This window comes from Cryptomeria japonica, chromosome 3 (assembly GCF_030272615.1).
Source record: "Cryptomeria japonica chromosome 3, Sugi_1.0, whole genome shotgun sequence".
Taxonomy (NCBI): Eukaryota; Viridiplantae; Streptophyta; class Pinopsida; order Cupressales; family Cupressaceae; genus Cryptomeria; species Cryptomeria japonica.
Window position 1 is genome coordinate 789,119,663 of NC_081407.1, and position 72,089 is coordinate 789,191,751.

At 36.3% G+C, this 72,089-nt stretch overlaps 1 protein-coding gene across 1 annotated transcript; it reads left to right on the top strand.

Moving 5' to 3' along the window:
- Nucleotides 1–19,873: 19,873 nt before the first annotated feature.
- On the top strand, nt 19,874–26,601 carry LOC131069602 (early nodulin-20). Its single transcript, XM_058005129.2, has 4 exons — nt 19,874–20,493; nt 21,546–21,643; nt 23,284–23,361; nt 26,043–26,601. Exons 1-4 carry the CDS (start codon nt 20,178–20,180, stop codon nt 26,064–26,066), a joined length of 516 nt encoding a protein of 171 aa, XP_057861112.2. The 5' UTR covers nt 19,874–20,177; the 3' UTR covers nt 26,067–26,601.
- The last annotated feature ends 45,488 nt before the right edge of the window (nt 26,602–72,089 follow it).

The window sequence follows — 72,089 nt, forward strand, 5'->3', positions numbered from 1 at the left end:
CGTTTATAAGTATTGAAGGGGATTATCAAAATTCCACAGATGTTAAGATTTTGGTGAATTTCGATATAAACACGAAATAACTAGAGCCCCTGGAGCTAATAACAACTCAGGTAGCCTATCTAATTAAGGCAGAATTTTATAATGGGTCAATATCAGAAAATGTAATTACACACATAGATATGGGTGATAAATCTTGCAACCCTAGTAACAATTGGGAAGTAGGTTTAAATATTAGCTTTAATCAGGAAGCTTTTTAATTGAGAATGTCATTCCAAAAAGGGTAAATGAAAATAAACAAGAAATGGAAGTGGAAACATTGAACACTAACAGGATGTTAGAAACCTCTAATGTAAGTAAGGTTGAGGAAAACTTCAAACCCCAATCAACAACAAAGGGTTTAACCTCCAACGACCCTAAAGAAGGGACTAACATTACTAACCAAGAGACATGAGCAGTTGAGATTATGGAGGATGATCAAATTCACACAGAGGAGGAAGAAGTCCTTAACCTAATGGGATTTAACCATGAGTCAGAGGTAGGATCATAATCTGAAGATGAAGACAGTTTAGAAGCAGCCCTGGAAAAAAAGAGCCCGATCTCAACAATTATGAGGCTCAAGGAAGTAGAAAAAGAAGAGCCCAAAGACACTGTGTCTTTGATCCAAGAGGTGGAGACTGTAGATAATGTTAAATTGGGCTTAGATTTGGATTGCCCAAACAAAGAAACCCCTGATTGTGGGAAAACACCCAAAAGGAGGGGGAGGAAATCCTTGAATGAATTAAGGGAGATGGCTAGAGCAACAGATGATCAGAATAAGAACACAACTATATTACAAGCTGGGAAGGGGAAGTGCCTTCCCATAGAGCAATGAAGGTCATATCATGGAATATTAGGGGCTTAAATGCCCCTAACAAACAATGTTTGATCAAATGTTGTTTATTAACTTTTGAATCAAAATTAATTCTACTGCAAGAAACTAAGTTAAGATTTGAGGATTGGAATCTATTAGGCAAAAAACTAGGAGTCTGGAAGTGTTCCTTTACAAAAACTTTTGGGGCGGCAAGTGGTTTAGCCATCCTTTAGGACCCCGGGAAAATCGTCTTCGATGAACTATACTAAAAGAAAACTGGCAAGGAGGCTAGGTAAGAAGCATCAATAATTTGTTAAGTTTTGTTATAATAAACATATATGGACCACTTAGCACGCTAGGGAAAAGAACAGTTTGGGCTAAGGTGGCAGCATTCATGGCACAAGACGTCACTAGAAATTACATAATTGGGGGAGACTTTAATGTTATTCTAAATCAAAATGAAAAGATAGGAGGAAATCTGGCTGAAACCACTGCCCAAAAGGATTTTAGGAGGTGGGTTTAGAATAATGGCCTGTTGGACATTAGTATGGCTAATGGTCAGCCTACATGGAATAATAGGAGGATTGGAGATAATTTCGTAGCAGAGAAACTAGATAGATTTCTATTTAAAGGAGATATGGTAGAGTTAAATAAGTCTTTAAGCTCTAAAATCCTAACCATAATAGGTTTGGACCACTTTCCAATAACATTAAATATTCAGGAAGATAGTCATCCAAGAAAATATCCTTTCAAATTTGAAAGAATGTGGTTCCAGGATAAAAAATTTGTGGGGTTGATAGAAGAATGGTGGAAGGAAGAACAAATTATAGGTTCCAAGATGTACTGCTTTGTTATCAAAATGAAGAAGCTAAAGCAGAAAATATTACAATGGAATAAAGAACATTTTAAGTATATTTTCAGAAAAAAGAAGAAATAGAGGCCAAGTTGGATAAAATCAATGAGAAAATCATCAAGGATGGAATGGACAAAGAAATGTATTTAAAGGAGAAAGAATTATTTCATAAATACAAAGATATTCTAACCAAAGAAGATATCTTCTGGAAGCAAAAATCTAGAGAGAATTGGTTATCTGATGGTGACAGAAACACAATTTTTTTTTCATAACGACACCAAGCAAAGAAGGATTACATATAGAATTCTAAGAATTAAGGGTAATAATGGAAATCTAGTCGAGGATCCAAAAGATATTGCCCTATAGTTAGTTTCCCACTTTAAAAGCATTTTAAATAATTGGGATTACTCGGATCTGTACTCACAATAACAATTGCTAGCCAATATACCTGTAGACACCTAAAATTGTCCTGTCTAATTAAATAAATATCTTTATTTATTTAATTATTTTAAGCCTAATTCTTCTATTAATTAAATAAATATTTATTTATTTAATTAATTCAATTACCCTCTTCTAGCTTTATTTCTCATTTAAATAAATACATTTATTTATTTAAATTACCCTTTTTCTAAATTAAATAAATACTCTTATTTATTTAATTGATCCCACTTTTTCTATTAATTAAAATAAATCTTTATTTGTTTAATTAATTCATTAGCCTTTTCTACCCACGACACATGTCATTCATCTCTTAATTCATACACTACCTACCCTTTCATTATTTTCTTATTTCCTCTACCTACCCTCTAATCATAGCCGACCATTTATCTTTTACACCTCTCAATTTTATCCCTCCATTTCATATAGTGTCTTTTATATAAGAGGATACTTCCTTCATTATCAACCCTAATCAATCTATGCATCCTGATCGATTGACTACACTCTTTCATATGCGATCAAGCCTACTTGCAACCACACTTCCATTCTTTGTTGAGCTCTTGTGCACATATAAAATCTGAGAGCAAATATATCAAGAAAGATCAATGGAGATCCAAACTCTATTAGACACGTGATGCTATAATCTTTGTGATTTCATTTGATTTGCATTGTCTTAGGTAATCTTCATATGTTATGGTGGATCTTTGTTGTTGTTAGGCTAGGGTTTTGTGGTTGAATTCATTTAGCCTTTCAATATTGTTGTTTCCACTTTCAACATATACATTTTGGCACGCCCGGTGGGACCCCTGTCCCTTTTGCATTTAACATCTTTTGTTGTAGATTTTGTGTTTTGAAGTTGCAGATCTGACATTTCCGACAATATTTTGATATTTTCGCGTCTACGTGCTTTCGGATCGCGTTTTTGGTTTTCTGTCGCATCTGTGACATCTGGAATTGCGTCTGCGCCCTTGACAGTATTTTATTTTTTTGCAGATTTTGAAAAACGCGTCTATGCTCCCTAGTCGCGTCTGTGAAGTCTTCAAGTGCATCTGCATCTAGGAGTCGCGTCTGTGTTCTGGAACCGCGTTTGTGTCGGATCTAAACGCGTATGCGAAGTTATATAGCATTTGTGTTTCTGATAACTGCGTCTGTGTGAGGTTGTTACATTTTGGGCTTCTTTGATTCGATTTTTCGTCATTCGGATTTTCAGATCTGGTTTATTTTGAGCTAACATCTTCAAATCTAGCTAACAAAATTGGTGCAACTTGTCTTGAAAGCAAATTTGTTTTGTTGAAGACCCCTATTTCACAAAGTCTTTTGGATCTAAAATTTTACCTAACTTGTGTGCTTGCAGGAAGGAGTGATCATTTGAAACAATCCAAATTACTAACAGATCTTTGTTGCAGGACCTTGGCAAGGGTTTTTTATTTTTATTGTGTGCCTTGTTTTCATAGACTAGCAAACACTTCAATTGGTGCACTAAAATTGAACCATTGTCTTTTATGTCTTAAGCAATAGGCTCTTTTTGTTTAATCTTTAGAGGGCCTGTCTCCCGTGTGGTCATTAGGACTACTAGTGAGGAGAGAACGACCCAAGTGGTAGTGAGGAAAACCCACATCTTCCGAACCACTATAAACAACTGTATTCATGGTGAAAACTATGGATAACGTGTGCTGATTAGTTCATACCGACACTATGTCTCCCCATAAACCCGTTTGATCAAATTTATTTGATCAGTTGTAGGGCGTAACCCCTACCGACTGAGAGCCTTCTGTATTTACAGAGCTGAAAGTGCTGCATGTATGGCCACACGAGCGGATGCCCTTACTAGCACCTTTTTGTTTTAGAAGCCAAAATCCTTCTAGTTGTTGGGGTAGGAGGTCGAACCTCTGGTAGCGGCCCACACACATACGGTTCTTAGTAGAGATACAAAGTTCACCACAAGGAGTTTTTGTGGGGACTGATGCTTGGCTGCCCCGAGAAGTGAGTGCCGACGGTGGAGCCAGTGGGGTCAAGCATCTAAGTATCCGCTTTGAATAGCGTAGCCTCGGGGGAAAATCCATGTGGGATCAACAACTATTGTCTTGGCCAGCCATAAGAATTGTGCTTGACTCATTTTAAACATTCAAACATTCAAGACCAAACATCAAAACATTGTGTCTTTTATGTCTTCAAGTGTATGCAAAACAATTTTACATCAAATAAATACACTTTTCTTTGGAGTCATTTTGAATCTAAACACTTGCAAACATTGAGTCTTCATCAACACTGTGTCCTCTTGTCACGAAAAATGGTCAAACATTTAGATTTGGTCACAACAAGCAACTTCACAGATTGAAAAAATTACACAAAGTTTGCAGAAATGCGTTTGTGTCTAACAGAGCCACGTCTGTGTCATTTAACCGCGTTTGTGAAGGGCAGAAACGCGTATGTGTCTTTTGAGCAACATCACACTTACAACATCTCAGAAACATGTCTGTGCCTGATAGAATAGCGTCTGTGTCATTTAAGCGCGTATGTGAAGCATACAGGCACGTCTGTGTTCATAATTGAAAAACTTTCATAATCTAGCAAACAAGAAACAATCAGTTTCAGACTTATTGAGCTTCCTAGGTATCTCTCTGGGTTTTCATCTAGCATTCAACCTGTCTTTGGGTCTCACAAAGTCCATCATTGCTTTACACCTTGCATTACATTCACATTTGTCTAAAATTGAGTCAAAAGGTCACTTGCTTGTCCTCATCATACTTTGTCAACACACTACATACAACAACATTTTGCTAAGTGGTCCCTCATCAAGGTCTATCACCTTTGGGTCTCATTTGGTCTTACTTAGAGTCAAGGTCAACTTACCTCATCAAGAGAAACTATCATCTCTTTGGAAGTCACACCTACTCTACTACATACATACTTGGTCTTACACTTTGGACATTGCAAGTACACCTCAGATTCATTTACATTCCATCCAACTCTTGGTCTTCCATACTCTTTCCATTTTCATCTATTCTCACACATCTTGGTAAATACCTAGTTCATGGTTGAAACCTGTTCCCAAAAATCTAGGAGAGAAACTAAAAAGGCTCAAGAGTCTGCAAACATGAGTTCCTACGAGTATGACAATGATATCTTTTTCAATTCTGATCATACTACATTACCTGACATGGATGCTTATAGAAACATTCCAAATGTTGAGAACATAGACACTACAAACAAAAATGATACACACAATGACAATATGGACAACTTTTCAGTACATTCAGCAGAAGTGGAAGACACCATTATGGATCCCCGTTTCAATCGATTGGTTGAGGAAATAATGAGGAGAGATATACAATATTTCTTACAAGTGATGGCACAAAGTGGAGCCAAGATCCCTCATGATTTTGACATGTCTCAAATAATGGAAAATCGACCTTTGCAATAACCTCACATCAACATGGATCAAGGGAGACCTAATAGTGGAGGAAATAGAGGACAACATATGGTGCTTGAATCACCATCATCTTTGTTTCAAAAACCCGAGGTCCCACATACACATGGTCAAGCATATGATACTCACCTTCACAGACCATTATGGAAGTCTTATGCAAAAAAATATGCTCAATCACTTACCAATGCTAAGGATCAACCACCAAAGCAATTGGATATTCAAAGGCATGCTCAAAATTTGGACAGAAGGAAACCCTGCGTCAAATTTGGGGGCGACACACAAGAACAAACTCATGACATTCCTATAGAGTATGGTATACAAGGACAAATCAGATATTCCATTCCTCGTCATGACTCTATACCAAGTGGTCCATATACGAAGCATCATTATAGACCTCCTCCATATGAACATGTGTATGATCAATGTCATCCATATATGCAACATGCTCCTCCTCCACTTGATGGTTCAGACATGGGGTATGGTCCAAGAAGTTGGTCTCCACCCAAGAACAATTTGGAACAGCAAATTAAGGACTTACAAAAGAAAATGGAGGACCCATGACCCCACCACTAGACGCCTGTCTCCTGTGACTCCCTCCAGTGGTCGTCGCTGTCCGCAATGGTTTGCGGAAGCTCCTCGCCCACTGCTTTGGTGGCACTGCCCCATAGTATAGGTCTCACCAATAACCTATCTCCTCCCCTGCCCGCATAACATAGGCGTATCCAACCTCTGTGTCCTCTGTCGCATGCCTCCCAGCCCTCAGTGCTGTCTCAATCTCAACGTAATGCTGGATAGCCTGATCTTGCTCCCGCTCAGTGTCCTTGAGCTATCTCCTGAGTCGATCCCTCTCCCTCTCCAACTCCTGGATCTCATATGTCTATCCCTGGCAGATCTCCCTCAGCTCTAATAGCTCATCCTCCTCCTCCTCAGCCCCCTGTACCTGTGGCTCTACTTGTGGCTGCCCCTGTGCCTGTACTTGTGGCTGCTCATGTGGTTGCCCCTGCCCTTATCCCCATCCTTGTACTTGTCCCTGCACCTGTCTGAGACCCTGTGCTATTGGCACCTGTAATGGCAACCCACCTTGGCCTCTCACCACCCGAGCCTGTCTCTCCTCTCCACCCTCTCTCCGCGGAGCCACCCTCCTCTCTCCTACTACACCCCGCCTCCTCTGTCGACCTCTACCCCCACCATCTCCATCATCATCCTCATCCCCTCTGCCATCTCCATCTATCGGCTCTCTTGGATCTGTCAGGCATGGAAATGGATGCTTTGCCCAATATGCAGTATACTCTGTATCCATCCCTGCATCCTCTATCTCTGGCCACATATCCCAAGGCATGGGCACCATCTCTACTAGCTGCATCACTGCCTGATCATATGATAACAATAGCCCGAAGTGTGCCTGATCTCTCACTATCCGAGTATACATACCGGAACCCCGTGGCATCCGCTGGATCCTGCCAAACTGCCTGCATACCTTGTCTACCAAATGCCTCTCCAATACATAGGGCATCTGCCTAATCAGATATCTGCTCCTAAAGGTGTATGGCAGATCCACTGCGTCATCCTCCCACTACTCGCACTCTCGGTACGACCTCCATACCACAGTGTCAATCTCATCAATGACCCTGTGCCAGTGCACAAAGCTGCATCCATGGCCCCTGCCTCTGAAATGTATCGGTCGTGTCACTGGCAGATGTTCATATGCCCACACCTGTAGCAATGTAACTTCACAGCCCAATTCTACGGATCCATGGCAGATGAACTGATGGAGCTCATAGTACAAATGTGCCAGCACGCACGGTCCCCAGGCATATTTGGTATGTTGTGTCACCAGTGTCTCCAAGGTGCTCCCCCAGCCCACAACCAACCCTCATGTCGCCCTATCTGAACACAGGAACCCACTAATCACTCCTCCTAACATTGCTGGTAGTGCCAGTCTTGTCACTGTCATGGTCTCTTAGGCCACATGTCTTGCCCTCATCTCCAGTCCCGGATCCTGGAACACTTGTCTCAGGGCATCCCTATCTCCCTCTTGATCGTAGGGTATCAACTCCCCATTGATTGGTATCCTCAGTATCCTGTTGGTGCAGGGCACCTAGCTCAAAGTTGTCTTTTCTTGCATTTTAGAGTTTTTGTGTGAATTCAAGTTATTTTATGTTGTAATAAGGTGGAATAAGTCCTATGATGCTTTTTGAAGCCATAGTTTGGTTGTCCACACTTTTGTTGTGCTCAGGATCCAAAATTGTCATTATCCTGAAATATTGTCAAAATGTCAATTTTTGGTTTGTACCAGGTGGATGCCTGGAAACTTGCTAGAATTTTTGGAAATAGTTTAATTCCATTGTAGGATGTCATTTGAGTGATTTTTGAGGCCTTGAGAGCCTTGGAGTGTGTTTTTGCACTCATAGGTAAAAGTTGTCAAAATTGTCATGACAACTCTTGCATTTTTAGGCAAAAGTTGTCCATGAAGGAAATGGCATTGGAAGTTGGTTGGAACCAACTTGAAATTGTGTATAAAACCTTCTAAACATCTCCAATACGAGGTTAATCAACTTTTGGTTTGCATTCAATTCATTTGCCAAGGGTTTCCTATGCTTTTTCTCACATTTGGACTGTTTTTGCTTTGAATTTCTAATTTTGTACAACCTATATAGTTTGATGCAGTGCTCATAGTAGCATAGGAAGTTAGAAATTTGTTTTACCTTTCCAACAAGTATAATATGAAGGTCTGAAGTGCTTTGAATCAAAAGTTATCACTATTTTTGTGAAAGTTGCTCACAAACCCTTGAAATTTGGGGTTTTGATTGTAAAAATGTATTTTACCTGAGCATCCATGGATGGCACAAGTTTCAATCTATTGGATGGCTTGGGTAGGCTCTATAAATAGTTTTAGAGTAGGCATTTTGTGTTTTTGCAGGCCACAAGGAGGAGAATGGGTGAGATGAATAACACACAAGCTTGTAGCTAGTGTGTAGGGGCAGCAGAGATTGCTCAGTTTCGGTGCCATGGAGAAGTGATACCCCAACAACCCATAGTTTTTTGGAAAGGTCTATGGGTGTACTAAAATAATCCAAGATTTTTTTGGTTTCAGATTTTGACTGCTGAAGAGTTTGGAGCACATCTTCCAAAACTGCCTGAAAGCCCTAAACCCCTTAAAAATAGCTCGTTTTGAGTTACCCTAGTTGTACGAAAAACCCAGATGGGAAAATTTGTGATCTTGTTTAACTTCCAAATGAGTATCTAAATATGTAAAAATATCTGGGGGTTGTTAGGTGATTTTGGGGGAAAAGACCAAAAAATACTCCCAGAAGGGCTAGTCATTTAGGCCTAATAGCAGCCGGTAGAAGCGAGTTGAAAGCCTAGGGCTTGGGAGGAAAGTGAAAAACTTTACAATGAATAAAATGACCTCTTAAATACCTGCAAAACATAACCACAAACTTTAAACATGGTTAGAGTGAAGATCCTTGGCGGAGGTCTTTGGAGCCTAGCTGGAGTTTTGGGAAACTAGTAGGAGACCATCTCAAAATCAGAGATTTGGGGTCAAAACCAACAAGAAACCTCAAGAGGCTATACCTAGGAGGCAAGCCAATATATTTTAGGCCTTGAAGGTCTAAGGAGTGTACCCTGACAAGTTACCTTGGAGGAGCTTGAGTAGAAGGGTGAGTTGAGGAGTTGGGGTGAGTAAGGGTGAATTGGAGAGCTACGCCCAAGACCTCTGCATCACCTATATACATCCTTTAAGGTGATTATCATCTCACCCATTGGCAAATGGAACATGCATGTCTCAGAGTGCCATCTCTCAGCTAAAGCAGTCAACAACCCCATGTTCGCCTAAAACTCAGGCACATACAGAATGAATTGCAAACCCATAACCTCAATCGCGGCTCTGTCCTCAAATGTCAGCTCTGGTCGTAACCTCTGAGTCGATGGGAATATCTCCCGTGACTCCAGCATAGGTAGGTACTCCTACAGTCAAGCAAATAAACCTTGTCAGTTAAAGTGGTATTCCCTGTTCATCACAAAATGTTGCTTTTTATCCTAGTGCTTATGATATTCTATCCTAGTGACACTCATTGTTTATCACAAAGTGTTGCTTTTTATCCTAGTGGTACTCCTTGTTAATCACAAAGTACTACGTGTTTTGCACTCCCCGTTCATCACAAAGTACTATGTCTTGGTACTCACTGTTCATCACAAAGTGCCTCGATCTATCCTATCCTAAGGCCTCTGCTTGAGTGTATCCTCTTGAGTAGTTTCCTAATTGGCAATCTATGTTCTATCACATAATTGTCGATCCTAGTCCTGTTTACTATTCTAGTCTTCCCTAGAGGACCTTCTCGAGTGTATCCTCTCAGCAGCTTATCCAATCAACAGCGTATGTTCATCACAGAACTGTCGATTTGCCCTAGAAGACATAAATGCACATTTTTGACATAAACGCGCTTACATACTGCATAAATGCGCCTGCTCTGCACAGACTCACCCACATTGCACAAATGCACCTGTACAACACAGACGTGCTCGCATTTGACATAGACACTTTTTCCTACATAGACACACCTGGCACAAACACAGACGCACCTAGCTAACCTATACGCACCTGACACCAACACAGACGCACCTCAATGTTTTTTGACCTTGTTGACATATTCTAGAATGCATTTATTGTGCTACCTTGCATGCATTAATGACAACATTTATTGCGACAAGTACAAGGAGGTTTTGCGGTACTCACTGACTCTCCTGCATCTGCTGGCCTCTGAAATCGACGAACGCGATCGAATCTATGCACCAATGCCATCGTTGCTAACTGTTGCTGCTCTATTCTCTCTCTACACTCTGATCTCTTGGATGTGTGGATGACAATGAGGATGTATTCCCTTCATGGTCTATCTTATAGACTGCCCTAGCCCTAGCCCTCGTTTCCCAAGTCAGTCTTCTTTATCCCATGACTCTGTCACTTTATCCTATCCGGTCAGTCCATTCTAGGCTTTCTTTCTTATCGAGAGATTGTCTGTGATCTTTTCAAACATTTTCATCCAATCTCTCGAGGGGGCATATCAGTCCCATCTTGGGGCAACTTTGTATCAGTTCATATTATCTTTTTTGAAACAACGTGACAAGTTGCATTGTCTCAAAGAGGGGCAAAATGTAGACACCTAAAATTGTCCTGTCTAATTAAATAAATATCTTTATTTATTTAATAATTTTAAGCCTAATTCTTCTATTAATTAAATAAATATTTATTTATTTAATTAATTCATTTATCCTCTTCTATCTTTATTTCTCATTTAAATAAATACATTTATTTATTTAAATTACCCTTTTTCTAAATTAAATAAATACTCTTATTTATTTAATTGATCCCACTTCTTCTATTAATTAAAATAAATCTTTATTTATTTAATTAATTCATTAGCCTTTTCTACCCATGACACATGTCATTCATCTCTTAATTCATACACTACCTACCCTTTCATTATTTTCTTATTTCCTCTACCTATCCTCTAATCATAGCCGACCATTTATCTTTTACACCTCTCAATCTTATCCCTCCATTTCATATAGTGTCTTCTATATAAGAGGATACTTCCTTCATTATCAACCCTAATCCATCTATGCATCCTAATCGATTGACTACACTCTTTCATATGCGATCAAGCCTACTTGCAACCACACTTCCATTCTTTGTTGAGCTCTTGTGCATATATAAAATATGAGAGCAAATATATCAAGCAAGATCAATGGAGATAGGAAGAATGGAGATCCAAACCCTATTGGACATGTGATGGTATAATCTTTGTGATTTCATTTGATTTGCATTGTCTTAGGTAATCTTCATATGTTATGGTGGATCTTTGTTGTTGTTAGGCTAGGGTTTTGTGGTTGAATTCATTTAGCCTTTCAATATTGTTGTTTCCACTTTCACCATATACAATACCTAAGATTATCTCAAAAGAAGATAATAAGATGCTTACTGACAGATTTTCACTAAAAGAAATTAGAGAAGCAACCTTTTATCTCCACCCGGAAAAGGCTCCAGGACCAGATCCTGCAAGCTTTTAAAAAAAATGTTGGCCTATCATATGCTTGGAATTAGGGGAAGCAGTGGAAAACATGATAAATTTAGGTAGGATACTAAAGGAAATCAACAACACCTACATTACATTGATTCCTAAGAAAAAGATAGCAGAGGAATTGGACGATTTTCGACCTATCTCTCTGTGCAATACCGTTTACAAAGTGTTCTCCAAAGCACTAGTAAATAGTCTTAAAAAAAAATTACCCTCAACCATCTCGAAGGAACAAACTGGCTTTGTGCTAGAGAGATCAATTTTAGAAGGGGCCATAATTGCACAAGAAGTCATACACTCGGTCCAAAATAATAAGGAACCTAGTATGTCGATAAAATTAGACATTAAAAAAGCTTATGACAAGGTGGACTGGCTGTTTCTTTGCAAATGTATGGAAGCATTTGGATTTGCTAAGAAATATATTAACATAATATTCCACTGTATTGTTAGCCCTATAATATCCTTACTAATAAACAGAACCCTAGAAGGCTATTTTGATATATCTAGGGGTTTAAGGCAAGGGGATCCTCTATCCCCATTCTTGTTCATAATTATGGTCGAGGCCTTTGGTAGAGCGATAAGTAAGACCCATTCTCCCGGCAAAATCAGAGGAATTAAAATAACCAAAGGGATGGATAGTGTAACTCATCAACAATTTGTAGATGATACAATGCTTTTTGGAATAGTAAATAACTTAGAAGCCAAGGAATTTAGAACAATAGTCAATAGATACACTAAAGCTTCTCGACAACTGATCAATGAAACCAAATCTGAAATATTCTTTGTGAATACCAATGAAAGGATGGAACTAGAAATTTGCAACATTTTAGGATATAAGAAAGGTATATTTCCATGCAAATACCTAGGTCTTCCATTAGTCAAAGGAAACAAAGGATAAAAGGTTTGGGACCCAATTGTGACAAAAATAGAAAGCAGAATAGATTCATGGAAAGGCAAATGGTTGTCAAATTTAGGGAGGGCCTTAATGCTGAAATCAATCCTAACAACTATCCCAACATCTCAAGCTGCAAAGGCACAATTAGATAAAAGATTGAGGAGGTTTCTTTGGCAAGGGGCCTCCGAAAATAAGAAATTAGCCTTAATTAAGTGGGATAAGTTATGTAGACTTTAGAATGTGGGAGGCAATAGAATAAAAAACCTTGGTAACAAAAGTAGGGCCTTAGAAGCAAAATTGGTATGGGAAATGCACAAGAAGACAGATAGGAAATGGGTCAAAATTCTAAGGAAGAAATACTTGATATGATTGGACCCCATCAATATCCTCAGAACAATAAACCCACCCAAGGGATCTAGGATTTGGAATTTCATTTTAGACTGCAGGAAGTTAATCATAGACCATGTCACTTGGGATGTTGCATCTGGAAACAAAGTCAAATTCTAGAGTGACTCTTGGGGGGGCTACACAACATTAGATAGTATTCTTACTAACCCTAACACAAAGGAAACCCTAAATAATTTATGGGGAGAATATCTAAATGACTACATTGAAATCTCGGGGGGTGGCCCATCGTTAGGTTGGAAATGGAGATCATGAGATCAAACTTCCCTCTCTGAAGAAGAAAAGAAGGAGCTTAGGAGCATATTAGCAAAAAGGAATATATCTATTAGGGATGGTGTAGACAGAATAGTCTGGATAGGTACGAAATCAAGCGAATATAAAGTCAAAGGAGGCTATGAAAACCTGATTAGTTCATAACGGATGGAAAAGACTGACATCCCTCTTCAGCTCTGTTGGGATAAAGTATTTTTACCAAAAGCAGGTATGCTCTTATGGGCTACATTTCATAAGATAATGTCAACGAAAAAATGGTTCAAGCAAATAGGATTTGAAGGTCCTTCAAGATGTGCCCTCTGTGAATTAGATGAGTAAACAGTGGATCACCTCCTTCTGAGGTGTTCCTATACTTCAAAATGCTGGGAGTGGCTCTGTAGGAAGCTCCAATGGAAATCAACAATGGCCAATGACATAATGAGTAGTATGAAAAGTTGGCCAATTATTCAAAAGCATAGTTTATATAAAGATATCTGGAAGATCGCTCCCTCCATCCTGGTATGGGAAATTTGGAAGGAAAGGAACAGAAGGATCTTCTAAAGAAAAAGTATGGAAACACATAATCTTTGCAATAAGATAGAGGCGTCAATAGTAGAAACAATATACAACAGAATTAGAAATAGCAATTTGAAAGATTGTCAGTTCACAGGTTGGGACAACAAGATAAGGAAGGACTGGTTCGGGTTAATAGTGCCTTCGCATTATGGTAAGGAAGGGAATGAAAGTAAGCAGGAAAGAGAAGAATGTAAGTGAACAAAACCAAAATTTGGATAGTTCAAACTAAACTTTGATGGAGCTTCCAGAGGGAACCCTGGCTTAGCAAACATTGGAAGCATCATTCATCATTGGGATGGATCTGTTTGTGTCAAAATTGCCAAACCAATTGGGAAAGCATCTAACAATATAGCGGAAATGGAAGCTCTGATTTCAGGACTACTAATGTGCAAGGATTCGTGAATTAAAAGGCTAGCTATAGAGGGGGATTCCCTAATAATCATTGAAATGCAGTAAGAACTAAAACCACTCCTAATCGGTCTTTAAACTCTAGGATAGCTAGAGCCATCCAATTATTGACATATTTCGATGAATACACTATAAATCATATTTATAGAGAAGGGAATGTAGAGGCCGATAGGCTAGCACATTTTGGTGTGGATGAAAACTTCATTGAAATTATAGGGAGTTAAGATGTTTAAGTGATATAGAGCTTATTCATTAAAATTTATCTTTGGATTATAAGTTTTAAAATAATAATAAATAAATTAAGAGGAGGACAGCTGTATAATTTCCAAATTTAGTTAAATAAAGAAAGAAAATAAATTAAAAGATTGTCATCATTAGGGATCGTGCTTTCAACCACGTTATACTCGGCTATTAAACCGAGACGTGGATTGTAGAGGAGTTAACATCTCAAGGCTATCTAATGATGACAACGTCAATAGAAGTGATCCCTCACATGTGCTACATCATGCGAATTGAGCGACTTTATCACTCCCAACGCCCATTAAATATAAAGAAACATCCAGATGCTCGCATTAAGCTTGGGGTTTTGAGTGGTTAAACATATATTGGGAACTAATGAAGTGAAATCTAAGATTGATCTCGGCTAGTGATAGCAGACTTATGGCATTCGGGGGAGAGATTAAGTCGGAAAGATGGAGAATTATCCTAAATGAGGTAGACGATTTCTCTCGTAGGGCTGTTCAAGAAATTATGGGAGATGAGCTGCTAAACAACAAATTTAGGTATAGGGTAAATTGTGTTGTACCGACCACATTTGCTGCCATTCTTCTCACAATAGGGGTAGATAAAGGGGATGTAATACAACTATGTAGGACCATCTTCAGGGAAGAATTTCTAGGCAATCTAGAGATAGCTATAGGAAGTGTGGATGACAAATTAAGGATCCCCTCTCTAGAAGATTATGGTATTAATATGGGTTTGGGTGGGCTTCAGATTGAGGGAAGGATAATTATCAAGTGACCGTTGTTAGTCATCAGGGATAAAGAGGTCTTTAATCAACGCCAAGAATGCATTCAAAGAAATGCAAACTTTCTTCTCAAATGGCTGCATTTGAAGGAGGCGCCTAATAGCACTTGGTGGGTGGAATACTTAAAACAGGAAGGTTTTAAAATCTCGGATGACATGCCAAAAATTTTGATGGAAAGAATTCAAGTTCTTCCACCTATAATAATCAAGGCAACCAAAACCAAAAGGAAATCCGAGGAAGTAGGGCGGGCTTCGGAAAGCTCCCGGTCTCCGAAAGCAGGGGAGGCAGGACCATCCACCACCAGGCAAACTATGGATTGTGACTTTGTCGACCGAAGTCTTCTGGAAGACTAAACTAGTTAGTTTTTTGCTTGCTTTAAGTGGCCTTAGAAATTGCAGTAGTATTAGCTTAAAGGCCTTTATTTTTTATGGTTTAGTTACATACACACTTACTATCTCTCTTATTAAGAAGGTTACTGTTTGAATACTACAAGACTCTACGATAACAAGACTTTTATGTGCAAATGATATACAAGATGATTAATCAGTATTAGGGTTTGATGGGCTAGATTTAAAATTTTAAGGTACACTATTAGACATCTGGAATTTTGATTTATGTGAAAGATATCAATCAATTGATACTTATAGACATAATATATGGAAAATTAAGGACAATTGCGTTTAATTTTGAATGTACAAATTAAGGATCAATTTTTTGGTTTGTTTCTGCTATAAGTGTGGTTACTTGTATATGAAGAACACATAGTTATAGGAATAATGAAATATAGTCAGACATAAAGATTGTTTCCGTAATTGGCTTTGGTTTAAGGCAGTGACTCTCTTTTAGACATTTAAGCTTGCTTTATTTACAATGATCAGTAGGGGCGAATGTTCTTGTGGTCAATAGATAGAAATCATCAGCAAAACTGGATTTTAATATAAATTGCTTTATCAACACCCCATATGTTGGTTTAAGGAATTATTAACTAACATGCTAACAAATCTACGAGCTCTAGTGGTTGTAAGGTTTTCAAGTGAAACATTTTCCAGTAAGATAGGGAGATCAACAACAAGATTGATACATTCACAACCAGAACAGGGAATGCAACATCATAGAAGGGGGGAGACTAAAGACTAAAAAATAAGTACACCAAGGAAGCAAAGTTCCAAATTATAATCTTATTAATGGCAATTAATGAATGTTGTAATAAATGACTAATGGCTTGAAATGTAATATACAATACTCTAGGATAGATTCCTTGGGCAAGACCAGAGGTTTTCTTACCCGATTCTTTCCTACCGGTGCCCACATTGTATTGGGATTGTATTTATGTTCTTTGTTAAATTAATAAAATTATTCGGCTATGGCCCTTTACCTATCAATTTTTTTAATTTATTTTTTAGTTTAGTTTCAATTGATATGTATTTAAGAAATTTATACTAGTTATTATTATATTATTATATTATTATATTATTATATTATGCTAAACTAAATCATCTTTAAATTAATAGGAGATGCAATTTTCTCTAATCTAAGATACATCTTATTATTCATAGTTTGAAATTGCATATCTTATTATTCTTGTTTCATCAATTGCACATGTTTTAGAACACATACAATGGAATCTTTTGATTTTAAATTTCTTTTTTTCCCTTACACATTTTTGTTTTGTAAAATTTTAATCTTAATTTCACTCTAATTTTAAAAAAAGATATCTGAAACATATTTTACATAATTTCTTTAAAATATAAATATGATAATTGTTTTTGATAAATATGATAATTGTTATTATTGGCCAGGAAAATAATATAATTTAAAAATTAACCCAAGCAAAAGCGTGAAGATGGTGTCGTTGTCTTATCCTTAAGCACACATCATAATGTCCATGCCACATAAGACAAAATCTCGTTAAATTATAACAAAATATAGATTTGAAAGAGTGGACGGGACAAACGCTTAATCTAATGCACGTTAAATTATATCTACATGTCAATTACTCTTCATTTCACACAACTGGCAAGGGGAACATTTTTTCTTTATGTTGAGCAAATTTTATTTCAAGTGAGTCAGAACAATTCAAGTTGTCCTTAAAAAAATGTCTAGATAGTTGAAAAGAGAGGAAAGAGCATCTGTGAGGCTTCAAAAGTCTTGGGTTCGATTTAGACATGCCATGCCATGCCAACTACATTTGCCTTTCCTTGACTAAATGTTTATTCGTTGGGAATAACCAAGAAAAATAATCCCTCATTGTGGACTAATTTTGAATTTTTTTTAAATCAGACTAAGAAAATAGTTGAAAACAAAAATAATTTAGTGTGGATTTTTAAAAACATTTAAAATTATATATACTTAATATATTTTTTTCGTAATTTATATAGTAGAATAATATAAACTTCTGATTTAAACTATATATGATTTTAAATATAGAATAATTTTTTTACATAATTCAAAATAAAAATTTGCATTATTTTATAAAATGTAATTCAAAATATTGATACATTTTTCACATACAAATATTTGGTATGGATTGACTAACATGTATATTAGTCATGCATTTTACATCATTGAACACGCTAACCGTTTTAGAACTCCGTTTGAGTTTCTTTTAAATATTGTTAGAACGTTGATGGCTAAAGATCAGTGGGATTCTTGAAAAATTAGGTAAAGTGAAAGTCGAGTGGACCGTGTCAACATTGAACGGTGGAAAAGGAAAAAGAAGGAAGGATAAGAATCCAATACAAAGTGACCAATCCTTTTAATGCTCTCTTTTAATTAATTTTTTATACTACTTTTGCTTTACCTTTTATTTAGTTATTTGTGGATATTTGTCATTTATGTGTCCGATGATCTCGCCCATGGTACGTAATTCGCTTTTCCGTTAAAGCACACCAATAAACTATCATTATAATTTTTTTATTAAAATTGTTTGTTAATTTCATTTATAAAAAAATATTAGTATTTATTTAAGTGGATATAGAAAATAATTTTTCCTATGTATAAAGAAAGTTAAAGATTATTTTCATTATTGTTTTTTAAAATATTGAATTTATTTTCATTTGTTTTATATACAAAGATTAATATATAGGCGTTGATTTTTAGTTTCGTCAATTTATAATTATATATTTAATAGTTGTAAATTTATTTTCTTAAGTTTTAAATTCAAATTTAAATCTATAGTTATATATTTATTAGTAGTGGATTTAATATCATAAATTATAAATTCAAATTTAATTTTAGACTGCATTGACCATTTTTTTTTATCAATATTGACATCTACTGATAGATGTTGAATTGATTCTAAGGAGCTCGAGTAAGATAAAACTCTTTGCACAACACACTTCAAGGATATTGATATTGTAAAAATCACCATTTGAAATTATAGTAGAGGGTCATTTATGTAAGAAAAAAGTTTAGATTAGTAATTAAAGATCATATTTGTACTTGCAAAATTGATATTGTAAAAGCTTTGAGAACAACTCAATTCAACTTTTATTGCTTCAAACACATCTCAGTTTAAACCATCAAAATTAATTAAATCACCAAAATTTAATCAAACAACTATCTATAAACCATCAAAACTAATTAAATCCTTTCACTACTCTTAATTTTTAAAGTTCTAAATGTTTATATAATCTATTAAAAATTTAAATCAAAATAATTTAATTACATTATTATAATATTCACTATATTTTAAAAACATATTTATTTTCTTATATCACATATTTATATTTCTTTAGATCCTAAATCTAACCTCTCTTAATTTTCTTATCAACATCAAATCATTATAAAAAATCGAAAGCCTAAAATTATGTATTAAGATTACAAAGAACATCCACCATTCTTTCTCTTAATAACATATAATTAAAAATAAATTCTATATTAAATAAATAATCTTATGGATCTAAACTCTCACCGATCAAGTAGACACGGGTCCCAATCATCTTCTAATTATAAGTGAAAGATAAATATAATGCATTTAAATTTTAAACATATTAATTTACAATAATAAGTTAAAAATATTATAGAATTTAATAAAATATTTGTTTAACAAAAAGATTCCAAAGGACAACTAAATAGAAATATATGCATAAATAAAAATGACAATGTATAAGAGGGTAAATAAATGATCTAAAACAAAATATATAAAAAATATAGGTATATATCAAACAACTAAATTTTACTTACATAAAGCATAAAAATAATAATAAATATATTTTATTTTACAAACTACTGTTCAAATTCTTAATGCTATAATAAGTGAGGACTTGCTTTAAACTATTTAGAATAGGCCGCAACTAGTCAAGTACAAATGCAATGGGATTTGAACCCGAGTTGTATTTGAAATTACAGTGGGTACCAACAAAACATAATCCAATTCAAATCAAATTAAAGAGCAATAGGGCCCTTCAAAACTGAAGATGTGACAGACGATACACACTAAAAATGGGCCCTCTGCTCTCCATGCAACAAAGTCATCACATGCAAATCTGATCTTCACCGACCTTCCCCACTGTAATTATTACATTACCCATTTGGTGGATCTACCACAAACTCCTCCATTATTCAAAATGCGGACTCAAAAACATAACTAATAAAAATTTGATAAAAGGTTTTGAGCTCCGCCGACTGGCGGGAATGACAACAAACGGATAATACCCCACACCTCTGCTGGTGTGACGCTTTTTGTTCCTTAAGTCAGTTGAGGTTTGCGCACACGCCTTTTTTGAGCCAAGTGTTTCAAGCTCATTAAATAAATAACGCCCATATTACCCAAATCGCTTCATTTTCTGTTATTCAATCCAAGGCACGTTACAAGCATTGAGCTCACTCTTTTTTCCGGTAGTAATGGCTTCCAAAATGGTGGTCTGCAGAGATTTTCCGGCCCCGGTTTTTAGAAACTGTATTTAACACAATCAAGGGCAGTTTTAACTTGAATCTGGGAGCTTTCTTGAGGATTTTTGAAGCTATGGCGAGCATGGCGGAGCCCAATCGGAAGAGTGATGTTCCACCGCCGATTATTGGAAAAGCAGGGCGATATACAGTTTTTATCAGCTCCCCTCCAATGGTTTCTCCCAGGTCTTCTCCAAAGCCCTCTCCAAAGTTCTCTCCAAAACCATCTTCAAAACTCTCTCCAAAACCCTCGCCTAAACCTTCGAAGAATGTGGACGTCGAAGCCCAGGCTTCTCCCACAACTACTCAGTCGCAGCAATCCAAAATCCCGCAGATGTTACCGGATTCCTTTTACACCAAGGTTTCTGATACAATTAACAAAATCCAAAATGGTATGCTGTTTTAGATCTTGGCATTTTTATAAATATTTGAAGTATATTGCTATTTAATTGTTCTGGCTTAGTACGACTAACTTTAATGTTGGTGTAGTCCCAGTTTAACTCACATTGATAGGATCTGTAGACATGGGTCACGCTACAATGTGTGCCATAATGTATATACCAAATCTTTGGAAGGGGATTATTGGGTAACCCTAAAATGCACTCCTTTGATGGAGAAATGGGTTGTCTTACCACAAAGTAGTTGTACCATAATGTGCACCATAATCGTCACATGACAACCTTATTGCTTCATTACATTCGCGTTACACCAAAATGTACAGCATATTTATTAAACACCCTGTCACATCTCTACTAGAGTTATGTTTGTTACAAGAATGCAGAGAATATATCTTTGAGGATAGTGTTCCCAATCGCTACCGGATCAGAATTCTTTGGACATTTTGAAATCTTAATTTAGTTTGTGTTTTTGAAAATTGCAGTGTTTTGTGTGGTGGGTTATTACACTGCAAATTGAGTGTTCATCGTAACCAGAATACCACAACTTTGTTGCATCTCCGCTGGAGTTATGCGTCATTTTATCACAGCACAGAGGATTTGACTCTGCGATCCTCTTATTCCCCATTTTTCTTAACTTGAATCCTTTGTTCTTTAAAAATATCTTAATTTAGCCTTGTTTTTTCCAAAATTAGATTAATTTGTGTAGTGGGTCACTGTACCAAAGCCTCATTTTGTGTTTTCTGATCTTATCATGGCGGAGGGCTTTTGATCCACAATCATGTACGTATAAAATCCTTTGGATCATATGAATTTAGAGTTTTGTGTAGTGGTTCAATGCTAGGAATGGATTCACAAGCGAATTGTTGAGTACTTTCTCTTTGCTGTCTGAATATGATCTTGTCCGAGTTTATTGTTGAGTGTGGATATTTTGTTTTTCTTGAGAGGTTGATTCTATTCCGGGGATTTGTGTGGTGTTCAGTTTATTATTGTAGTGCTTTATAGGTTAATATGGATTAGGATACTAATTGTAAGTGGTTATTGTGCAGCATACACAAGAGTGGACGAGGTTCTGGCAGATTGGTTTGGACTAAATCAATCCAAGTATCAGTGGGCTCTGAATGAATATCTAGAAAGGAAAGAAATGGTATAAAAATCATTTGCATTTGTTCTTTCTTTAGTTTTTTGGCAATTCTAGTTAGCTTGTTGCAATGTTTCAAATAAGTCAGCTCCTGTTTCTTTTTTTGTTCTGGATAGATTTTTCGTGTTAAATGAACGTAAGTGTCCAATAGTTGCTATAATATATGGTTGTTGCCAGTTAAATTTTATTAGATCTACTGTTGCTACTCGAAAACATTGTAACACTACTGAACTTCAAAGTTGTGGATCTTTGCTTTTTCTGCATTGATAGGCTACTTAACGGTTTTAATATAATGGAGCCTGTCTAATGCTAATATCAAGCTTTGAAGAATATTTGTGGGCGGTGGAAAATGATATTATATGATATGTGGTTGTGCAATTCCAAATGTTTAGTGCTATCAGATTAGAATCCGTGTTCTCATAAGCCAGCAGCTGATCGATATTGCACTTGAGAATGGTTTTAGCAAAGGACTGTTCTTATTACTTAATTTATAATTAGTATTAGTAAAATATGAATATTGCTTTTAAATGATTCCAACTTTGCTTTTGATGTTTTTGTAGGTTTAGGGGTTTCCTAGGCTTCCTCTACTTGAGTGGCAGTACCTTTAACAGTGCTTGTATTTGACAGTTGACACTCTATATATCTGTATTTGAATTTTGAACAATGAGTCATATCTCCTGCCCAGAGTATAAAATTTTTGGACATGTTATATCTTCTTTCGAATAAATATTTTTTTCAACAGTGTTTGTATTTGGCACATGATATAATGATTTACTATATTTGCATCCTTTAAAACTTCTTAAATACTATTTTTTTTTAAAAGATGTTATCACACAGGAAAATCAAACATTTAATTGTCAAAAGTAAATACTTCTTGGTCACTTATTCACGTATTTAAATTTTTAATCTACTATATTTATATCCAGTGCGGTCCAGTAGCTGGTAAGAATATGGACTGCATGCAGTGAGATATGGATAGGAATAGTTATATTATGTGTTGATTGTTTGTTGTCACGACAAATTCTACCTGTTGGTTTTATGGCCACTAGTTGTTTTACTGGGATCTTCTTTCAATCTGTGAAATTGGACTTAAAATGCCACTTTGATCTCAGAGAGGAAATTATTATGGACAATTAATTTTTTCCATCAAAATTATTCATAGGATTGATGCAAATTATAGTGATCAAAGCATGTGTATGGTTCTCTTCCCACCAATTGCTTTTCCGAGTACCGTTCTTGACATGATTTGGGACTTACCATACCACTTTGAGAATAGAGGAAATATTTCTCTACAGTAGACATTTCTTATCAATTCTATTAATAGGATTTATAGAATTAAAAGGGATCAGACATGCCTCTTAGCAGATTTTACATCATATGTTAAATGATCAGTCATATATTACTGATCAAATTATTTTGGGATCACTTCCTTCCTCATCTCCTTGCTGCCTATTGTATGTGTTTTGGCTCTATAAGCATTTCACTTTCTGTTATGTCAAGTTGTTTGCATTGATGCTTGCTTGATTTCTTTTTTACCAGATGCCATGATGCCTGTGATTGCTATACAAATTAATATATCTGGATTAATAGATGGCATTCACTTTTATGCATGTATGTTGATTGCCTTGCAATGATATCTTCTGCAGGAAACAGAGGATGGGAAACCAAGGGAAGCAGTAGTTAAAGGTCAAGAAATGCAGCAGGTTCCTGAGCAGGTTATGAAGGTGAGTTTCCTTTTTCTTTCTATAGGATTTGTAGTTGTAACTATGAAAGTATTAGTGCATACAAGAAATTTAAGTATTGCAATTCCATTGCTTAGGGGAAATTAATAGCAATCCTTGAAAATATAGCCCGAAAAGTGTGCATGGTGTGGTAAATGGTCTTCAATGGTTCTGGTTCATAGGAATATTATGACTATGCAACATTTCAATACTTAAAAATTTAGGACGTTATTCCAGAGAAGTTTTCCATGTGCAATCTCCTTAAGTTCCAGAGTAGTCTGTCTGATGTGTCTGGGGAGCTATTTCTTGTATTAGTCCTCAATCATATATCAACATAAGTAATATGCATGTTTATCTAGTCATTGGGTTTGGATGGTAGTCTGGAGTTCTTTGTAAATTTCTAGCTGCTGGTTGCATACCTGCATGATTTTTAGGGTGACAATATTTATAGACTCTTGTTGCTGTATTTGTTGAGATTGCAAGCATAAAGTTGGGGAATTTGAAAGTGTTATCATGCCATGGAAAGACAAATTTTGTTATGTAAACTATGTGTCAGATAAAAACATTTATGATACAAATGTGTTATAGGCATTGAATGCTGGAGTGAGCCCCACATGAATGTAAAGAACCAAAGATTTATCTTCATCATGATCATTTTAAGAACTAATTCGAGAATTAGAATTCATTAAATCTGGCTAAGTCAAATAGTATCTGGTTGTTAAATTCAAAGGATTAATAATTTATTTTGAAGAAAGTTAGAAACCCCCTTTTTGACAAAATTAATCACTAGGTTTGACATTGAATACAATTTTCACTAGTTTAGAGGAAAATCCCTATTATTAAACCTTACATGTTGCTCAAATCTAACTTGTTTTGAAGCAGATCTTTCAGTTAATTAAAAAATAGCAAGTACAGGTACAAGGGTTTACAGTTTCTTTGCTAGCATGAGGCTTAATGCAGTCGATACTTGTATGATGTATCAAAAAATGTAGTAATATTTAGCAACTGAGATAGACATTGCTTTCATGGATTCTGGTCTGCAAATTTTTGTTAACTTGGCCAGTGAAGATGAGATCTTGAGAGGAATTGGCAGGAACTTTTTAGTTTCAGAGCCCAAGTCTTCCTAAATTGATCTAATGCCTTAGGTTTGAGCCCCTTGGAAATTTGTGTTTAATATGTATACTTGTATATTATGTGCACACAACCCAGTACTGGATGGTTCCTTAAATGCATTGAAAAGAATTTCAGATTTTATTGTAATGTGCCTAAAACTGGAAATCTGACAATACATAAAATAAACCTAAAGTACAAAATGAAGCATCTGAAATACTAGTGTGTAATCTTTATAATCTTTTTTAAATTGCCGAGCTTTGAAATTTCAGCAAATCCTCAACCCAATCTGAAAAAAAATGATATAACTGTGCTACAATTCAAAATGAAATCTATAGGTGGTGCATTAAAATGACAAGATACCATTTTAGGTACAATTTACAATTGCTCTTGGTCAAGAACAGTATCCCTATCGTACTTGATCAAGGACAGTCCTTAGCTCCTCCCCAGTAACATCCAAGTCTAAAACACATTTGATTTACAGTTTAAAGGTCTTTATTTATTCTGGAATAACCTAAGATTCTTTTTGCCACCTGTAGGGTCAGTATATGCAACTGACATTTCCCTAATGAATACAAAACTAATTGTGACTGACCCACAATTACTAACTAATGTTCAATGATGAATTGATATTTTATTCCTGCAAAATTGACAGTGCCTGTTGGCTGTAGCTCTGCTTGTAGCATAACTGATGATTTAGTAATTTATGTCTGCAATTCTGACACACAACTGTGGGTCTTATAACAGCTGGCAGGTAAATTATATATATGGATTATTTCATTACTGCTGCCGCAGGACTGTCACATGTCTGCATTTTTTATTTATTTTCACAATATAGGAATGCCAATGTAAAACAAAAATAAGTCTTAAATTAATCTTGTTATCCAGCATGCTGATGCACTTTTATCAAAACAATTATTAGTTTTTTAAATGCAATATGCAATATGCAATGCTTCTATTTTTCATTAATAATTATTTTGGTAAAAAGTGATTCCAGAATTCTAGATAGACATTTTCTCTAACCCAAGGTACATAACTGCCCCCCTCTCCTTGAATAGTTTTTCCTTTCAGGATGTTAAATGGTAGATTTTCTAATGGAGAATACGAGTGAAGACTACTTTATTTCTGTATTTACTGCTAAAATTGTATGGGTCACTTGGAAGTTAAAACTAATGATAACAGAAATCGTTCATTTTAATGAAGCAAATACAAGTGAACACTAATTTATTATGGTTTGGAGTTCATCATTTTGAGTATCATTTCAACATCGTTTTTTCTATTATGATTAGTTCAGTGCAATTGAACAACACCTGGATATCATTTGGGAAGTTGCTGATGTTTTAGGTATATAAGATGAATCTGAATATCGTATGGGAAGTTGCTGATGTTTTATGTAGGTGAATCAGGGTATTATGGTCTTTTGATTTTTGTCTCTTGAACTTGCTTGGTTGGACTTATTGTACTTATCAATTAAATTGAAGCAGTATTAAGAGCTAAGCTGCTTTTTGAATGCAGAACATGCCTTTTTTAAGTAAAAATTTTCTTGATATTGTTTACATATATTGACTTTGCAGAGGGAGGACCAGTCATCTCCTTGAAGCTTATGGATTTTTGCACTGCTGAAAAGATTTCAGTATCTGTATATTTACCTGAAGCTCTTTGTATGCTATTATTTTGTGACTGAAAAACATACAACGATAAATGTACATCCAAGGCTGTTTATCCAAGCAAGTAAATTCTAGCTACTTGAATGAAGTGCATTCTCTGTGCTGCATGCTATATTGCTCTGTTGTTTTTCTATGCAACATCTGAGAAAGCCTGGGGATGAAGGTTTTCAAACTTTGTACAAGCAAGAGTCTCACTTGTATGAGAGATGGTCCACAAGGATTATACATAGCATTATCTAGGTACCTTTTTCAGTAATTTCATATCAGACTAATAGCTGCAGAAACAGTCCAATTGTTTGATAGGCTGTGTCATGGCCAAGATTATTGTCATTTGTAAGCATCTCAGAACGATTGAAGCCCATGTATTCAGCCACTAGAAGTCTTGGGAAAAATGTAATTCTGAAGCTACTCTCTCAGACTATGAACATCATTATGGGTAATCAAAGTTTTTGGATTGTTTGACAGATACTGCTCTGTTCTGTTTATGTGGATATAACTTTTCTGAGCTGTTAATTTTAAATGAGCCATTTTTGTGATCGTATTTCTTTATGTACATTGAAATGAATGTTAGTAATTGGTAAACTAGCTTAACCCTTAAGAGGGCCCTTAAGAGGGTATATTTGTCATCAATCTGTAAGACCTGAAGAGGGCCGTGCGTGCCACTTAAAGAACTTGATTTCAAGAAGAGCATCATTTTGACCATTTAAGGCTATTAGAAAACCTGGTACTTCAATGTATACATCCTGAAAGAAATTCCGAGGGCTCTACTGCAGAGAATTTTGGGGTATTTGAGCGACAATCCACTAGTTTGGGTTTGGTTCTGGGATTGTATACTTACGATTCAATCATGAAGGACAATTACAAACGGAGAGGAGCTATATTAATGGTGAGGGCAAGATTCTGTTTCTTTGTCATCGTATCAAATGTTCAGTGTACCGAAGCTAGACAAAATCCAAGGTATCGCTTGAATTTGGATGCTAAAAAGAAAAATAGAACAGCTTGGATGCCAGTAAAGGTAAAATAGGACTGGAGAGATTCATGCTACAGCTTTGCTTCATGTTGAAAGACACGGGTTTTTTCCTATGCCCGAAAGTTTCCAAGATGGGGGCAAAGGGGAGGGATGTGATTTTAGGATAGGTTTTTTGGGAGGCTAGGATGGCAGGGAATGACTATTAAATTAAAAGTACAGCAGGGATAGAAATGAATAGGGAAAACTTAGAAAATATAAATAAATGTTAAATATACATACGGGTACACTGATGAGGCATTTATCATTCATATTATAAAAACTTCAAATCATAACAGTTGATTTGAACAGACAAAATTAAATAGCTTTCATTGTCAATGTTCATATATATTATAGGAAAGATATACAATAAAATGTCCAGAAGGCTGCAAGTTCCAACTACAAAAAGACATAATAAAAAAATGTATAGCTGTTTTAGATCAACATCTAGTAATATTGCAATTTTGACTCCCACACAAATGGGATGAACCATCCTCGTGAAAAGGTGATTTTCTCGCATCTATTGTTCTACACATGGATTTGATATTGGTGCCCTAAATTGATGATATCAGTAACATGAAAAATGCCATCGATGGCAAGAGCATTTGAATTTTTTTAAATCTAAATTGGCTACAAAATTTGTTTTTCTGGATAATGTTTATTTGTTGTAGAAAATGAACTTACAATTAACCGTCAAACACTGAGGTTTTGCATAACCTTGATGCACTGTATGGGCATGCAATATCACTCGTATTGACTAAGATTTCAATAACATGAGAAGTGTCTTCTAGGTGTAACTCCTACATCAACTATAATAGCCCTAAATTTGATTAAAGGATTCCATACCCCCAACAGTACCATGAAGCTTTGTGACAACATCAATTATATAAGGATTAAGAAATCAAACTCTTAAAACTACCTCCCGATGTGTTCTATACTTATCATATGAAAAATAAGGTATATATTCACATTAGATGCTGAAGGTTGATGGTTAACCTTCTATAACCTAAATAATTCTCGGTGTAAAGGTGAAAAATTCATATAATCTAAATAATTCTTGTTGTAAAGTTGAAAAATTCGTACCTTGTATTTTTATTAATTCACTTTGACCTATATGAGAGTGTGCAAAAGTGATTTCTTGAGCTTTATACCCAAACATTCTAAGGGCTTTAAGCGTGGATTCCAAACTTAACTGACGACTCCTTTAGTTGGCTTCAAGTAGGAATTCCAACTTAACTCCCAAAATCAATTGCTTTTGGTGGATTAGCACTCATCAAAATTTCTTACTATTGATAAACTCAATAATAGATGCTCTTTATGTTATGAGGCCACTAAAAGCATTGAGCATGTTTTTGTTTCATTGTCCTTGTGCTTGGGATCTTTAGTTTGCAATTTTTTTCTAACCTTTCAGTTTGTTGGGTCATCCCTAGTAACATGTGTATGCCATAAATGTGGTATCAACCTGCAAGAGGGGAAAACATCTCAAACATACACATGAAACATTGCATTAGAGTTAAAAATCACAAAACAAGTTAGTAAACCAAAAATTCTCAAAATCGTTTCGTGCTCCTCTATCCCTAAAGATCTTCAAGATTCAAGGTGGCCTTCACTTGGAAAAGCACTTGATCTCTTAGATGACAACTTAGAGAACGGGATTTTGATGATGATTCTAGGATCAAAATGGATGCAACTGAGATCTTAGTGAATGGTGAGATGATGGATGAAAACTAAGGATGCAAGATGCAAAACTAGATATGATCAAGAAGATGAAGATAAGATGAAGCTATGTTAATTCCAAATTGAAGATTAAGATGAACTAAGTAAACTAGATGAAGATGAAAACTAAGTAATTGATATGAAATTAAGCTAACTAAAATGACCTAAAGCATGATACAAATGCTAAGTGCTATAATGTTAATGCTTGAAGACTTGGATGTTTGAAGGTGACCAATGAGCTCCTATGATAACCTACAAAAGACTATAATTTTGATGCACAAGATTGAGATTTTTGAATTGAAGAAATGAGCTCTATTTATAGGCAAAATAGAGAAATGGATGGGTGAGATTGAGTAATCTCAACAAGGGCTAGGATTGAAAGTTATCAATCCATGGGAGAGATACAATCTAATCCCAAGTTAACAAATGTCACCTTGAGAGGGTTTGAGAGGATGCTAAACAAGCATTAGATGCTAAGCAAGCAATTAGGGATAACCTTAAAGAGTGACATCATTGGATAATGTCATTAACCATGGAGGCATGCTATTACCCAAGAGATAAACTCTTGTGCAACATGAAAAAATGGTTAAAGGGACAACCATCATGGCTAAGGGGTGTGGGTTTGTAAGAGGCATTAAATGCCTTTTGAAGACTTTGGAGGCTAACTTGCTCAAAGAGGAAAACCACTAGTGGTTTATGTAAGAGTCTTACATGTTTGGAAGACTCAACAAGTTATCTTGTTGAAATAGATAAAGTCTTAAATGCATTTTGAAGGCTTTCTTCCAAATTTGGAGAAGTGACTCCCCCAAATTTAGGGAAACAACATGATTAGGAGATTAGACATTATTAGGATGGGATTAGGAGGTTTCTAGAGGGATGATTATGGAGGCAAGTGGGAGATGTAGGAGAATGCAAGTGGGTGAGGAAAATAGGTATTTTAGCAAATTAAAATGATTTAATATAGCCAAAAAAGTTGCAACTTGCATTTGTAGGATTTTGCAAGTGGGGGGACTATTCACAAATATATAATGATTTATTTATTTGCAAAGGGGATTTTCAATTAAATGTGAATTTAATTAAAAGGGGGAAAAGGGATTTTAATCAAATAAATAAGATTTATTTAATCAAATGGCTAAGGATACTTAATCAAACTTTAGTTTAATGGATAGGTTAGGCAAAAAGAAGGAGATTTAATCAAATCTTTAATTTAATTAAAAGATCAATTAGAAGAATAGGGATATTAATTAAATCTTAATTTAATTAATTGGAAGAATTAGGGATAATTAAATGAATAAAATTCACTTAATTCATTGTGCAACTTTTAGGTGTCTACATTTTGCCCCTCTTTGAGTCAATGTGTGACCACATGTTGATTCAAAGAAAAATGCTCAATTTGTCGTCAAAATTTTTCGATATGATGCTATCGCCAAAATTGTCGATATGATTCCCTGGATATGAAAAATTGATTTCGATATAATACACTAATGTGATTTGATTGGTCGATATGAAGCTGATATGAGTCTGATATGGAGATTCAATATGATGATGATGATGTCCCCTTGGGCGATAAATTGAGAAAAAATGCGGTTTTCGAGAGAGTAATGCGAAGCACGACGATTTTTGAATTTTTAGCAATGCTTAATTTTATTTTATTTTTTTAAATTTTATTGCCTGATAAATTTTATTAAAAAATGAGATTTGAAAAAAAAATGGGGTTAGGACTGTGGGGATAGCACGTACATGCCCCACACGTCCACCGAGGCATCACAACTGCCTGTGTTAGCATGGGCTATATAAGCCTCCAAGGGCCCATTTCCACCTCATTTGTGCACTTGTCAGTTGAGAATTGGAGCTCTGGAGTGGAGAGGAGAAATGGCACTCCCCTACCATCTTCATCGTTTTGAGCGAGTTCACGATTTCAGAGGCCATCGAAGTACAACCCATCGGTGAGTTCGATTTGCTAACCCTTGTGAATTTTTAGCTTGGATTTTAATCGATTTTGGTAGATTTTTGAAAATTTTTAGCGCTAGGGTTTACGTTTTCCGCATTTTTTATTTTTGAATCTTTTAGTGCATTTGGTTTTTCTTTTCGCGCATTCAAATTTTCTTTTCTTGCATATGATTAATGTCATAGCACATATGATTAGGATTTTAGCGCATATGAAGTTTATTGTAGCGCATATGATGAACAGTTTAGCACATATGATTGATAAAATAGCGCATTTGATGGATAAACTAGCGCATTTGATGTTATGATGTCTGTTTTAGCACATATGAAATAGCGCGCCATTTTATGAATTTTAAGAAATTTTCAACATGTGTAATTTTGATTTTAAGGTTTGTTATGAAGTTTTTACACCCTGTCGATGTGTCAGTTTGTGTTGATGTGATGTTGATTTGTTGTTTTTTGTGTCGCGGGCTGGCATGAGTCGGTTGTCGATGAGTTAGTTCGATATGGTTCAAATTTTTGGAATGGATCAAGTCGGTCAAAGTCGATATGTTTCAAGGTTGATATGGGTCACTTTTTGATATGGTCAATTTTCGACATGGGTTTGTTTTCGATATGGGTCAATGTCGTTATGGGTCAATTTTCGATACGGGTCTATTTTCAATATGGGTCAAAGTTGATATGGTGCTTGGTCGGTATGAGTCAAATTTCGATATGGGTCAAATTTGATATGGGTCCTGTTAATGCATGGTAGCTTATGCAAGATAAGATCTTCCTAACCTTCCTTGTTCTGTTATTTATCTACATGCTTCATGTCTGATTTATATTGCATATGATTATCGGATTGTACAAACATTGCTTATCATTATGCTCTCGGGCTAACAACCTGATAGCATATTAATGTCAATTGTTAATTGGCATTAATATGCTATCGGGGTATTAACCCAATAGCATATTAAATGCTATAAGTTATCGGGTTAAATTTGCCGATACATACTTGCTATCGGATGCATAAACATTGGCACTGATTCACATCTGTTATCGGGCTTAATTATATCGAGCATATTTGTTATCGGGTTTAATGAATACACCGCTTCATTTGGCATTAACATTGGTTAACAAATGCACCGGTTGGATTATATTCATCGTGCACTTTGAATCATCGGTGTTTATATGAACCGATTCATTAAATTGATCAGTCATTATATTATGATATTACAATATGCTATCGGGGGTTTTTGAACCGATAATCAGCATTGTGTTAATGGTATAATTGTAAAGGCACCGATCAATGGGTGCATTGATCGGTCATGCCTAAAAGGCATGACCGGTCAATACACCAATTGACCGGTTGCCTAAATGATATATATGCCAATTGAATTCATTTGGAGAAGACATAGAAAATATTAAATGATCTCTCTCCTTCAGAGCTGCAGATAAAAATCAGAATTATTAGACATTGACATAATTCCTCATATCCGTATATAGCATTCATAGTTCATAACTTGTTCTTTAATTAAAATTGAAATAACTTTACAGGTCCTGGTCGGTATGAGTCAAATTTTGATATGGGTCCTGGTTCTATATGGGTCGCTTATCGATACCGGTCTTGATTTCGATATGGGTCAAAATCGATACGATGTTTGTTTTCGATATGATACCTGGTCTTGGATATGGATCTTGTTGTCGATATGTAACTTGGTTTGCCGATATAGGTCTTGATTTGCGATATGATGCTTGGTTTTCGATATGGGTCTTGATTTATACGGGACTTGTTTTGGTTTTCGATATGGGATTGATTGATTGATTCTTGATATGAAGCTTGATTTCGATATGGTTTTTGTTTGATTGATAGGATAGTCCTTGTGTGATGTTGTGACTGTCATCACTTGATAGATGCCCCTGTTATTTGATTGTTGATTGCTTAGGATAGATAAAATTGATATAATACCCCCTTGTTGATATAGGTCCATTGAGGGGTTCTTCAATTTTAGAAGAAATACCCGAAGACTTTGTTGATGAGAGATTGTTTCACTATCGATGATTTAGCAGTTATAGAGGCCTGTGGTTTGAGACACTTGCTAGAGATGCCTTCCTATCGGAAGAATATGGGTCTACTCACTATGTTGGCCAAGAGGTGGCACAACGAGCATAACACCTTTCATTTACCGACGGGTGAGATTACAGTGACACCTGAGGACGTCTATCAGTTCTTTAGATTTCGACTACATGAGAGCTGGTCATGTATGATGTTGAGGAGGTTGGCGAGACAGATGCTCTGCGAGAGGTGTCTGGCAATCCTCATATTGCAGGTTACTCAGTGGTTTGGCAGGACATGATAGATAGCTATGCCCAACTCCCTTCAGTATTGACAGGCTTGATCGATAGCTTCTTGATTCCTAACAAGAGGGCTTATAGATTGTCAGTTGGATTGGGTCGGGTTCTACGACAGATGGTGCAGCTGCGCACACGATATGCTTGGGGTCAGGTTCTACTACAGATTTGGGCATGGGAGCATATAGCAGTGACTTGTTCAATTGGGGATAGATTCAGACCAACAAGAGCACCCTATGTGATGATGTATGGCCAGGTCACTTCCCATCCCATGCTCAGGAAGTTGGAGTATTGGAGGCGGGCCTTAGATGATATGGATATAATAGTGTTGAGGCCGTATCGACTTTGTGAGCCTTGGCCCGAGGATGGATTTGAGGTGCCATATTTATTTTTGAGCAGTTTTTTGTTGGGTAGGACCCCCTATGTTGTAGAGCGGTTCATTCTTCCTCGGGTATATCAGCAATTTGGTCGTGTGCAACCTATGCCGCAAGGGATGACTGTGTATGCTAGGGTACACAAGGAGAGGAAAGATTGGGGGCCGACACTGGATTTTTCCATAGCCTGGGCTGAGTTCTACTCCTTGCCCTTTTGTGTATGGAACATGCAGGTGGATGTGTCTGATGCGGGCATGACAACTGAGTATGCTCAGTAATTTATAACACACAAGTTCCCATGACTTATAGGGCTAGGAGAGCCTATTCTTGTACTTGAGGAGGTCGATGATGATGATGATCAAGGCCAAGGTGGAGGTTGCCGAGGTGGCGGGTGAGGACAAGGGAGAGGAAGGAGGGGTGGGAGAGGAGGTAGAGGTGGTGTGATTAGTCACGACTGGGGAGTGGGTGGTGGCGGGGGTGCAGGAGGAGATGAGGGAGAGATAGGAGGGGTGGTGGGAAGGATGTGAGGGGGAGAGGAGGTGGGTGGAGGAGACAGTTGGGACGAGGAGGGCTAGTGCGGGACGAGGATGCTGCTGCGATGGAGGCCGAGGAGAGCTTAGGTGATGATGGATTTGAGGGGGAGACTGATGATTCTGTGGATGAGGAGACCAAATCTAAGGATGTTGGTGGAGGAGGAGGCTTTATTGGATTGGGAGGGATGGCAGTTGAGAAGGAGGAGGAGGGGGATGTGCAACCACTTGCTCACCGACGGAGGATAGATACTCCCCACCTGCCCCTTGATAGGTTGGTGGTCAGGATCCGCAACCGTTACAACCACAGATGGTGCATATTAGAGTGCCTGCGCATCAACAACATGCACAATTGGCAGGTTTACAGACCATGCTTTCGAGGATACAGGGTCAACTTACACAAGCTCGGACACAGGTGATAGCTGTAGAGACAGGTGACCACAGTGTCTTTAGAGTGGGACCTGGTCAGAGCCGAGAGGGATAGTTCCATGGCCGAGAGGGATAGTGCTCGACAGGGTTTGCAAGCGGTGCAGGCACAAATTTATCAACTCACAGCTGAGTGGGATACTGAGAGGGATCGTCGGGGCTGGGGAGCTAGTGAAGACCCTACGGTAGATCACCACACATGGAGTGACTAACGAGACTATATGGAGTCTCGTCTATCAGTTTGAGCGAGCCACTTATTACAGGGATTTGTACTTTGCGGTAGTGCCGATAGCTCAGTGGGCTCCTATCTATGCAACCAGTTCACAGTGAGGTGGATCTTGCATAAATGGAGGCAGTGAGGGGGTCATGGGAGCTAGGAGGGATGCCCTTAGCAGCAACATAGGTGTAGGTAGCTTGAGCTCTCGTCCAACAGGTTCTAGAGGTGGTCATGCCGATCCCGCCTCTTGACTGTGATCATAGATGTTGATTTTGTACCCTGATGTATTTATTGATATATACAGACATGATTGCATTTTGATTCTCTCTCTTGATATGGTACATTGTTGTATTTTGATCCCATTGATATGATACGTTGATGTTCTCATTGATATGATATTCATTGATGTTATGATATGATGCTCTGATGATCTCATTGATTATTGATGTTCATTGATTTCCTTGATACTGATGTTGCTTGATTTGATGGACATTGTTATTGATATGATATCCAGGGACTTTAGTCATTTTATTGTTTCACTGATGATTGGCTCTGACTTGTATCATTGATTTTCCTTTGGATCAGCATGTGGTCACACATATGTATGATGATATGATAATATATATGTTTATACATATTATGGATGAAGCTACTTTGATTTCAATGAGCTATATGATATGCCTTTGATCTATATGACTTTTGCTTGGATGATGATGCAGATGATGTGGTGTGTGTGCTTTTTATTTTTATGATCTACATGCTTCTATGATGATTGCAATGTATGCCTAATGGATACTATATGTTTGGAAGGTGATATGCCTATGATGATTGGATATGATGATTGCAGATGCTTATGATTGTGCAAATGTTTCTAACATGTTTTTGTGCTTTGGATAATGCAATCTAGAATGCTAAATGTTTTTGATATGATATGCACTATGCGATAATGAATTGAAACATGAAATGTATCTTTTAAATGAGGTGTATGATGTGAGATGTATCTTGAAAATGAGATGTATGATGTGAGAATTCACCTACATGCATGATTAATATGATGTGCAACCTAAGGCGATTTTAATATGACAATGATAATGAAATGACACTAATGCAAGATTAAAATGATATGCAACCTAATGCAGGATTACGATGATAATGATAATGAAACTAATGCAAGATTAAAATGATATGCAACCTAATGCAAGATTAAGATGATAATGATAATGAAGTGATACTAATGTAGGATTAAAATGAAATGCAACCTAATGCAAGATTAAGATGATAATGATAATGAAACTAATGCAAAATTAAAATGATATGCAACCTAATGCAAGATTAAGATGATTATGATAATGAAATGATACTAATGAAAGATTAAAATGATATGCAACCTAATGCAAGATTAAGATGATAATGATAATGAAACTAATGCATTCTCCTTCCTTTTGTTTTGATCAAAGTGCCAATGCTTCCTTTGTTTTCATCATCGGGCCTTGATTTGTTGAAAGTTGATACAAGAATCATGGTATAATTAAACCACAATGACCTGAGTATAACTTACATGGATTTTGATATTGCAAGATGACACAAGCATCGAGGTATAATTGAACCAAGATGACCTGAGTGTTTCTTGCGTAAAACAGACAAGAGTTAACCTTAGTCCCATACAAATCCAAAATGTCTTGAGTGATATGTTGCCTGATCACGGCGTAAGACAAATTTGCATAGTAGAAGGCTTTATTCCCAAACAGTAGACAAAGAAAACATCACATTGTTTCCTTGCTTCTCTAGTCGTTGAGACATCCATGAGTCACTTAGGAGATATGATAAGAAAAACAACAACAACCATAAGTAAGCATGCATGGTATCTAAAATGTATTCTTGTCAGGTAAAACATCTTGCAAATAGATCTTTTGTTCAATTTAATTCCTTTGATGTCTAGCCTCCTTGCATTATTGTGGTCACTGTTGGTTGTGCTGATCTTTGTTGTTTTGCTACGTGTTTGGTCTGATGTCAAAAACTCTCAAGGCGAAATGCCCCCAGCGAGGTCAGTATTTTTCCCCTTGCCGTTGATACTACTTTGATATGGGATATTTACACTGATCACCAAGCCATGGTGGGATATGAGTCGGATAACTGATTCAGATAATCAAGGATAGTGACTACGCTAAGTATGTCTGGGATAATGCTGCATGTATAAGTGTTATGTGATGGATATTGGCTTAGATAAGATGGAGCCAAAGATATGATGCGAGTATTGATAGATAGAGGGGCTGCTCTCTCATAAATGGCACTTGTTGCCAGGTTTTCACCACTTGTTTTTATTGCACTTTTTGATTGTTTTTTATTTTATTTTTGTATTTTCTTGATTTTTTGATTTTTTTGTGTCACAAGGTGCATGTTTGCCAGGTTTTCACCCTAGTGATGATTTTTGATACTTTTTTATTTTTTTGCTTTTTTTGTGCTTGATTCGTGCATTGGATGACTCAAGTGTACAATTTCTTCAGATGGATGTTGTTGGTTGGCTCGTCAAGTGCATCCCCTTCTGAAGTTGATAAATGATATGATCTTGATCCATAAGCTGATATGATGACAAATGGTCCCAACCAGTTAGGTTCAAATTTCCCTCTTTTCTCGATCTTGTTGATTCTAAGGATTTTCCTTTAGGACTAGGTCACCAACTTTGAAAGCCCTTGGGATGAATTTGTGATTGTAGATTCTTCACATTCATTGTTGATATGCCTTGAGATGATCAAAGGCACGTTGGTGAAGCTCATCTAGCAGCTCGAGCTCTTGCAATCTATTGACTCAATATTCCTCATCTGAAATGAGGCATTTTAATGATACCTAGAGTGCTGGAATCTCTACCTCAATAGGTAGGATAACTTCTGATCCATACACCAATGAGTATGGTGTATCTCTTGTAGGTGTACGGATACTCGTTTTGTAGGCCCAAAGTGCAGGATTAAGCTGGACATGGCAGTCTTTACCAGCATCATTCACTATCTTTTTGAGGATTTTCAAGATTGTCTTGTTTGAGGCCTCTTCTTGGCCATTCCCTTGTGGATAATAAGGTGTTGAAAAGCGATGTTGGATATGGAATTGATCACAAATCTCTTGTCCATACTGATTCTTGAAAGGTCTTCCATTATCGGTGATAATGGAACTAGGGATGTCGTACCAACAGATGAGGTAATTCAGAATGAAGGAAGCTATCTATTTGTCGGTCACTGTAGTCAATGGAACTGCCTCAATCCACTTGGTGAAGTACTCGGTGGCTGTGATGATGAAATTGTGTACATGTGACAAGGAAGGATGAATCTTTCCCACTAGGTCGAGTCCCCATTGATAGAAAGGCCAAGATGTAGTGAATGGTTGCAACTCTTGTGTTGGTGCATGTATAAGGTTACTATGAATTTGACACTTAGGGCATTTCCTAGCAAACTGATAGGACTCTTTTTCCATTGTCGGCCAATAATATCCTATACTTAGTAGTTTCTTAGCAAGAGTAGGACCACTTGAATATGTACCACAAATACATTCGTGAAGCTCATGTAAGGCGGATTCAACTTCATTACGATCGAGGCATCGAAGAAGAGTACCATCAAGAACTCAACGATAAGACTTGGGATTCTGAATTGTCATAGGTTGGGGAAAAGAAATTCTCCACCAAGAATTCATAGCGATTCTGTGTATCTGGAATTTGTAAGAGCGAGGGAATGGTGGCCATTACATCAACAACACTATTGCCTAGCCTTGGAATCTGATCAAATGTGATGTGTACAAAGTACTTTTTAAAATCATCCACCATGCATTTTTAGGGCATCAACTTATAATATTTCGTTTGATAATCATCATTGATCTGATTGATAACTAATTGAGAGTCCCCATATACTTTCAATTATGTGATTTTTCATTCCATGACTACTTTGATGCTTGTCACTAGAGCTTCATACTCGGCGATATTATTGGTGCATGAGAACATCAATCTGTAGGATTGCGAAATTGTGTGTCCTTCTAGAGTGATGAACAAGATGTTGGCACCTGATCCATGTTGTGTATAAGATCCATGAAAGTATAGGGTCCATTGCTTTGGTGCAACGGTGAGCACATTCATATCTGGGAATTCTACCTATAGTGGGTATTTGTCTAGTAGTGGTGCTTCTGCCAATTGATCTTCTATTGCTTGTCCTTTGATAGCTCTCCGTTCTGTATACTGAATGTCAAACTCTCTTAGGATCATGACCCATTTTTCCAACCTCCTTGTGAGAGCAGCTTTGCTGAGTAGATATTTTAGTGGGTCGATCTTTGCCACTAGCTTGATAGTATGAGCTAACATACAGTGTCACAAATTTTGGGAAGCGAACACTTCAACTAAGCAATACTTTTCGATGAAAGTGTAATTGAGTTCATAGTCATTTAGGGTCCTGCTAAAATAATAGATGGCTCTTTCCTTTCCTATTGAATCCTCTTGTGCTAGTAGTGCCCCCAGTGACACTTCTATTGCTGATATGTAGAGGATGAGTGGATTTCCCGCTATTGGTGGTACTAAAACAAGTGGATTCATGAGATATTGCTTCAGCTGATGGAATGATTCTGCACACTTGTTGTCCCATTTGAAAGGTACATTTTTACGAAGTAGATGGTTGAATGGGAGACATTTGTTTGCCAATTGAGCAATGAATCTTCTGATAGATTGTAGCCTGCCTTGAAGAGATCTTAGCTGAATAATGTTCTTTGGAGGTGGAATTTCTATGATATCTTGAACCTTTGCTGGATCCACCTCGATGCCTTTTTCTGATACAATGTAGCCTAAGAGTTTTCTGGATGTGACCCCCAAAACACACTTTTTTAGGATTTAATCTGACATTGAATTGCTCTAGTCGTTGAAAGATTTTATCTAGAATGTCCAGGAATTCTGCTCTTGTGAATGATTTGGCTAGCAAGTCATCTACATAATCCTCCATAAAAGTATGCATCATGTCGTGGAAGATTGTTGTCATTTCTCTCTAATAGGTTGCACCAACATTTTTCAAGCCAAAAGGCATGACGTTCCAACAGTATGTACCCCATGGACATGTGAATGCAGTTTTATCCTGATCCTTTGGGGCTATCTTGATTTGGTTGTAGCCGGAAAAACCAGCCATGAGGGATAACATGGCATGTCCTGTTGTTAGATCAACAATGGTCTCAATGCTTGGTAAAGGAAAGTCATCCAACAAACAAGCCTTGTTGAGATCCCTGAAGTCTATACAAATCCTACATCAAGTAACTTCTTCCGCTCTACTTTGACCAATATGGCGACATGTGGGTTCATCTTCCTTAATTTCTGTTTGACAGGTTTAACTTAGGAGAGATGGACAAGTGATGTATGATGAGATTTGGATATACCCCTGACATGTTTGCATAAGACCAAGCAAAGTTGATTTGCTTTTCCTTGAAAAATTTGACAAAGTCAGGTTTTTTCCTTTTCTGTTAGTGACTCCACCGGATGTATGGTTCTTGTTGTTGCTTCAGTGCCAATATTTATTGATTGAGTTGGCTCAATCAAGTTGGGTGATCATTCTTGGTAATGTTTAGGAAGAGTGTCAAGTCTCTCATCTTTAGGCACCTCAAAGAGGTTTTCACCATCAGATACGTCCTTTGTTTTTACTTTTTTTTTGTGATTTAATACTACCATTATATGGTTTTCACCATTAGATCAATTTTTTATTTTGTTCATTTTGCGACTGAGAGACTTGGAACTCCTCTGATTGCAGATATCATTATGTGGTTCACTGGTGGAGAATGTTTCGAGGTTGACTGAGCAAAGGTATTGAACAATGGCCTCATCGTTTCAGAATATTGGTATATCATTGTGCTCAGGTTCTTCCCAGTCTATAAGGTCAGGATATATGAGAGGTAGGGAGTCATTTGGCGGGTTAAGATCTATTGCCATAAGAGTCATGATAGAGATATTGTCATAACTGTCTGTAGCATGGGTGAGGTCTATAACAGTCTCAAGGTATTTGATGGTACTCTCGTCGATATTGCCTCTTTCATATTGAAGCTGCTTGTTCTCGCTAGTGTCATAGATATGTTGTGGTCTGAATTCAAACAATCTAGATCTTGAGCCTTGTCCCTCATAAGGACTGTATGTATAGGTGTGGATTGTATCCACCTCAATATCCTCTGTGATATCAGAACAAGTGTCCCATTCATTCTCATTGGAATGTATTTCAAAACTGCTATCCAAGGTTACCCCATTGAATCAAACAGGAATGTTGTATGGCGAAAATAACTCACTGATAATATATACAAGTTGGGTGGCTTGTGTTGATTCAGGATCTGTGCTTGTTTGTACTCTTTGTATTTTGTCATACACAGTCTCCCTTCTTTGAGTAGAAATCTCCTCAGGTTGTGGCTTGAATTTAGTTTTATTAGGTGCTTGTACATGATGTACTTTTTTATAAGAAGCCTCCTCTCTTTGGGTAGTGAGTTCTTTTCGCTTCTCATTTTCTTCATGCTCTTGTTATTTTCTTGTCTTTTTTGCTACTTAGTGTAGCACCTCTTGCCACGAGTCTTTGTTATGTGTTACCTTTTCTCTACATCGGGGTTTCTGATGGTGATCTTTTTTTTGCATAGGTTGAATAAGTTGGCCATACCTAAGTCCTGATTTGTCTTTTGCAAGTTGTGAATGGGGTTGCATGGGTTCTAGGATGCCCTCTTGATGCTTTCCAATAGGTCCTTTTCCTTTGCATCCCATGCGTTGCATGATTTTGAACCCATTTCCATACTTTTCCGTGGGAACAACCACTTCTAGGACAACAACTCTTATTTCTTCCTCATCCTTGTATAGCCAACTAAGGATATCCTTGTCTTCTAATTATTCTGTAAGTGTGCTGATTTGGATAAATTTACCATCAAACTTCTTGATGGGTTATGTTGCTTGATGTCTTGATGTGAAAGGTTGTCTGTGATATTTTGGCGAGGTTGGCAATTTTGATAGACATAGGAGTTCAAAAGAGTATTCTCCCATACCTTGGTCCTTTATCTTCATCTTTTGCTCAAAGTCTATTGACAACAACTTGAGTTTTTCTTGATTGTTGGATGATGAGGAAGCTTGGGCCTCCCTGTTGTGTGGAACCAGAACATCTTGTGTTGCCCCCATATCATTGCAGTTCAGAAAGGGGTTAGTGTCTGCTAATATTGAAATCTCTTGTCCGTTGTAGGGGAATTTGAGACATTGATGGTACGTGAAAGGTACCGCTTGCATTTCATGGATCCAAGGACGACCCAAGAGTATGTTGTATGTTAAGTCTATGTCTAAGACTTGTCACATTGTGTCTCATTGCACAGGTCCTACTTGAATGGGTAGTACCATTGTTCCTTTAGATGACCTTTCTTCATCATCATAGGCTTTGATAGTGATCTTCTTTTTAGGATCAATAACTTTCTTGGAGAAGCCCAATGCATGAATAAGCTTTAAGGTATATATATTGAGACCAACTCCTCCATCTATTAGCACTCTTTTCACCTGGTGTTTGTAGACTAGGACTTCGATATGGAGTGGGGTATTGTGTGGATGACTCAAAGAGACGTCATCATGTTCTGAAAAGGATATGTTATGTGGCACCATCATATGTGGCACCATGGCTTGTAACTGATAGATATCTAAATTGTTTGGAACTGTTGTTTCTACAAGAGCTTTCTCCAAGATATCCTTATGCTTTGGTGAAATTTTGAGCAACTCAAGTATTGATATATGAGTGGGTGTCCTTTGTAGTTGATCGAACAAGTTATACTGTGTCTTGGGGATAGTTGTTGCTTTAGATGTGTTCCCCTTCAAGACATATTTTTGAGCCCTCATTGTCACATTTACCGACACATGTTCTTGTTTATTTTTTATCTTTATGACATTTACTTGATTGTCGCATGCCGATATGTGATTTATGACATTTTCGTATATGTGATTGATGCATGCTCCTTTGTTGTTGTTTGATGTTGATGCTCCTTTCTTGTCATAAGTAGGAAGAGAATTTTTTAAAGCCTCATGATCACCATTGGTTTTATGACCATCGACCGTTATGTCTCCCTTGTCTATCATATCTTGAACTAGGTTTTTAAACCTCATGCAATTATTTGTTCTATGCCCCTTGTTTCGATGATACTCACAATAATGAGATATGTTCCACCATGGTGGTTTGACTTGGGGTTCAAAATTGCTTATGACTAGAAATGTGATAATCTTGTTTGCCAATAGTTCTTGAAATGTGGATTCCAGGGTTTGTCCCAATGGTGTATATGTTCCTCGATATGGGGGAGGTGGAGTGTTAGTGTTACCTCCTTGGTTATTGTTGGTCCCCTGATTGTTGTTGTTATTCCCTCGGTAGTCATTGTTTCCTTAGTTGGTAGTGTGTTAATAATTGTTGGTGCCTTGATTGGCACTTCTTTGATCATTTTTGGGTGGTGTGTTACCTGATAAAGTCTGCACTGGTTGCTTAGACTTTACATTGTTGGCATCGACTACACCATCATTAACAACATTTTTGTTTCTAGTAAAAAATATGGACTTGTCTGAGTTGTTATTATATTGATTGCTATAGGTGTTATTGCTTGATGAACTAACACCTTCCTTAGAGAATTTTAAGGTCCCATTTTTTATCGAAGCTTCCTCTACTTGGATACCATTCTTTATCAATCTTGTAAAAGTAGTTAGACACTATAGTTTGAGTTGATATCTCATTTGATTGTTTAAATTGTCTATGAAGATTTCCATCTTTTCCTTTTTAGGTACGTCTCGTGGGTACCTTGAGACCATGCATCTCCATCTTTGTAAGAATACCATGAATGTTTCATTTTTATTTTTCTTTGTATTGCATATGTCAAGCATGGTAACCTCATGTTGATTATTGTAGGAGTATTGTGTGATGAATTTATTCACCAACTCATCGAATGATCTGATGGGAGTTGTGAGTTTTGACAACCACTCCATTGTTTGCCCTCCCAAACTTCTTAGGAATAGCTTCATCATGTGCGTATCATTATGAGAAAACTCCAAGGTCATAGTACAAAATTCTCTGATGTGATCATGGGGATCACTCTTACCATTGTATTTGTCATACTTTGGTATATCCGAATTTGGCCAGAAAGGTATCATGTTTAGCCTCCTATCAAAAGGGTATGGACAAATGTCCTCCAAAGATTACCTCATTGTAGATCCTTGTTGCATATCTTGCATTTGTCGTTGGAGTGCTTGAAGTTGTTGCATAATGTTAGCCAAGGGAACATTTTCTTCATTGGAACTTCGATAACGGGCATCTCCTTGTTCACTAACATTGTCATAATTACGGGTATCATCTCAGTTGTGGGTGTTGTCTTGATCATGCGTGTCCTCTCCTCTCAAATGCTCTTGATTATGAGTATTATATGTGTAGGTCCTTGACCTTGTTCTTGGGATTCTTTCATTTCTTGAATTTTCTATGTCAAAATCCTCAGGCATCCTGACTCCTTTGCTATTTAACATGAGGAGGTACTTTTGTTTGTCCACTTCTATAAGCCTTTCCGTGAGCTTTTGGAAGGTGATGCTTTGTTGGAATTGTTGGACAAGTTCCTCGGGGATCTCCTCTTATTCCATATTTGCGTATTCATCAAAAGGGTTAGATTCCCTATGACTCATGCTAGATTCTGGTTGTGGATCCAATTATTTTCCTTTTCGAGTTTGAGTGCTGGTGGGCATCAATATATTTCTATAATAGTGAACTCTTCCTCTTCTAACGGGGTTCTTGGTGGAGTTGGTGGCTCAAGCCAAGCCTTGTTGTAAGTGAGCAAATTCTTGGAAATAAGGCAAGATTGATTTTTCCCCCTTGGTTAAGGCGTTGATTGAATGCTGCTTTCTGAATGTAAGCCCTACTTCTCAAAGGTTCTTTGTCAAACTCGTTAGATTTTCCTTGAAGGTACAATCACATATGACACAAGAAAATGTGATGTGATGTAGATAAACTTTCTCCTCTTGATAAATGCCCTAGGACTAGGTTGTCTCTTCTTCAATGTAGTCTTTTGACGAAGACTTCTTCTCAAAATACGGGGAGTGGTCATACAAATGGTCTAAGAGTGTTGATGTTGATGGTTGATATGGATACTTTGTTTTGAATACTCAAGCTCACTAAGTAGGATAGAGGGTTTGTTCGATAGGCCCCTATGACAAAGTGTGTTAAATGATATGGATAAAGTCTCTGGATATGGAAACTTGATTTGACTAACTTGAATACCTAGCTAGGTATTATTGTTGAAATAGTTGGATGATAAATCTTGATCACTTGGTTTTTATGCTCCTCTAAATTGGTTGGATGAAAATATTGCCTAAAGATAGTTGAAATGTTGATAACCACCTCCAAATTTTCTTTGTTGGACTTGAAAATTTCCTTTACTTATGACCTCTCCTTGTTTGAACTTGATTTTTGAATATTTTTGCAAGATATTTTAGCATTTATGACAACAATACATAGCACACATAAAGACAATGGCCATCCTAATGCTAAACATTAAGTGTACATTCTTTTGAGGATGTGTTCAAATCCCCAATGTTTTCATTGGTTTGGATACAAATAAGACACACCAAGTAGACTCTTTATTCAAAGGTCATTGATAATATCATAGCCCACTAGTCTCGATACTCCGTCAGCTCAAACAACCTTGTCACCCCATAGAGGGCGTCCATTTATTTTGCCTTTTTTTCCATAAATTAACCTTAAGTGAATCGCTTCACAATTGGGTAGTTATCTTGGGAGATATATGGTGAGTAATCTTGGGGGCAAATTCTTCCCCACCATTGCATTATGATATTGTCAATGTTTGGAAACTGACTTGGCTCAAAGCTTCTACTTCTATGGTTTGTAATAAGGATTTCGTTCAGTGTGGCAAATGATAAAATCAATTTATAGGCTTCCCAACCTTTAGAACAAAGGCTTTTCACATCATAAGGATACTAGGGGAAGGCTATCAAATACACACCTCCATTGGAGGGGATTTTTATCAATCACCACATTTGATTTATAGTAGGTTGGTAAACTTGGCGATAAAGTCATTGCCCACTTGGGTCGTTCTCTTCTCACTAGCCCCCTCAAGGCTTCGGGAAGACATACCCTCTAAATGATTTAATTTTCTTGAAAGTAAATAAAGCATGAAAAAGAGTGGGTTTGGCTTTCTGGTCACCCAATTAAGGGGAGAGCATATACCTACCAATTTCAAGACACAAAATACAAGTGTTCTTTTTACCCATCCAAAGTAATGATTTTCTAAATCCCAATTGGAGATGTTGCTCCAACCAAACATGGTTTTATTTTTAATCTTTCATAGCAATGATTCTCTAGACTAGGAAGAGGGAATCCTGGTCAACATAAAGTAAAGCACGTTGCTAGAAAGTAAACCGCTTTGCAAAATTGGAAATTGTGGCTTGTTCCTTTTACCTTGCAAGAATAAGGTGGATTGTTTTTTTTAACTCGCAAAAATAAGATTGATTGTACTTTTTATCCTCTTTGCAAGAAATTGAAATTTATTTTTGTCATTTTTAAGCCCAAAATGAAGTGTTTGCCCCTAATCTCGCAAGAAAGCAAAGTGTTTGATTTGTTGTTCTTTTTACCTTGGAATGAGATCCTTTTTAAGCCCAAAGGAAAATGTAGTTGATTTTAAGCCCAAAAGAAAGATGAGGTTCTTTTTAATCCAAAGGAAAAATGAGTTATTTTTATCCAACTTTAAAAAGCTAGAAATAAATCACAAATCCTAGTTCTAACTCCTCCAATTTGCAATAAATTGTTAAAACTTGCAAGGAAAGAAGTTAGTGAAAAATCAAAACCTTCGGTGGGCTTACACAAGCCTAAATTCAAAATTTGGTTGCAAATTTTCCACTTTGTCTCATATGAGTGAAAAAAGAGATCAGATGCGCTAATCTCAATGCGCTAAAAGACATGTTAAATGCGCTACAGAATGTAGCATATGCCCTAAATGAACTACCAGATGTGGGACATAATTAATCAAATGCGCTGAAAGAAGTTACATATTCGCTAAAATATCTGTTGTATGCACCATAGAATTGGTCATATGCACTGAAACAAAGGTTAAATGCGCTAAAATAACTATTATATGTGTTGGAAAAATTGTCAAATGCACCAAACCGTGGTCTGAGTGTGAACTTGCGAAAAACAAATGTTAGAAATTTTGAGATTTTAGGGGTCTAGCCCCATGGTGGGCACCAATTAATGTATGCCAAAAATGTTGTATTAGCCTGCAAAAGGAGAAAACATCTCAAACATACACATGAAACAATGAATTAGAGTTAGAAATCACAAAACAAGTTAGTGAACCAAAAACTCTCAAAATCGTTCCATGCTCCTCTATCCCTAAAGATCTTCAAGATTCAAGGTGGCCCTCACTTGGAAGAGCACTTGATCTCTTAGATGACAACCTAGAGAACGAGATTTTAATGATGATTCTAGAATCAAAATGGATGCAACTGAGATCCTAGTGAATGGTGAGATGATGGATGAAAATTAAGGATGCAAGATGCAAAACTAGATATGATCAAGATGATGAAGATAAGATGCAGCTATGTTAATTCCAAATTGAAGATTAAGATGAACTAAGTAAACTAGATGAAGATGAAAACTAAGTAATTGATATGAAATTAAGCTAACTAAAATGACCTTAAGCCTGATACAAATGCTAAGTTCTATAATGTTAATGCTTGAAGACTTGGATGCTTGAAGGTGACCAATGAGCTCCTTTGATAACCTGGAAAAGACTATAATTTTGATGCACAAGATTGGGATTTTTGAATTGAAGAAATGAGCTCTATTTATAGGAAAAATAGAGAAATGGATGGTTGAGATTGAGTAATCTCAACAAGGTCTAGGATTGAAAGTTATCAATCCATGGGAGAGATACAATCCAATCCAAAGTTGACAAATGTCACCTTGAGAGGGCTTGAGAGGATGCTAAACAAGTATTAGATGCTAAAAAATCAATTAGGGATAACCTCAAGAAGTGACATCATTGGATAATGCCATTAACCAGGGAGGCATGCCATTACCCAAGAGATAAACTCTTGTGCAACATGAGAAAATGGTTAAAGGGACAACCATCATGGCTAAGGGGTATGGGCTTGTAAGAGGCATTAAATGCCTTTTGAAGACTTTGGAGGCTAACTCTCTCAAAGAGGAAAACCACTAGTGGTTTATGTAAGAGCCTTACATGTTTGGAAGAATCAACAAGTTATCTTGTTGAAATAGATAAAGTCTTAAATGCCCTTTGAAGACTTTGGAGGCTAACTTGCTCAAAGAGGAAAACCACCAGTGGTTATGTAAGAGCCTTACATGTTTGGAAGACTCAACAAGTTATCTTGTTGAAATAGATAAAGTTTTAAATGCACTTTGAAGACTTTATTCCAAATTTGGAGAAGTGACTCCCCCAAATTTAGGGAAAAGACATGATTAGGAGATTAGACATGATTAGGATGGGATTAGGAGGTTTTTAGAAGGATGATTATGGAGACAAGTGGGAGATGTAGGAGAATGGAAGTGGGTGAGGAAAATAGGTATTTTAGCAAATTAAAATGATTTAATTTAGCCAAAAGGGATGCAACTTGCATTTGTAGGATTTTGCAAGTGGGGGGACTATTCACAAATAAATAATGATTTATTTATTTGCAAAGGGGATTTCCAATTAAATGTGAATTTAATCAAAAACAAGAAAAGAGATTTATAACCAAATAAATAAGATTTATTTAATCAAATGGCTAAGGGTACTTAATCAAACCTTAGTTTAATAAATATGTTAGGCTAGAAGAAGGAGATTTAATCAAATCTTTAATTTGATTAAAAGATCAATTAGAAGAATAAGGATATTAATTAAATCTTAATTGAATTAATTAAAAGAATTAGAGATAATTCAAAATTCATTTAATTCATTGTGCAACTTTTAGGTGTCTACAACATGAAACAATTTCTAGACAACTAGAGCTTTTGCTCGTTATCCCATCCTGTTATCAAATATCTTTGGAGAAAAATTCCTCCTTTTGTCTATTGGGATCTATGCAAGGAAAGATATAATTGAATATTTAGAGAATAGTCTAGGACGACTGTGGATCTGTTTAAAATTATAAAACTACAAATTAAGGAAAATGTCATGTTGTTTCCTATGGCTATGGTCTACTAAAAATAGGATCTTAGGATACTAATCATTATATACAAGATATGAAATAAATGCATTAAGAATCACACACCATAAATTAACAAATTACACAAGATATACATGGGCAAAACCCTTTTGGGTAAAAAACCCCATAAGGCATCATTTTATTAAAACACTAACAAATGTAGTCTATCATAAAGTAGACTAAAACTTGGGGACACTCCATTACTTCCATATGACCAATATTGCCTTTTGTGCATAGTGATACAACTCACCATAAGGCTTCAAATTTACACACCTCTCAAATGAGAGAGAACCTCCTTAAATATAGGAAGAAGGGTGTCTTCAATAGTGACACCTTCTCAATAACCTCACAAATAATTAATAATCTAATAGTTATTATATTATAATTATTTCAATGGGATGTGCTTATAAAGCATATAATAAATAAGGATATATAAAATTATATTAGAACATTATATATATATATATATATATATATATATATATATATATATATATATATATATATATATATATATATATATATATATATATATATATATATATATATATATATATATATATATATATATATATATATATGTTATAAGGATGTGACCCCTAATAACATTATGTTCTAACACACCCCCTTAATGTTAATAGGCGATCATATGTCAATTTCCATAAAAAATAAAATGAAGTACCCCAGTAACATAGGTCTTCTTTGACAATGATAAATAGGGACACAAATAACAAATATTTGCCAACATGAAGATCGTGCATTTCAGACTACATGCAAGTCAGCTTGTCATAATTTATAATCCTAGTGTTTTAAAAATGATGGTACGAGGTCTTGAAAAATTATATTAGAGCCACAATCTCGCCAAATTAGCATCTCCCCACATTCATTACATAGTGCTCATAAGATTTAATACAATGCTTTTACAAGTGGAAGATTTACAAGGAGAAGAATTTACAATATGCTTGTAGGACTTGAGCACAAATGTGTCTTTAGGACTTACTAATGCCTACCTGCAATATATAAAACCAAAAGGACCTACATGTCTACCATAGGATTAAGCCATTAGGTGGTATAATTGATATGCACACTCCCCCTTAATGGAATTGTTAGCGGTAGCCAAGAAGGAAGACTGAGAGGGGTGGGGGGGGGGAGGCGAGGGGGGTGAACCAGTCTTAACTAGAATATACAACTTTAACCAAAACAACAAATTCAACAAACTACAACAATAAATAAATAAGCAAATTAATAGCACAACATACAACACCAAGATTTTTGACGTGGAAAACTCGGTTAAGGGAAAAACCACGATGGGAACCTACCCATAGTAAGATGATACTCTGCAGTAGTATGTGAAAATATTACAATGGGGAATGCACATTTAGGCACACTGTCTAGAGCTCACTGCTCAAAAGATATTTTCCCAGAAGGCTACAACCCTTAGGGAAGTCTCACTGACTTATAATATGAACCAGACTACAATCCGAAATAAATGAACTTAAAGAATAGTATTTGCACATGCTTGATTATAGTTCCGGTTAAGTACAGATGTCTGACCTGCAATACCAATCTAACCACAAATTCAACACCAAAAAATAAATCACTTGTTCGCACACAAACCTCTCTCTGATAATGCAGTGTAATATCCCTTGGCTAATCTGACCCTGTTTTGCTTATATGAACACCAAGGAATATTGTCAAACATTTGGCATACAATGTTTGAAGTCGCTGTAGTGAATTCTTTCTTTGTCTTCTTTGGGTTTGTAGGCTGCAAATGAAGTTATGGAAAGCTTCTAACAATGCAAAGTTGTTATAGAAATGATATACTAGCTGTTTTAGACCTTTCCACACATATGTAATGACTGAAATTAACTAGTACAACTAGTTGACATTAAGACAAACACTTGTCATGCATCCCAAAGTACACCTACAACCATTAGGCATTTAAGCAAACAATTGGCATGAAAGCTAAATGGCTGATCAATGTTGAATGTTACCATGAATGTGGAATATGCAAATTGTATCTCCATTAAACATATGCAACCTCCAAATATTTCATGATATAATCATAATAGAAAATGATGCAATGAAGTAATGATTTTCTAATACAATGACCATAGATAGAAAACCTGGTATTTCAATGGCTGCCTTGGTATATTGGTTTGATTCTCTTCATATGCAAATCCCTTGTCAAAATATATATAGCTGTTCAACCTTTCTAAATCCCCTTCTATAGAACTCCAACTACTATAGCGCACTGTTCACGGCACTGTTCACGACACTGTAGCGCACTATTCACGACACTGTTCATGCGCACTGTTCACGGCACTGTAGCGCACTGTAGCAGCAAGAACAAACTTGCAATCTGCTCTTAAAACCTTGAATAATTTGTTGATAATCTCTCCCAACAAGAATGATATAACTCCATGTGCCAAAGAAGGATGATTCACAACCAACTATAAATGTTCTTCAACAATAAACTTCAAACCCTTGTAGAAAACTTCACCAATTTGCACAAATGAAAGAACTGAAGTATTCTTTCCCACAACTGCAATAATTCAGGTGTTATTTCACACCTTCAAAATTGCTATCAATAGGAAGTGTCTGTTTCCTATGATCAAAGAAGAAAATTGCGAAAGCCCTAGGCTCCACAATAAAAATCAATCAAATTACTATTCATCAACTGGATGCCGAGAATGAACTCTTGCCTTTCCTTTTATTCTTTCCTTAAGAGAGCTCAAACATCTTCCTGAACAATGTGGGATAAAAGATTTATTCCCACATTAAATTATTCACTTAACGCACTTTATTATATTAAAGTGACTTTATTATTATAAAGTTACTTTAGAACTTTATAATAATATTAAAATATTAAATAAATCACTTAAGTCACTTAAACTTTAATATCTCTTGATGTACTTGTCTGATTGCTAAGCCGTCTGAGCCAGGAGTCGACTCTCCCTGTTCTCCATGTGATTGGATGCCTGTCTAAAAATAGAAACCCTGAATAGTGACTTACTATAAATAGTAAGTATGTGGAACTGAGTCTAGAAATAGCTGCAAAGGCCCAATCAAGGTCGACACTGCCAATAAGCTCTGCTCAAGTGTCTTTCTATTAATAGGAACCCTGACTCTCCCAAAATAGTAACTTACTATAAATAGTAAGTGTGCCAATCTGAGTCAAAAAACGTGTGCAAAGGCCAAAACCTGAATCCAGCTGAAGAGTAATGTCTCTAATCACCAAGTAACTGCCACACGAGGCCCTCTATCAATAATTGTTAGCCTACGAGGGTCAAATGATAGGCTAATTCTTACAAACTCTGATGCTCGCAAAATGGGGACATTACATGCAGACATAACATCAACCCCCAAACTACATGACTATATCACCTATATATACAATTCATCAACCTTGATAACAAGATTGGCTAAACCCTCAACCCTCAATTATAAAATTACATCACACGATACAAAGATCGACCACCGGACCAATATAATAATTTACATAGGATAACATGGTCCTAATTCAAATTCCCAAATGATCAAATCCACTGGAAATCACGCCAAGATCAACTGCAACACACTACACCACCAGAAATACTGCATAACATGAAAAATCAATATCAGTTGATGAAAATCACCAAAAAATCCCACAAAGATCAATGTGGATCGCCAAAACAAATAGGACATGACTAGGAAACACTAACAAGCACATTAGAATCATCTGGAACGGTTCACTAATACTGTAGACACCCAAAATTGTCCTGTCTAATTAAATAAATATTTTATTTATTTAATTATCTAAGCTTAATTCTTCTATTAATTAAATAAATCTTTATTTATTTAATTAATTCATTTATCCTCTTCTAGCCTTATTTCTCATTTAAATAAATACATTTATTTATTTAAATTATCCTTTTCCTAAATTAAATAAATATCTTATTTATTTAATTATCTCACTCCTTCTATTAATTAAATAAATCTTTATTTATTTAATTAATTCATTAACCTTTTCTACCCATGACACATGTCATTCATCTCTTAATTCATACACTACCTACCCCTTTCATTATTTTATTATTTTTTTTACCTACCCTCTAATCATAGCCGACCTCCTTTTACACCTCTCAATCTTATCCCTCCATTTCATATTGTGTCTTCTATATAAGGAGATGCTTCCTTCATTATCAAACCCTGGCTAATCAATCATTCTAATCAATCATCCTAACTACCCAACTACTTGATCAATTTGGCTACTTGGCATATGCGATCCTACTTGCAACCACATTCCGTTCTTTGTTGAGCTCTTGTGCACATAAAATCTGAGAGCAAATATATCAAGCAAGATCAATGGAGATAGGAAGAATGGAGATCCAAACCCTATTGGACATGTGATGGTATAATCTTTGTGATTTCATTTGATTTGCATTGTCTTAGGTAATCTTCATATGTTATGGTGGATCTTTGTTGTTATTAGGCTAGGGTTTTGTGGTTGAATTCATTTAGCCTTTCAATATTGTTATTATTGTTATCCATTTTCACCATAAACAAATACATTTGGCCTAAAATTCTGATAGAGAAGGTATATTGTGAACAAATTTGATTTTTTTTAAAAAAATTTCCCGCATTCGTCGAAATTCCGACGATAATTCAATATCTGTTTTTGACAGAGAAGGAAATGGCAATGAAATTTGTGCTTTTTACAAAAAGTGCTCGCGTTCGTCAAAATTACGACGACCGTGTGCATTACTTAAAAAAAGACCAAGACATTTCAAACATTATTCTCGTGGCCTCTTCCCATTCTCACATTGCCACCCCTGCAGCGTACTCCCGCCCAGAGTAAGCGTACTCCAAATTTTGGATGAGGAACGTGAACCGTTTTGATCGATTAATGCCAGCTCCAAGCAATGTCAGCTCATGGAATAGGGTTTGCAAAAATGGGAGCAATGTCGGCTCATGGAATAGGGCATGCTCCCAGGGGCTAAAGACCAATAGGCTTCATTCCCCTTCTTTCATTCATTAGTATCGGTCACCCATCTATAAATCCATATCCGCCCCTTTCCATGAGAAATTCTATGCGGCTCCCAACCCTTGATTCTTCCTACTAGAATGAGTCAAAGTAGGTCATTTGGTTCTAAAGCAGTAAGGTTTTGACTCTGCGGGGTCAGAACCGCGACATGATTCTTTGTTGGCCTAGGCACAAGTGTAAAGCTCTGTCAACATCCCCCAGCCAGTGTGAAAATGAGAGCTTTGGAATAGGGTGTGGACGTCCAAGAATTGTATTAGTTGGTGTAGTTGCAATTACCCTTGCAGTCATGTATGCAAAATGTGTGAGATGAGATAAGGCACGCCGACTATTTGACAGACTGCCACAAAGAAATTGGAAGTTTTGGAACAAGGTATGAACATCTATCATAGGATAAATAATAGAGGAATTTTGTCACATGTTGTAGCTGCAATTGCCAGAGTACATGTTTTAAAGATGTTTTATATCATAGAATCAACATTCCAATGTCTATTTATTTTTTAAAATTTGGATATCGTATTCCCCACTAATGTCTATTTTCTCGAAACTATTCCTTTAGGCAAGCCAAAAAAGCCTGATAAAACTACAAAAGGCTTAAACCATTATTCATAGCCCCTAGAAAATCTCTTCATTACCCAAAAAACCTATTCATACTTGAAAACAATATTCACACCTAAAACATTGTCCATGCCTAAGGCATTAATCACAACATCAAATAATATTCATAGTGTAAATAAACATTATTCATGTTTAAACTATTGTTCATAGATTCATTTAACCTCAAAAATTACTCTAGAAGCTCTTGAGTCCAAATTTGTTGTTCTCTATACGAATTATGGGGTTTGAAATCTATTTAGTATGATTGTGTAATATCCCTTGTCCAATGATGACTGGAAAACAAGGAATATTCGCTGTCAGATCTGTGTGTTATGCTGTTCACTATTGTTGTGTGTTATGCGGACTGCTATCTCAGAAGTTTTCAGTTTGGTATAGAGGTGAACCATCACATATTTCTCATAAATGTACAACTACAATTGGTTGCAAGTGAAATAATGATAGCCAAGAATGCATATACAATCAAATTATAATGATCTAACACCAAATTAGACTCAAAATCAAAATGTTTAGCTTGCTGACATTATGTCAAACAGTTGGCAAGAGTCCTCAGAAAATGGGCGTATGATGATGTAACCTCAAATTCCTCTTATTTCATATCTAAAAATGATGAAAATCATTTGTGTCTTAAATAATGAGATCAACAACTAATAATGGAAAAATAATATCCTAATTACGACTCCCTAATTACTATAAGATACTATTTCCAATATTATACTAAGGATAAATATTCAAAAATTATAATAATTACACTAATACATATATCACTCTCATGCCTTCCTTAATTTGATATAAGGTCCCTCTATCCAAATATGAAGTCTCAAGGGAGTTGTATGTGTCAATTATTCAAGCGTCTTCTAAATCTATTCCAACCTCTTCTTACAACACATGTCTTGATGATGGTTAAGGATCTTTAAACTTTGAAAATATGAATGAACACACTCCTCTAGACATGATTTAAATAAGCTTAGACTCTCCTTGGGACCGTTGATCTATGTTTCTTCCCCCAAAACTACCTCTATGGCCTCTACCATCTCTTCCCCTACCTCTTCCTCTATTGTTTTGTTCTTGTTTTCTTCTACCTTTCTCTTCCACCTTAAGTGCCAATTGATAGCACTTGTGTACGGTTTGTGGGAACAACAAGCTCATCTCTTCCTGGATGTTCCACCTTAACCCATTCAAGTACCTTGCCACTTTGATACTTTCATCCTCCACCACCTTGGATCTCATGCACAATTTCTGAAACTCTTCAGTGTAGCTACTGACATCTAGGTCTTTTTGTCTCAAGTTTTGTCTTTTCTTGTGAAGTTGTATCTCATAGTCTTCAGGAAGGTAGGTCTCTTTGATTTTGGCTACCATTGCCTTCCAGGTGGCTACTGGTTGCTTGCCTACTTTCACCCTTTCCTCTTGGATGAATTTCCACCATGTTAAGGCTGCCCCTCTCAGCCTTGATTTCATCACCTTGACCTTTTGTGCTTCAATCACTCCATCACACTCAAAATGGTTTTCTAACCCTTCAATCCACTCTATTAGAGCATCTGGATCCATCTTCCCACTGAAAAGAGCCACTCCTTCTAAGGTCTTACCACTCATAGCTCTCAAGGCTTTCAAGAATGGTTCTTGCTCAATGACAAGGTCGGGCATGGGAACTTCATCCTCTATTGCCATCATTTTACCCTGATCTCCAACCTTATCATGAACTTCTTCAGTTTTGACCTCTACTTCAACTAGTTTCATTGCTAGTTGGTCTAGTCTTTCTCTGAGTGGCCTATTTTCCTCTTCTTGGTCCTCAACCTTCTTAGCCAATTCGGCATTGGTCACCATGTTTGCCTAATGTATCTTTCCCCTGAATCTTTTGTTGGCTCTGAGACCACTATGATAGGGAGCTTGATAGGGAAGTGCTCACAAGGTTAATTTGTTCAAAAAGGATCAATTTGTTTCCAAAGACTTATAGATTCTGTTGAACATGATTAATCAATCTGCCTGATTGTCATGATGCCAAATACTCCATGGTTTTCTTGCCTAGCAAACTCCCTTACTGGTGATGACTCTTTCCCATGCACAAAACTACTCAAAATGCTTAACCCTTCCAACTACACTTGCTCATGCTTGAATCTTGGGGCCTTCAACCTTCAGTTTCAATGTGTACTAGGGGTCTTCCACATGGAAATGCAGGGGCAGTAAGGTCTTGTACACCTTTGGATGCTCATAACCTTGTTTGAGGACTATGACCCTTAACTTGCTCAAATTCACTAACAAAGCTCAACTACCCCAAATGAGACTGCACACTATCTTGGAGTCCCAAATTACACTTGGTGGATTGCTTGGAATGTTTTCAGTATGTTTTATAAGCCTCCAAGTTTCATTTTCCCATCGGGTTCTTGCATTTTACAAAAACTGCCAATTTTGTGTGTTATGCAGCAGGGCTACTAGCCTGTGGAGACCTAATTGGCCTTATTTTGCTCCCACTAGCCAACGATGGTCACTTTCACCACAAAAAATGTTTTGAATTTTGTTTTAGAGGCATAAGCTTTAAGATTTTTCAGGTTTTGAGTTCCATGGGGAGTGTTTGATGATTGTCCACCTTTTAAGGCCCAAAAGGAGGGTTTAGTGAGGGTTTGGGCTTGCATTGTTTTATTTGTATTTCCTTGCGTGAACCAAGGCCTAAAACTATCTAAAAGGATCTGCCACACCTTGGAGAACCCTGTCCAAGTCACTACCACTTTCCATTTCGCCAAACACTTGGCACACAAAAAGGAAAACAATGAATTGCCTCTACCACTGTTCCTTTTACTGTCTTTTACCAGTTAGCAACTTTTCCTCTTTGGAACCTACAAGAATGAAGAGTTTGGAGAATGGGAAGGTACCTCAATGAGGTCTTAAACATATACACTCCACCTATTACATTTCCTTCAAGATACAAGGCATGGATAACGCTTTTAGAAGCATCCCAATGAGCCTTTTTACAAATTGCCATTCACAAAACAGTGAGCATACTGTTTGTTTACAAAATAGGAATGATTGACAAAATAAGATTAATCTAACAAGAAAAGGTGGTGATCAACACTCTGGACCACACTTCCATGCTACTGCCTGATTGATTAGTTCATTCCAAATTGCTTTTGGATGACAATCTTGAGTTTGCACCATGAACTAGCCTAGTTGCTCCAACTTGCCTAGTTCGCACTCAAATGAATATTCAAACCATTTTCCTGGCACAAAAAGAGAGGTATGTACATTATATATACAAAGATAAACTTGGAAGAATCCATTGGAGGGATCCCAGACCTGGATCAACCAAGTTGACACATTTTACAACTCCAAACCCTTGGCGGGGCAGCAGGTTCCTAGTTATGAAATAAATTTACACAAACCAATTTCCAAAGAAAAACAATACAAAAATCACTTGAAAGGCATTAAATGATCGATATACACACTTCTAGAAGGTACAGTACGGATCCAAGTGCTACAGTACGAACTGTTACTCTAAGAAGCAAAAAACAGTGAAATAAACCAAAAGTTCATGATTTGTATTGAAAAGTATTTGCTCAAAACAAAAACCAACCCTTTCCAAGGAAAATGGAGGCCTTATATAGTTTCTCCAGTTGGTTTCTCAATCCCTTGTATGGACATGAGGCTTCCATAACTCATTATGCAAGAAAATGACAATTTTTACAACTTTCTTAAGCCAAATGACAACTTTTCTTGCTCCTTGATGCATTTTTCACAATCTAACCTCATTAACTTGACTAAACAACTTATACATGCTTAGAAACACTAAAAAAACACGTTTCAATGTTCTTGAAGCCATTAGGAGACCTTTTTGGCAATTTTTCTCATTTTTGCCAAAAATTGTCAACTCAAGGCTTGAAATGCAAGATTTGATCTCTTAAGCCCAAAATTAGACCAAAACCACTTCACATGAATCAAAACAACCTAAAACAAGACTTTAAAAACATAGAAGCATAAAATACCCAAAAATGGAGTTTTGACTCAACTAGGTGCTCCTGCACCAGGAGGCAACGCAATAGCCTAGTTATTCTTGTCTCTACATTGTGGAGCAAGAATAATAGTTATCAATTGTTCCTCTTTTTTAAGGATCCACTTTACCTTTGTTTATTTTTATCTTTTATAACTTGATATCCTTTCTTACATATAATTGTCCTCAATCCAAATTGTCTCCTTGCTTAGACGTGTGTGTTCCTTGATTAGGACCTCTTTCTTTCTTTCTTTCTTTCTTGAAATGGTTTCTATTTTATGAATGATATCTCCTTAGTGATAGAAAGTGTGCAATCCTTCATCAAGGATACCATTTCCTAGCAATATGGAAGGTTTGTATTCTTAATCTCCTGCCCATTTCGTAATTTAAAAGATGATATCTTTATTAAATATCTCCTCTATTTTTGGAGGTAGACATCTTTTGGAAAATATCTCTTCCTCCCTCTTTAAAATGATCCCTTTACACTTGTTGAAAAATATCTCTTTTACAATTATCTCTTCCTTTCTTATAGCAATGAGGCATGTACAAGGATCTTTCTTCCTAACTTGGAATGCATGTATGTTTATTAAGGGTATCCTCTTGGTGTTGAAGGTGCTTATCCTTGATCGCTATCTACCTTAAGATATCAACCTAGAGGTATGTTGACATCTTAAGGGGAGGCATATGAGCTTCTTTTTTTTCTCATGTTAATTCATTTATGTTATATCCTCAAACTAGAAGTGTTGTGTTACATAGTGCCCCCTAGGGCATGGTTATCATTTTTTTGAGATTCATTACATGGAATAGCATGGATTAATGCTAGTGTGATCATTGTTGTTGTTTACACCTTTGCAAGTGTTGGTTATTATTGTTGTTTGTGTTTTGTGTCACTACAACAACCATTTTTTAGTAGAGTTTTTGGATTGCCTTGCGAACAAATTACCCCTTTACACTTGTTAAAAAATATCTCTTTTAAAACTATCTCTTCCTTTCTTATAGCAATGAGGCATGTACAAGGATCTTTCTTCCTAGCTTGGAATGCATGTATGTTTATTAAGGGTATCTTCTTGGTGTTGAAGGTGCTTATCCTTGATCACTATCTACCTTAAGATATCAACCTAGAGGTATGTTTACATCTCAAGGGGAGGTATATGAGATCTCCTTTTTTCTCGTGTTAATTCATTTATGTTATATCCTCAAACTAGAAGTGTTGTGTTACATAGCCCCCCCCTTGGACATGGTTATCATTTTTTTGAGATTCTTTAAAGGTTACTTGGAATAGAATGGATTATTAGTGTGATCATTTTTGTTGTTTAAACCTTTTCAAGTGTTGTTTATTATTGTTGTTTGTGTTTTGTGTCACTACAACAACCATTTTGTAGTAGAGTTTTTGGATTGCCTTGTGAACAAATGGTTTTGTTTGTTAATCTTCTCTACCATGGATCACCTAGCATAACTCAACTTGCTAGCCAATGAAATCCATGATGTAGCATGAATCACCCAACATTACACAAGTTGTTAGCTAGTAGTATTCACGTTTCTTCTCTTTTCTCTTATCACATGACTAATAGTAAGCATCTCCTTAGTAGACCTATAAGTCATATCTCTTCTCCTTTGACAAAGTGTTCAAGTAGAATTATTAGGAATAGGAGGTGCAGATCGACTAGATCCTCCACCTGTTGGATGTAGACAAAATGAATGCTTTTTGGATTAGGATGGTACATAGAATCTACTCTCAAAAGGTTGTCAAAAATTCTTGGGACTAGGAGGTGTGAACTGGCCTAGTCTTCTTCTTTTCATGCCATCAAAATTTGAGTTTGATTGTCATCATTTACTTTGCCAAATTCTTCACACGTAACTCCTGAATCAATTTCCTACACACAAAATGATGAAAAATAGGTTTGTTGATGGGGGCTTTCCTAGGTCAAACCTCGGGTTGTGAATTAACCTTGAAGTATAATGTTTTCCTTTTGAGGGAAAGGTTTGATCTAATCTAAAAATGCTTGAATTTGAACATGATACCTTGACGAATCTTTCTTGAATCCTCCCACAAGGTCTTAGGATGTCATGCAGAATGTTGATCATGAATTTTGTGCTTTAACTTGAATTCTCCTTCAATGCTTGATGAATGCCTGATTACTTGTTCACTTGGAATTGAATTGATTTTATAATTAATAGATCACTTGAATTGTAGGTAGACCCCTTCAAATGACAGGGTAGGCTTCCTTTTATACCTAATCATACATAAAGTGTTTGAATTTTTGGAGCCGATTGACATGAAGCTATTTTTTTCACACACATGAGGCAAGAAATGAGGGGTCCTATTTTGGGTCCCAATCATGAGTACCAGGGCACCTAAGGCGTCCTAGTCTTGTCAATGAGGACTTAAAATTGAACAGAGGTTGAGGAAGGAGTTGAAAATGCAGATTTCAAGACGATATGAGTAGAATCAAAGTGGGCACAAAGAAAAACATGCCTAGGGGATATTTAGGATGGGACATGCTAAAGTGAGCATCAATGTCTCAAGATCAGATGGACCTTAAGTGATTGTATCCCTTGCATATGATTTGTTTGGGTGATATACTTCACCATTCTACTCACAAGAATTTTTTTGTCTCAAATATAGGGCTCATAACTTATTAATGATGCAGTGAAAGTCGTTCATGAAGGACTTCTAGAAGTATTTTTGGATGAGTCTTTGTCAAGTGCAGAGAAAATACAATTGATACTTAATGGATTTAAGGAATGTGCTTTCAAATTGGAATCCAAATTTTTGAAGGATGTAGAGAAGAAGGTGGAAGAGAAAAGACTAGAAGTTTTGGCAATTATATGTGCATGGTGAGACTGTTTGAAGACTCTTAGAAGCTTGATTTGGTGGTGAAGGTTTCAGATAATTGTAGGGAGGTAGAGGACATTCTTTTGAATATTTAAAGTCAATACAATATTTTGGCCTCTATGTAAGAAGATTGGAAGACCTCTTGGTATCAACTCAAGTTCGTTCACAAGGGCATCATGCCCCCTACCATGCAAGATACTTAGTTTTTGCGGGTAAGATTTTTTTTGTTTTTGTACAAATATATGTAGATGAGCAGAATATTTTTGGAGCACAATTTTGGCTCTTAGTTTTGTTCATACACTAAGGGGGAGATGATGAAGATAGGGGAAGAATTTTTGTAGAGATTGTCGGAGTTTGTATAATGATGAAGAGATGTCCTTGTCTTTGATGTCAAAGGGGGAGAGATATATTGGTGTTTTGGTGGTTTCATGAGTGTTTCCATCAATGCCAAAGGGGAGATGTTATAAATATAATTTTGTGTTGTCATTGGTTTTTTCGTACTCATTGAGATAACATAAGTAGATGACCTCTCTTCTTGCTGATCGATGCAAGTTATCCCGATAGTCTCATCGGACATCAGGATAGCTTAAAATGTGTTCAGACGATGGGCATAGAGGTTAAATACCTAGTGGATTGTAATTTGGTATAGTGAATTCAAGATTTTTAAATTATTGAGTTTTTATTTATCTGTTGCTATTTATGATTTTGTTGGTTATGGTTGTGGTGTTTGTAGGGAGACATTTACAAATTTATATCTATTTTCACTATTTTATGGTTTATGGGTTTGTAATGGTAATTTAATATTCTTTCATATTTTTGTATAGATACTTTATAATAGCCTATTATGGTGATTTGTTCTATTACGGATAATGTTGTGGGTCAGACAACTTGGTCGTCGATGCATGAAAACATTGCATGAGTTCTACTTTTAATAATTACATGAAACATTTTTAATTTATTTGATTCAATGTTATTTGAAAAAAAGATTATCAATGATGTTTCCTTTCTCCAAGAATTGGATCTAGGATCTTTCCGTCAGATAATATGTAACATCCAATGACTAAATCTTTTCTTTACAAATGATTATTTTATTTAATTATCATCTGAGTGTGAATTATAATTTATATCTGTGCGGAAGCAGAATATACAAGATGAAGACTCGTGTGCAAGTAAAGTTTGTAAAAGAAAGCAAGCAGACATTATCTTGAATGACATGGAAACAAGTTCATCAACTGCCTAGAAGAGAGCAATTGGACAAAAGCAGAGGAAAGTGTTAAAGGGTGATAAATACATAGAGAGCGTGCAATAGAAACAAACAATGTTTGGAGTGTGTGATATGATGTCTCTAATTTATGTCCGAAGGGACTAACTGGTTTTGAAATTCCTAGGAAACCTATTGGGCCATGCTTGGAGGAAATCAATGTGTTCATGCAAGGGCCACCTTTTTTCTATTATGAGAATGATGCTTTTCATTGAAGGATATTTGGAAGACAATATTTGAAAATTTCTATAGTGTGGAACCAGAGTTGGTGAACTCGAAGTACTTTTCGGCTTCCAGAAGACCAAGAGGTTATGTACACAATCTCCCAATACAAGGGCAATTTCAAGCATTACCTCTCCCCCCATGACTATTCAGGAAGCACTTCCTCAGACAAAGGACTATTGGTCTCCATGGGATCAAAGAAAAAAATTGAATTGCATAGACTCTAGATGATGTGGTGGTGTCCTTCGTGAAGAACTCTGCACTATAATTGAAAATTCACGAGGGAAACTGCAAGATAGTGAACATAAATATATTCTTGAAAAGTGTGAAGAATGGAACTTGGTTTGGGTGGGGCTAGGTCAGGTGGCTCCTTTAGAGGTTGACAAGATAGAAATTATATTAGGATTCAAAAAGATCACACTCGTGGAACTTCGTGTGCGACTGATCGATTGCGTTGTTTGGGTAATGCATTCCAAATAGATACAGTTGCATACCATTTATCTGTCTTGAAAGCATTTTATCCTGATGGCATTAAATTAAAGTACTTTCTCTATTTTTTGGTATTGGTGGAGCAGAGGTTGCATTGCATCGACCTGGGATACATATTTCCACAGATAAAACACAACTTAAATGTATCCCAGGTTGATGCAAAGCAACCTCTGCTCCATAGATCAACAAAAAATAGAGAAAGAACTTTAATTTAATGCCATCAGGATAAAATGCATTCAAGACAGATAAATGGTATGCAATTGTATCTATTTGGAATGCATTACCCAAACAACGCAATCGATCAGTCCCACACGAAGTTCCACGAGTGTGATCTTTTTCAAATCCTAATATAATTTCTATCTCATCAACCTATAGAGGATCCACCTGACGTAGCCCCACCCAAACCAAGTTCCATTCTTTACACTTTTCAAGAATGTATTTCTGTTCACTATCTTGCAGTTTCCCTCGTGAATTTTCAATTATAGTGCAAATTTCTTCACGAAGGACACCACCACATCGTCTAGAGTCTATGCTTCATTTTTTTCTTTGATCCCATGGAGGCCAATAGTCCTTTGTCTGATGAAGTGATTCCTGAATAGTCATGGGGGGGGAGACGTAATGCTTGAAATCGCCCTTTTATTGGGAGATTGTGTACATAACCTCTTGGTCTTCTGGAAGCTGAAAAGTACTTCGAGTCCACCAACTCTGGTTCCACACTATAGAAATTTTCAGATATTGCCTTCCAAATATCCTTCGGTGCAAAAGCATCATTCTCATAATAGAAAAAAGGTGGTCCTTGCATGAACATATTGATTTCCTCCAAGCGTGGCCCAGTAGGTTTCCCAAGAACTACAAAACCAGTTAGTCCCTCCAAACATAAATTAGAGACGTCACATCACACACTCTAGACATTGTTTGTTTGTATTGCATACTCTCTATGTATTTATCACCCGTTAACACTTTCCTCTTCTTTTCTCCAATTGCTCTCTTCTAGGTAGCTGATGAGATTGTTTCCATGTCATTCAAGATAATGCCTGCTTGCTTTCTTTTACGAAATTTACTTGCACATGAGTCTTCAGCTTGTATCTACTGCTTCCGCACATATATAAATTATAATTCACACTTAGATGATAATTAAATAAAATAAGAATTTTTAAAGAAAAGATTTAGTCATTGGATGTTACATATTATCTGACAGAAAGATGCTAGACAATTCTTGGAGAAAGGAAATATCATTGATAATCTTTTTTGCAAATAACACTGAATCAAATAAATTAAAAATGTTTTATACAATTTTTTAAAGTAGAACTTGTTCAGTGCTTTCATGCACCCACATCATCTGATATTGTTAGAATTCCGATGACAACTAAAGAAACATCCGACAAGGATACTGTATGTCTGACATCACTTCCTTGTCAGATAGTCATCGATTCGTGGTACAGGGGGAGCGTCGGAATTCCAACCGTATTCAACAAAATTTTTGGCCAGAGGAGCGAACATAGCAGTCATCGAAAGAGTTCATAACATCGTCGGATTGCCGACGCAAATGGCATCCTCGAGAAGATTGATGATGAGTTTTTGACGGTTACATTTATCAAAAGTCTGACGTGTTTTCGTCGGACTTCCGACAATGAGACATAAAAAATTAGGCCCGAATGTACTAGTGGTTTCACCAACACCACATTTCAAATCTTCATCTATCAATGTCTAGAAGCTCAAGAACACAACCAATCAGCAATTGTCATGGAGAAAGATAACTTGTGGAGAACCAAATCATGAACCATCTGCAATGAAGATACACAAGATCAACCAAAACAATATCCCAAAATTTCAGCACCCGATCTGCTCACACTAGAATATACCAAAGGAATCTGCAAGACAGTGATCAACAAACTAATACTATAAAACCGGATCAGACAATCTTCCCAATCACACCAGAATAAATCATAGTAATATGTTGACATCAATGACAACAATATATCCTAGCAGCAACAATGAACAACCATATCTAACAGATATAACCTAAGGCTAAGTAATATTTGAATTTGGAGCATATAATGCCTAAAGGTCTTATGCCTATTAGGTCTTACATCTAAGATTTAGCTACTAGGAGGTGTCATGTACACTCCTCCTAAATGACATCACCTAAAAGCCAATCACAACACAAAGGATTTCAAAGTGATGCCTATGATTCTTATATATAGAATGTGCCCATGATCTTCAATGTTCTTTCATGATGAAACTAGAGAGAACTTTTATAATGAAGTACTTTCTCTTTAGTAAGGTGCCATACCTTCTTTGGATACGATTCAACTTCTTGTTGTTTGGTCTTTCAAAATTTCTTTGCAATAGTTTTAAAATCAACTCTAGTTCATGAGTGAATTACAACATATCCCCATCTTTTTCTCCCTTGCTCGCTTCCATGAGAAAAACCCTTGCTCCAAAAACCTAAAACATCTTTTTCTCTATTTTCGTGATCCTTCCATGCTCGATAAGGGGGGTGCCAAACATTGTGATGCAGGAGCATCCCTAGTTCATAGCAATCTTGCATCAACCAAAAACATTTGCTTTTTGTTTAGCTTTTTGTTTGCAGTTTTAGCTTTTCTTTTTGTGTGTCCTAGTTTTGGCTCACCAGATCCTATGGACTTGGATTCTACTTGAATAAATGATCATCTTTCCTAGTTCCAAGCCGCATCGCATTTGGATCATTTTCTGACAAGATATCACTATCAGTTTCCTTGACAGTTTCTTGTTATTGGTTGACAGTTCTTGTTACCAGTTGCCTGGACCTATTTTGGTGATTTACCGAAATCCCTTATGAAGCTTGCGGAGCCTTGGGCATTGATTCTGGTGTTCCTTGGCATGTGGCCGACCTTTTACCATGATCTAAGTGTTAGTTAAGATGAGAGGGGGGGGGTGAATCATAAAAAAATCACTATACAATGTATTCACTAGATTCAACCTCGGTAGCCTTTACTGATATGCAACTATGACTGTAAATCATTAAATACTCATAAACAGATACACTTAAAACATCATAACACATTTAACACCAGATTTAACGGGGAAACCCAAATAGGGAAAAACCATTGTGGGATTTCGGACCCACTAATAAATATACCCTTCTAGAGTATGCTTGGTTCAAAGCTAATCCTGTTAAAGATTACAAACACATTGCTAGATGTGACCCGGTTAAGGGATTTCCCTCAAACTTGTTAGAGTCTTGCACTTTGTTAGAAGTGACCTTGTCAAAGGATTTCAAACACTCGTTTAGAATGTTACCTTGCTAGAGGATTTACAAATAAGACTATTAGGTCCACTCGGTTAAGAGATTTCCTGTCACTTACAAAATAAATAACAGTAATAAAATATATCTGCAACTTCACATTTGAAATGCTAAAGCATATTCTATGTGCTCAAAACAATCTTGTCATAAGACTTATCTTGTCCCTTGTTGGGCTTGTTGGGCTTCTCAATCTGTTCTTCAATCAGATCTTCAAGCTTATGTGCTCGGTAAACATTACTGTAGCATCATTCTGCATACATTTTCCCGCATGCATTGTTCATCAACAGTTTCTTTTTTATAAACAATTTCTAACCGCTTAATCTCCTTGATCACATTTCCCATGATCAATCTTAGCCATCAGATCTTCAAACTTGACTAGGTTCAATGTATCCTTGGATCTAAAAAATGTTTTACCTTGCCTTGGAACTTGTGCTAGGTTATTGCGGTTCAATCTGTGCTGTAGATCTTCCTCTTTATTTTCCATGTCGTCGATCCTCAACAAACTTCTTGCACGTCATACCAATCATTTATTCATCTCTAGCACATCAACATCCTTCATTAAATAATGCTTTTATTCATCCAATGCGATCTATTATAACTCAGTTGTTACTCGGTTAATACTGAACTTCACTCGGTATACATTCTGCCTTCTTTAACCGATATCGATAACCTTAGGGTTTACTGACTAGGTACCTTAGGGTTTACTGACTAGATTCTTTGCTCGGTGACATAGTACAATATTAAACTTATAATCAACAACATATGTAGGATATCAAAACATTCAAAACAACATGATCTCATCATTGTCTAACTCGGTAATAGTTACCCATTGAATAACTTATTTCTCCCCTTCATTATCACATTCTTTCTATGTCACTTACCGACCTCTTAATACTCATCAAAACATACTTCTCAAGATATGGCAACATCATACTGAATCAGAAAATCAATTTCTTGACATCAATGACAAAATAATATTATTAAGACAATAATCATTCTTCTTCAGTTATATCAATAATCTCCAACAACCTTCTCAATATCCTTATTGAAATGCCAACAATCTCCTTTCTATTGTAATGCCAACAATCTCCTTTCTATTATAATGCCAACAATCTCCCCCTTTGGCATTGATGGCAATACCAACTGATTCGGATTCAGATTGCTATTTAGACTTCTCCTGTTATCCTTGAGCTGTTTAAACCTTCTCCTGAAGTCTTCTCCCCCTATCATTAGTCTTCTCCCAGCTTCTTCTATTAGTTCCTTACAAATTAGTCTTCTCCCCCTTTGACAACAATTCCAAAAAGGAAAAACTAATTCATGATTTCTTCCTTTGTGAAGTAATTTCCTTGCAGTCTCTTTCACGGTCAAAGCATCTTTGTCTTCAATCACTTTTTCCTTGTACAACTTTAGGCTATTAGGAAACTTACAAATACTGAGAGGGGGGGGAATCAGTATCTAACCAGTAATTAGAATTTCTCAACTTAAAACATGTAGAACACATTGTAACAGTGTACCGGTATGGAAGAAATAATGCAATAAACAGAAATGAAAGAAACCACATGAAAATCACACCATAACACAATGATTTAATGAGGAAACCCGGTGTGAGAAAAATCTCGGTGGGATTTGTGACTCACAATATTCACTTACTGGCCAATAAGAAAATATTACTTATAATAGGGGCTTGCACATGCAGGAAGGCCAACTACCTAAAGCTCACTACTCAAATGGGAAGTCTCACTGACTTACAATGCGGATTATCCAAATCCAATAACTTGTACTATTTTACAATAGCATCTTCAATGCCAGATTCAGTATCGGTTCCTGCTCTGTTCTTTACATATACCCCTTAACCTATATTTTGCATAATAGGTCTGCTTAATCTTTTCTCCTTAATTTTTCGCTTACATCACTTACTTGCTTACAAAATGTCTACAATGATCTCTTTTATATATAAGAGTCATTTTACAATGATATCAAGTCGGCTTACAAAGTTTTTCAAATAATAAACAAAATATGATATATCAAAAATCTTGTCGGCCTCTGTGCCGGTATGCTTCCTTTCTCTATGTCGGTGTCGGTGTTCTGAGTGCCAATGTAGAGTCTGTTCTGCTGATGTCGGTGTAATGCCTTGCTGTTGTAATAGGATTGTAAGGTTGCCATCAATAACAAAACCTTCAATCACATACAGTGTCTCATTGGAGTGTGCATATGCCAACAATGACAACCTCCTAAAGTGTGTAAAGGAGCATCAACTCATAAACAATTATCCTTTAGATTCATAGAATTGATGCCTTCACCGAACTCTGTTAGTGAGTACTAGATAGGGGTAGGACCCCTAACTAACTTCTGAGATACTCAAAAGTGTCCCTTGGCAATGACTTTGTGAAAATATCTGCTATTTGTTCCTTTGAACTTATATATTCTAGCACAACTTTCTTCTCTTGAACTTCTTCTCTGAGATAATGATACTTTATAGAGATATGCTTTGTCTTAGAGTGCATTATCGAATTCTTTGAAATGTTAATGGCACTAGTATTATCATAGAATATAGTTACTGGCTCGGTAAATTTCTCATTCATACCTTCCAACAGTTGTTTGATCCATGCTATATTGGTACATTTCAATGTTGCAACGACATATTCAGCTTCAGCTGTTGACTGTGAAATGCATCCTTGTTTCTTGCTAAGCCAACTTACTAGTCTATCTCCCAAAAAGAAAGCTCCGCTGCTTGTGCTTTTCCTGTCATCAATGTTTCCTGCCCAATCAACATCAGTATAAAATTTTAAATCAAAATCATTCCTCTTTTCATATACTAAGCCATAATCTTCAGTGCCTCTCAGGTATCTAAAAATTCTCTTGATTGCTGTCAAATGGGTTTCTTTGGGATCTGCAGAAAATCTTACAACTTTACCTACTGCATTTGCTATATCTGGCCTACTGTGAACCACATATTACAGCTTTCCAATCATGGATCGGTAAAATGTCTCATCAATAGATGCAGATTCACCACTCTTTTATAGTTTACAATTGGTAGTCATAGGAGTGCTTACAGGTTTAGAATCCTCCATTCCAAATTTCTTCAAGATTTCCTTTATATACTTGGATTGAGTAATGAAAATCTCATCTTTCATTTGCAGTATTTGTAAACCTATAAAATACTTTATCTCACCGATTAATGACATCTCAAATTCTTTGCACATTTCATTTCCAAAGTTCTTGCATAAGGAGTCATTACCACAAAAAATAATATCATCGACAAATATGGCTGAAAGTAGTATACCATTATTTTCATCATTCTTCATGTACATATTGTTGTTTTCACTTGTCCTTATAAATCCAATCTTGATCAAATAAGAGTGCAGTCTTTCATACCATGCTCTAGGTGCTTGTTTCGGATCATATAAAGCTTTGTTCAATTTACATACCTGATCTTTATTCTTGTCTTCAACAAATCCTTTAGGCTGTTCAATTTAAACTTCTTCTTCTAGTATACCATTCAAAAACGCAGATTTAACATCCATTTGATATACCTTGAAATTTTTGTAAGCAGCATATGCCAACAATGTTCTCACTCCTTCAAGTCTTGCCACAAGTGCAAAAGTCTCACCATAATCAATTACTTCTACTTGAGCATATCCTTTGCAAACTAGTCTTGCTTTATTCCGAATGACCTCTCCTTTTTCATTTAGCTTGTTTATGAAAATCCACTTTGTACCGATTACATTTTTGTCCTTCGGTCTTGGGACGAATGTCCATGTTTCATTCTTCTTGGTTTGTTTAATTTCTTTTGTCATAGCATTTATCCAATCTTCATTACTAAATGCCTCTTTTACTATCCTCGGTTCAAATTCAGATATCAGACATGTGTTTTGTCTCACTTTGTTCCTTGTCATCACTAGATCATCCTTATCTCCTATAATCTGACTTGATGCATGATTTCTTCTGACATATTTGGCTAATATAGGCTTGGTAGGCTCTGTATGATCTTCTTCATCACTCGGTAACTGGATATTATCTTCATTTTCTTCAGTAACTTTCTTGGTGGGACTTCTCGGTTGAACATAAACAAACTCTTCATAATTTTCTGGTTCTTTGGAATTTCCTTCATCATTTCTTTCTGCAAATTCATCAATTTTCACATTTGCACTTTCCACTATTTTGTTAGATGATTTGATCAGACATTCAAATGCTTTACTTCTAGAAGAATAACCAAGAAATGTTTCTTCCTCGCTTTTCTGATCAAACTTTCCATTTCTGTCATCTTTGTGAACATAACATCTACTTCAGAATATTTTAAAATAACTTACATTGGGTTTTTTATCATACCATATTTCATATGGTGTCTTCAAAGTTCCTTTCTTCAGTTGTACTCAGTTCAAGGTGTAAACTGCAGTGCTTATTACTTCTCTCCAAAATGTTTGAGCTACCCTCTTTTCTATCATCAGGGTTCTGGCACAATCTACAATTGATCTGTTTCTTCTTTCAGCTATCCCATTTTGCTGTGGAGTTCTCGGTGTAGATACTTGCCTTTTTATACCATGATCATTGCAGAATAAGTTAAATTTATCTTAAGTGAACTCTCCTCCTCTATTAGATCTAAGACATTTCAGCTGTCTTCCTGTTTCATTTTCAACTCTTGCCTTGTACCATTTAAACATTTGAAAAGCTTCTAATTTTTCTTTTAAAAACATAACTGACATCATTCTTGAGTAATCATCCACAAATAATATGAAATATTTATCACCATAATAACTTTGAACTTTCATGGGACCACAAATATCAGTGTGCACTAGATCTAAAATTCCTTTAGAAGTGTAGGACCTACTTGTAAAGCTTGATCTTGTCATCTTACCCATCTAGCATCCTTGACATATTGCATTCTCAGGTTTTTCTAGGCTCGGTAGACCTCTTGCCCGGTGCTTCTTACTTATTTTGATCAGGTTATCAAAATTTACATGACAAAACCTTTTATGCCATAACTAGGTATCTTCTATTTTTGCATATACACAATTGTTCCAAGTTGAGTCAAGATGAAATGTATTACCTTTTGTTTGTGTCCTGGTAGCAGCCAGCTTTCCATGCTTGTCACGAACTTTGACAATTCCCTTCTGAAATTCTATTCGGTATCTTGTATTGTTTAACTGTGCTACACTCAACAAATTGTATTTCAAACCTTCAACCCAGTATACATCATCACATTTAGCATTGTCAAGAAGTGTTATAGATCCTTTACCTTTCACCAAACATGGTGCATCATTACCAAATCTTACATATCCTCCATCATAGTCTTCTAATTTAACAAACTTGTGTTTATCACCTATCATGTGATGTGAGCATCCACTATCTATGATCCAAGAATCATTTTTATTTATGTGAGATATTAGGGATTTTTCTTCATACCTTTCTTCATCTGATCCATCTTTGATAGCCACATAAACAACTTCCTCTGTTTCAGTTTCATCAGATTTATCATCGTTGGTTCCTCATCAGCTACTAGGCATG

Coding starts and splice junctions, on each gene's coding strand:
- LOC131069602 (XM_058005129.2), top strand. CDS start 20,178: ATGGCGAGCATGGCGGAGCCCAATCGGAAGAGTGATGTTCCACCGCCG. Junction 20,494..21,545: donor AATTAACAAAATCCAAAATG/GTATGCTGTTTT, acceptor GTTATTGTGCAG/CATACACAAGAGTGGACGAG. Junction 21,644..23,283: donor ATCTAGAAAGGAAAGAAATG/GTATAAAAATCA, acceptor TATCTTCTGCAG/GAAACAGAGGATGGGAAACC.